At 41.6% G+C, this 68,292-nt stretch overlaps 2 protein-coding genes and 1 long non-coding RNA gene across 8 annotated transcripts; 2 read left to right on the plus strand and 1 right to left on the minus strand.

The window, feature by feature from the left end:
• Positions 1-1,090: 1,090 nt before the first annotated feature.
• ZFAND6 (zinc finger AN1-type containing 6) lies at positions 1,091-37,091 on the minus strand. 6 transcript variants are annotated; one of them, XM_015639017.2, is made up of 7 exons: positions 36,977-37,091; positions 34,159-34,248; positions 11,847-12,016; positions 10,667-10,778; positions 8,483-8,583; positions 2,658-2,771; positions 1,091-2,066 (listed from the first exon to the last, which is right to left on the minus strand). In XM_015639017.2, the coding sequence occupies exons 3-7, from the start codon at positions 11,995-11,997 to the stop codon at positions 1,918-1,920; spliced, it is 627 nt and encodes a 208-aa protein (XP_015494503.1). In that variant the 5' UTR covers positions 11,998-12,016; positions 34,159-34,248; positions 36,977-37,091; the 3' UTR covers positions 1,091-1,917. The 6 variants fall into 6 exon arrangements, with proteins under 6 accessions (XP_015494503.1, XP_015494504.1, XP_033372923.1 ...); XM_015639018.2 differs by lacking the exon at positions 36,977-37,091 and adding an exon at positions 35,716-35,734; XM_033517032.1 differs by lacking the exons at positions 34,159-34,248; positions 36,977-37,091 and adding exons at positions 18,111-18,113; positions 21,180-21,186.
• On the plus strand, positions 30,224-40,872 carry LOC107209378. The gene is made up of 3 exons (XR_004498904.1): positions 30,224-30,683; positions 35,897-36,181; positions 40,372-40,872. It is a non-coding gene; the product is annotated as an uncharacterized LOC107209378 (long non-coding RNA).
• A 22,474-nt stretch (positions 40,873-63,346) lies between these two features.
• Positions 63,347-66,031, plus strand: BCL2A1 (BCL2 related protein A1). Its single transcript, XM_015638487.3, has 2 exons — positions 63,347-63,887; positions 65,139-66,031. The coding sequence occupies exons 1-2, from the start codon at positions 63,468-63,470 to the stop codon at positions 65,241-65,243; spliced, it is 525 nt and encodes a 174-aa protein (XP_015493973.1). The 5' UTR covers positions 63,347-63,467; the 3' UTR covers positions 65,244-66,031.
• The last annotated feature ends 2,261 nt before the right edge of the window (positions 66,032-68,292 follow it).

The raw sequence follows: 68,292 nt of genomic DNA on the forward strand, positions 1-68,292 counted from the left end.
GGGGACACCACTATTCTTCCATGCTCTGTGCTGTGTAAGAGGAAGTTTAGCAAATGCTTTGAGGAAATACAGGATCTCTGACCTGGCATAAGGCAGATCATTACTGAAACTTGCCAGTAAGTTATTTATTCCTTCCTTCCTTTACTATAAACTCCATGTGCTTTGTAGATTTTGGTTAGGCTATTTCTGCAAGCACAAGCTACTTCATTTATAATTTGGTCTTGCAGATTACTTTCTGTAACTATCAGAGAAAGCTCCTTCTGCTGCACAGTTTATATCATAAATGTAGTGCTTTATCTACTAATTGCCAGCCATAGCTTTTAAAGAGCATTCCGAATTTTAAAGGATGGAGCCAACTTTGATTAAAAATGTAATGCTTTAAATAAAGCTGCACAATCACATTTGTTTCACAAATACTCCGAAACAGCAGCAAATCACCCAGTGAGATTTCATCTGCAGATCAGGACCATCTGGAGAGGAGCTGGTGTTATTTTATTAGTGTACTGTGAGGTTTGGTAACAAGCAGCACTGGCTGAAATTTCCATGGCACTACATAAACCACCTTTAAGCTGGAGATGACCCGGGTTGAGGCACAGACTTTGATCTCAGGACAGGCAGCCTTGAAGAAAGAAACTTACTGAGCACCCTCACAAGACAAGAAAAGAACCATTCCTCCAACAGTGCCATCTATCAGACAGTGGATCCCAAACCCCACAGCACCATTTCCTAGAATCACACACAGAACTCCATAGCCTACTCAGATCAGTTTTACCTTTAGGTCTGGCCCAACTGATGTGCATTGTCACAATGTCACAAACGCCCCAAACTCCTGCATGTGACAGATGTGCTGCACAGGAAGCATGGAGAGCTCCCTGGGCAGAATCAACACAAGGTCAGGAAACTGCAGTGTCTCTGGTAGTTACAGGTGAAAAGATAAAAAAAAACCCCATCAGATTTTAGCTGGCATTGGGATACATGTGGTAGCCATGAATAAACACACTCTAAGTAAAAGAACCACCAATAAAAGGTCCCCACTAAAATGAAGCAAGAGAAGTCCATACTTACATATGCCAGGGACAGCCACAGGGGCTCAGATTTTTTTAAATTTTATTTAATCAAAGTTAAGACGTGGATAAACATAAATACAGCACAGGTACTTCAGATCATTCTTCATATTTGTGTACAGACAAACTGATGGATGTAATTCCAATGAAAACTGCAGTCAATGAAGTGCATACAGCCTTCCCCCCACACACACAAAAACAAACCCCAATTAAAAAAAAAAAAACAAACAAAACAAACAACAAAATCCCCACACAATCGCAGCACACACACTCATTACAAATGATTCATACATAAATAGGTAGAGGGTGCAAACAAGCTAATATGCGAACATGTATAACCTCTCGTTAATGGGAAAAAAAACCAGAAGCAGCCATAATGATTAAAATACATTCAGTTACTGATAACTAGTTGTGCCATACAAGGCATTATCAATAAAAAAAAAAAAAAGGAAATTGTGCTGCAGAGAAAAGCTATATACAACAAGAAAATAAACTGCAAAGTTAACACATGCATGTTTTATCCTGGAAAAGCACAGCCCTCCAATATTATCTCCATGTTTGTTATAAAAGCCCTCTGCACTCAACTAAAATTAAAATGATCTTAAAGGATAATACTTGTAAAGTTTACTTAAGTCTTCAGCCACAGAAAACTGCAATGAAAATAATGTTCAGAGTCATTTTCAAAACAAAAAAAAAACAAAAACAAAAAATCTATTCATCTGATGACATGCATGATTAAAAGGTCTAGGCAAGATACACTGCTCTACGTTCCTGATGACTAAGGAAAAAAAGCTCAAGTCAATTTAATCTGCAGATGGTCAGAAGATTTTTATATTCCAGCAGAAGCAGCAGTTCAGATCTTCTGGATCTTTTCCCCAACAACTACAGGATTCTCTTTTCTGATTTTCTCAGCAGCATCAGCTTTGTAATTGTAAGAGCAACTGTGTACATCTGAGTAACGGTGCATTCCACAGTAAACGTTCCCACACCGACATTCAAACCCTGTGGACAGAAACAGCAGCTCAGACATTTCAACATTCTTAATTACACTGGTTTGCTTTAAATCCTGAATGTGTTCACTCACTAGCAATAAATCTCAGTCACCAGTGTCAATCAATCAGCCAAAGAGCCTCTGGTGCAGAAAGCATAAGAATCACAAGTAATACATTTTTAAGTGATTACAGCAAGATGTGACTTGACCATTCCTCCTTTTTGCATGACACTATCACAGAACATTCCTAGACAACTCCTTCTCTTTTGCTATGTTTATGAATCTTCACCCTCCAGAACTCAGGCCCTTTCACTGGACCACTGCAAAGCTGACTAGTGAATGGCAGCAAACTATCATCCAATTCCTTAGCTAAGCAGACTTCCAAAAGGAAGTATTTGGAATTATAAACTTCACTTTACAACAGGAGGCTGGAAAACAAAATGATACATGAATGACTAATCTAGTAAGAGTCAGCTGAAAGCACCTTTGACTGTTATTTCAAATCAGTATCAAATGACTATGCCCCATTTCCCCTTTAAGATAACATTTCAAAGGGCCAAAGCCTAAACAAGCCTAAGGAAACTGAAATCAGTATTTCTTACCAGTCAGTCCAACCTTCTTCCTGCACATGAAACAACGATTCTTTTTCTGTTTTGGTTTGTCAAGCGACTTGTCCTGTTCTTCAGGTGTAGGCTCTGCATTCTCTGACACTGAAGCTGACATTAAAAAAGTTAGTAACAACAGTGGAGAATAAAAGTCTGTCTGTCCCCTTTTAAGTCCTACAATAATCTAAAGCCCATGCTGTACACTGGGCCATTTTGCTGCAGCTTCCATGTCTGAAGTGCATTGGTCTCTCCGCAGCAACTGGAACTCCCACCTTCTAGACCTTTGATATAATTTAAGAAAAGAACTCACCAAATGCTTGAAAATACCACAAAAGCAACCGAAACAATAAGCAGTAGGTTAAACAGCAAGATTCAGCACTGTCAGATCTGGGAAGAAAATCCAACAGCCCAGTGTTTTCCCACAGTATTACTCGCCCAGTTCCCAAAATCTGCTTGCAAGAAGGACTCCATGTAACAGAATCAGATGAGAAAAACACCCTCTTTCAAATCCTGAATCAACATTATTTTTGCTGAAGACTGCAGCATGGAGGCCACACAAAACACAGCGTTTCAGAATAATCTCTGCCACTGTGGTGATGCTGCTGCTCTTGTACACCTGGAAAAAGCCTACACAGTCACTATCTGGGGTGAGAAACACCAGCTCAAGAGGCCCAGGCTTACAGGGTAGAATTACACTGTCCTGGAGCTCAGAAGGAAGCAGGTAAAAACCTAATTTTAAAGACATTTCTCCTAAGGCATCTTTCAACTTACTTTAGTGCTCTCTCACATCTAAAAGAAATAGGTTACAGGTTGTGTGGGAGAGTATGAACAAGCAATAGTAGTATTTGCCTGAGTCAGGTAAAAATAGAAGTTGGCTGGTTTTCCTCAAGTATTTGCACATTCCTTACATTACAAAACAGAAATAGAAACCAAAAAAACCCCAATTTCATTTCAAGAAGGGCTAAGAGCCAGCCTCTGCCTACCAGACATAGCTAGACCACAGCAGGACAAGTCTCCAGTGAGTAAGATACACAGAAGTTGGGAGTATTTGCAGCAAAGAACAAAAGCAAGCTCCAGCTGGGAGGAGTGTGGATGGGAGCAGAGCTAGAACCAGTGCTGTAAGGAAGGGAATACAACAGCAAGCTCAGGCATTTGTCAGGGAAAAAGCTGCAGGCATCTCTGTGCAGCTGGACTTTTGTTTGTCAGAGACTGTCAGATGCAGTTCTGTGCTAGCTCTTCACCAGCTGACAGCTCTTCTGCATGACAAACCCAGTGGGGTTTTTCATGTGCTGCTATTCTGATCTTTTTTTTTTCAAAGGAAAGGGCACTCATCACTTTTGCTATGTATCAAAACATTGTACTAAGCAACATCAATGGACAGCACGATACCTGATCACCAGCAGAGACTTTGCCTGAGGGGACAGTATATTCCACAGGTTAATCTAGCAAAGATACCATTATACATGGTCTATTAAATCCTTCTAAGTCAACCTCTACATTACAAGCAGAGCTTCTCTTAATAAATTCTGAAATTTATAACAATTCCTAGTATGCAAGAAAAAAAAAAGGTTCAATGGCTTTAAATGGCTGCTAAAGGACACATTTCTGAGTGGGCATAATATCAAAAGGATTGCAAGGTAAGAACCAAAATCAGCAAGGACTAAAAGAGGTGAGATAAGAACCAGAAGGCGTAAGACTTACTCAAATGAACTTTTGTAGTTTTACACAAAACAGATATTGCACTGTTCATTAATTCATTAAGACATATTCATGCCATGAGCTAACATTCTCCAGCTTGCATTTCCTGCTGTAGCAAATCCAGTTACCTCAATCTAAGTTTCACTAAGAGCCTCTGTAACTATTAGCTAAATTTAGGAAAAACTGTCACTCTTCCCTGCATGACAAGGCTCTCATACACCCCCTACTTACATTTTCTTTGTGTGTATGGCTCTCACATTAAAAAGGTTTAAAAATATTTAAGAGCTGCTGCTCAGTGTAGAACCAAGTGGGAAGATTCTTCTACTGCACCAGAAGTCACTTTGTATCTACTGTAGTAACCATAAATTTCAGGTCTCGTTTTGCTTTTGAACAGAAGCCAGAGATTTGAACCAGAGTCCTCTATGATAATCACAAATACCCCAAACACTTTAGATGAGCAAGTGCCAGTTTTCAGTCTATAAGATACCTGTGATGACCACAGCAGAACAAAGCCAGGTAAGATGCAATACTGCCCAGCTTGGAGCTTGAAGGAAATATGTTGCAGCCACTCCCAACTGCTGGACTTCATCCCAATTCCAGGATGCTGCTGCCTGCTTTCCTTGAACCAAGTCCTCCCTTCCCCCAGCCCTGCCTGCAGCAGAACAGAAGCCCTGGCAGCACCAGTACAAGCTGCCAACTAATCAAAAAGGAGTAAGGTATGAACAAAGGCATATATATATATAATTTCTGGAGTTGACAAGTTGGGCTGGCCACTATAAATTCCCTGATTTACAGAACATATTCCTAGCTGATCAAAACAAGCAATGCCTGGATTTCCTCCTAAAGGCACAACACAAGCTTTTCCTTTTGCTTTGCTTGTGCCAACCCCTTCCTGAACTTCAGTGTGCTCTGACTGACCACAGGAACAGCATCCACATGACAAAATGCACTTCAGCCTCTGCACCCCTGCAGACACAATGCAGCTCTGTGTGTGCAGCAAGACACCCAATGCCTCACCTGTTCTCTCTGGATGTTTTACATTCATCACCCCTACATCACTAGGCAAAGATTTTAGACTTAAAAGGTTTCTCATTCCTACAGAAGAGCATGAACAGCTACATTTACTTCTTAAGGACATTTCACCAGGCCTAGGAAGAATAACCCCTGCACCTCCAGAGAAGTGAAATGTAAAGTCAGTCCAGAGGAGAATATCACTACTTGTTAACATTTTAAACTGACATAATCAGCCTAAAACACACTGTTTCAATGTTAGGAAGTGGCAAATTAAGTAAGAGCACACTAACCCACAGAATGTAGTTCCAAATCTCTCTGTTGAGTGTTTCCTCTCTCCCTAGAGCATTCACTCACTATATCATGGTATCCTGTATCATTTTATACACTTGTATCATAATCATACTCTACCTCTGAGTCCCTGGTACTATGACAAAAGTGAGAAGCACCCATCAGTTCCTTTCCAGTATTGTCTACGGAGCCAACCCTGGTAAGACCCACTAAAGTTGAAGCCATTAGTTCAACTGCATTCACCTTAGGTCCCAGTTACCTCCACACAAAATTCTGCAGCAACCTAATTATTTTAACACCAGATTTTTTAAACTCCATTTGAACTTAACTGTTTTACCTTACTAAACTCCAGATATGCACAAAATCAGGTGACTTCATTCAGAACAGCCATGTATCTTTTAGACAGTTAATCCAATCTAACTTTGTACTTTGGTTTTCCAAATAACAACCACAGCACATGACATGAGCATGTGTCAGGCATTTTGCAATGCTAATAGTACATGCTCTTCTCCAAATCACAACAAGCTTGAAAATCACAGAGGCTGTTTTCATTCTCAGAAGTTTTCAGCCTCAGAGAGGCTGAGTCCATCCATTACTTGGATTTATACTTTTAGCCCCATGTTCTTCACTTGTAGGAGCTCCATAATGTTTTTGGTGAAGTCCTCCTGCCTTTCATGACGAGCTTTCTATACCTTTAAAATCCTCCCTGAACCAGAAGCATGAATCCTAACCTGGATGGTTTTAACTTGTTTACCCCAGGGAAGTGAAGCACCTCTTTACCTACTTGCAGGCTTGCCTGGAGGCAGCCCTGTTAATCCTCTGGCTGACAAATCAGGAACCCTGACTGGCTAATCCTAACAGGGCCATCATGCTGAGCAAAAGGTACAATAGCCCAGGAGGTAATTAAAATGATTTGGAGAGATGCTTAGAATAGAAGAAAGCTGCTAGAAAAACTGGACTGTACTTAACGAGTTTCATTTTAGGTCATCTTTAATGGTATGCTCATGGTATTTAAGAACATTAAAGTTAAAAAATTCTATTAGTCCCTCTCTTAGCGTACCTGGGCTTTTGCACTCTTCCATAAGCATCATCATACAAACACTAGCTCCAAGTCTACACTTATGAACATACTCTAGAGTCTTCCTCTATTTCTTCTTCAATGCCTAAATCCAACAAAGACAAATCTGAACTGCTCTTTGGGAATTTTATCCCTTTGTAGTTTTACCTTGACTGCAAACAGCAAGGACTGCATTGCACACAGCTCAAGTCTCATTTATCTGTCTGCTTTAGAAAAGTAATAATAGTAATCCAAGCAAGTTTAATTATTCACCCAGTCTTTCATTCAATGTTGTTGTAGCCTGGTAATTTTTGTTAAATGGCAAGTTAAGGAGACCTCAGCTGAACACAATACATTAACTTACACCAACAGCACAGAACAATTCACCCCAGAACAGACATTCCCACAAGGCAAGATTTTATCAAAATAAATACTGACATTATTTCTCCTGTTCCCCTGCATCAACAGAAGTACTATTAGACACACTTCACTCTGGGACCAACCAGCACATTGCTGTGACCTTATCTTTTTCTAAATGTTAGAAACTTAGGCAATGCTAACCCACCTGGATTCACATGTTTGTATACATGCTTTTCAGCAACCTAAAATTCAGCTTCAAGGAAAAAAAAGGAACTTCAGGATGCACAACTGTGACAGCAATTCAATTAAATCCCTCTCAGCATCCATTCCAAGATGCTTTCCTTCCAAACCTACATTTTCAAATCAAAATGCTTTTTAACTGGAAACACTACATTTCCTATGATTTTCAGTTAAGGGACAACACAGAAGGAACTCTTAAGGAAATACAGCTGACCCTGCCAGAGAGTTATAAATAGGGATGGTAATTTAGAACTGTAACTACATGCTGGTGATGTTCTTAGTTTAGAAATGAGGGTACAAAGAAAAGGACAGAGGACACAGCTGAGTAATCTAAACACCTGATATATGTTGATCCTTGAAAAACATACTGAAAAATGCAGAATACTTACTGACTTTCCTTTAAATACCCATAATACTTTCCTTTTTTAATGCCCATAAGATTAGCAGTGTGAGCACATTTTGTATACTCTGACATTTTTGCCTTTCCTAAGAAATACTATTAATTTTTTTTTTTTGTCTTAAGCTCTGAAAGTCTGCACATAGAAAACAAGAAAAAAAGTGAAAAGGAACTTTACCTTGTACTGGCAAGAAGGTTCTTAGGTCAATATAGTTAACCCACTCAGCCATTGTCCTTCAAGCAGACATAGCCTACGGTTTGGTAATTTTATACTTGATAAAGTGAATTTCAGTAGTTCAAAATCTTACACCACTACAGTTCATAGGTGAAAGGCTGTTTTATAGGTGTTACTGGTTTATAGAAGATACTGACCCTGTTCTTGCAATGGCTATGTCAAACTATCACAAATATGCTCATAAACTTCTGATATGTGCTGCAAGTGGTTACTCTGAGAAGTAACACATACTCAAACCTCTACTTAGATGTAATAGCCATGGCAGAGACATAACAGGATGTTGATTTATGATGTGTATTTCCAACACCAATTAACACACTTGTTTATGGTAGACACTGACATCACCAATTAAATGCAGGGTTTCAATTTAACTTGCCGTTTAAGAAAATAAACTTGATCCTTATTTTGCCTTCTGATTTCACAGAATATTAGGGTCTGAGAATCAGCCAAGTCAAGAACAGAAGTATATTAAAAACAGTCAAAATTTAAAAAATATTATTCATAAGTTCTGGCACTGAAAACTAGGCACCAACCTTGCAACCCTTCTGTCTCAGGTACTGTTTTGTCCACAGCCGTACTATCCGGTTGGGATGATGCTACGGATTCTGTTAGAAGTGACTGACTTGACACAGGGCTGAAGGGCAAAAGAAGAAAGTTATGATTTTTACAATGCATTTCCACATTCTTTTCCTGTAAGAGATACATTAGGGCACCTCTTGATGAAAAGGTATCCCAGAACTTTTCACTCTGAAGTTGTTTCTGTAACCACTTAAAACTGTCACAATCTGAACTAACACAAAAGGTAAACAATTTTTTTTTTAATTCATACTGAATGCAACAAAACAGTTCCACTATAAAAAAGGAAAAAATATTTTGGGTGGTTTGGCATAGCATCATTCCACACAGAAGCAATAATGCAACATTCAATATGCAAGGATCTTTATAACTTAAGTCAGCAAGATAATTGTAGAGGAGATAGTTTCAGTGTTCTGGTGATAGGAACAAGAAAATTGCAGCATGTCAATGTTTCCAGTAATAAAGCTGCAGCAGCTGCACAGAGAACCCCTTGCATTTTCACAGAGTAAAGTGGTGCAGGCCAAACTTCCCAACCCTTTAGCCATCCTGCTAAACCACAGCATGGCTGAACACTCACCATTGAACACCCTGAGCAGTTGAGAGAGAGCGATTCAACACTAGCCATCACTCCCAGCCAAGCTGCTCATCCAGCAGCTCTCCTATGGAACAGGACAGAGTTCAAGTCCCAAGCAAGAGGCAGCACTATTTCATTTGCATTTTTTTTCTTCCTTTCCACTGAGGGATTCACTCTGAAGGCAAAAACCAGATTATCCAGCAGCCCATGAACCAGCACTCCATGAAATAACCAGAGCACCGGAGTTGCAATTCTAATTGTCAAGAACTGCATGTAGGTCTTGAACTGCCCGTCTGGCCACCTACAAAAGGGCATTGTCAATTAATTTTCTTTGTCCTCAGAGTGTCATAAATCTGAGGTATTTCCAGAGATTGAAGTTGAAAAAAAAAACAAGCAAGTGACACTGATTTTTCTGAAGCACAAGTCCAAGAGAAACCATCCACTAATTTCTCCTGCAGCCAGTGATCAAGCCAGTGATCAGTGAGGTACTTCTATTCTTTCATGATTGTAGTGAAGTTGTGAGAGAACAAAGGCAAGTCACTGTAATTGGTTCACATCTGTGCACTGACCTGAATGGACTTTTTTTTTTTTATCTACACACACCAGAAGAGCTGTTTCAGGGTAAAAGATACGTATTTTCTACCCCAACTAGAAACCTCAGAAGGGAAAGACTAAATATAGCATCAAGCATGGCACCTAGCTCTCAGTTCATATGCAGGATCCAAGCATGAGATAACACCTCCTATAAAAAGCTAGGGAGCAGAAAACAGTCTGAGCAGAATCAGTCAGCAGTAACTGATGAAATTGCCCTCAGCCTGTGTTCTACTACATTCATTTTTTTAAAGGAAAGTTGAAATGAGTATTACTGCAAGTTTAGCTTCAATAGTATATAACACACTAACACTTTTCACTCAAATTTCAGAAGCACTTAAGTTGCTGTTGGTTTCTAAACTGAAATGATGCCACTAAATATAAACAAATATTTAGCTTTTACAAATGGAGAACACTTAGTAAGTCTGAGTGATTTACAAGAGGACATTATGTATCCTTGAATAATCCAGATGGAAATTACTTGTTTAATAAGAGATCAGTTCAGTAGCACAACTTGTACCAAGACTCGCACCTTTACCCTGTTCTAGTACTCTCCACTCCTTGTAAAGAAACTGGCTTGTTAACACATTATCATACATTTATTTATGAGAGCTCTAGTAAACAGCTCCCTGACGTTTTACAAAATCCTCAAGTTTCTAGGATGAAAAGAGTTCTCTTTTGGTAAATGTACAACTGCAAGTTGTGGAAGCATAAGAGCAGCCAGACAAATTTCTGCAGAACAGAACCTTGTACTTGAGGCTAAATTCTAAAGACAAATTTCCATTTGAATGCCAGATAAAGCACAGAGATCTGCTACCATTCACCCTGAGATCCCATGCTTTAAAGTTAGCACTGAAATCTTACAATCTTTTCCTAATCCTGGTTCCAGCATTTAATTATGCAGGATCAGCACACTTCATTGAATCATTTTGACAGAGATTTTTCTGTAAAGACAGAGCAGACTGAAGCACCTTACCTTGGCTGCATAGATGGAGTCGATGTAGAATCTAAAGTGGACTGAGGTTCCTGGGCACTGCCCTCTGTGCACTGGACCGGTAAGGACTCGGTGATACTACTGACAGAGGCCGCTGCAAAACACACACCCAGGGAAAATGTGTTATGCTACTTCCTGGGATTACAAAAGTTACACAGCACACATTTACTCTTCAACCCCTAAAACACCAGTCAGGAAAGTAATTTAATCTCTGCCTACACCACAATGAAACGTAATTTTACAACGAAGTAATTATGTTTGGTCATATTTTGATGTTCCAGCCCCAGGCCCCCAGAATTTATACTGCAGAAAATTTTGAGGCTGGAGTTTTAAAACAGATACTATTTTTTTACTAAATAAAGCATCTACAAACAGCTTTCTGAGGATAAACTGAGGTACTCAGACATGAGAAACTGGTGTTTTGCTTAAAAAACCAAGATGGGAACACCAGTATAACATCCTAATGCCAACTCCAGATGCATTTTGAAGGGGTAGAACCCAGATCCCCAGATTTCAGTAGAAGCTATTGCTTCAACTTAAAAGGTCAGGCTGAAGGAAAGGCAACAGTTCACAGGGCATTGGGGCAAAAAGAACAGAAAGTATGTGAAGTCAAGAGGAAGCTATTGTTGCCTTTTCCCAATCTGGAAATGAAATTGTTTTAGTAAGGAGGTAATATTAGCAAAGATCTTTATTTGAAGGCCTTCAGGGGCAGTTATGGAAAGATGTCCACAAAAGCCCCTGAAGGCCTTCAAAAGGAAAAGGCATCAATATCAAATGGTTACAGGTTAATCCTTCAGCATGAGGCTGCAGAGATGAAATACCTGTACTTAATGATTTTCATAAACATTTCCCAAGCTCTATCCTGTCTCTGTCAATAATTTCAGCAAATACGTTGGTGTAGTGTTTTTCTGCATTTTTGTAACTTCAAATCAAAATCAATCAAACGAATACAAAAGGTATTAGTGAGAGTCTACATCTGAGCAGATTAGTGGCTACACAATTACATTATGAGCATTCCATCCAAGCTCATTCCATAAGGTGAGATGCTGGAATGAAATGGTTTGCACTAATGCTCCAACAATCAGTATCTGGACATGGCCAGGAAGCTGCTGCCCAGTGTGTCAGGTTGAGCTGTTCACACACACATGCTGGGGTTACTTACCAGGAGGGCTAATTCTACCATTACTGTTCTGCCTTTGAAGGTGCTCTTTGTAGCACACTGAACACATGCCATTTGTGCGAGGATTCCCATAAAATCCGCAGCCAGTGGAACAAAGCATAGGCACTTGGCTACGGTTAGTTTCTTGAGCCATTCTCCCTTCTTCTATAAACCTGAAATTGATACACACAACCCAGTATTTAGAGGCCTGAGAAAATCCTTCTTTTACAGCTGACATTTGAAAATCTGGAATTTCCTATAGCTCAGCAACAAGACCATCCAGAAAAAATGCCTTGTGGGTAACTCGGTGCCCTTTCCCAAGAAGTCTATAAAGTCTGCCCAATAACACAAACACAGTCCTATGTAGGCTTTGCATGACCCACCCTCCCGGCCCCATCCATTTATTTTCAATGTATACCCCACAAAGAAAAGAAACTTTAGCAAATACTGGTGCTTCTGGCAGTCAGGTAAGGGGAGCAGAGGATAGGGACACTTATGCTGAAACCTGAACACCTGACACTGTGGAGGAGAACTGTAAAATCAGAGACAAGCATGGTAACACAGGCTTGCTTGCTGCATAGTAATTATAATTAACAACAGTCACATGAATTCACGTGTCACTATTTAGTCACTGCGTCATTAGTGAAAGATGACAACTGCTTACCACAAACCCCATATTATGATTTTTCACACACTAAGAGAAAATCACCCTTACAGTCAAAAATATTAGACCACATACACATAAATTCTTATTTATAAATTCTGTGTGAAAATATAATAAAAATGAGAATATATATTTCTTAACTCATATGATTTGCTACATTATTTAACATCCTTAAATTTGGTTTTCATAAAAACTGTATCATTTATTTTTCCCCCCCCAGCTTGCATTAACCAAGTTTACAGATATTTGCAAGATATTACAAGAACGTTACAACAAATGACAATTTCCATCAGTGTTCTCAGGCTCCTAGCTATTATCAAGTGGTCTAATTGCAAGTAATTTTTGACATGTCATTTCATGAGATAATTTTCCATTTTTCCCCCCTCCATATATATACAACTGCACTATTTTTTACCAATTTTGAAAGAGAAAAGAGCTTCTCATTAAGAAACTAGCTATATCATAGGTGATTTTAATTCTTGCAAGTTAAGCCGAAGATAAGCAATATTACTGAAAAAATAAAACCAATCTTGCAAGTAACATCAGTATACATTTCAAACAGAAAGAAAAAAAATCCAGAGGGAAAGGGGTTTCAAGATACTTGAATACTTCACCAATTGCCATGTTATAAAACTAGATTAAACCACAGTAAGAAGTACCACAGTAAAAAATATTTTCTTTTACATAAGATGTATTTGAAGCCAAACACAAACAACTTTCCCATTATTTTGTTTCCAGAGAAATCTCCCCATCTCCTCTCACACCCACATCCACTTCATTTTGTTTTTATTTCCCCAAAACATATGAAATTGATACCAAGAGCAAACCTCTGGATTGCAAAGCCAACGGCAACACAGAAACAAGTCAAGTCTTCTGCTCACAGCAATAAGGCACTCCATGGACAAGGAAGGAGTCAAGATATAAGACAAGGAAGATGTACAGGCAGGAAGACAACCAAAATCTGATTGTATCTTTTTCAGCTTCAACCTGCAATTAAGCTTATTTCAGCTGTTGACTACACTCCCCCACCCCAACAGAGAAGCACTTGCTTTCGACATACAAAGCCCCCATTGACCTCACACAACAGCTAAATTTGATTTTTGCTGAAGTACTGTACTTGTAGCTGAAAGAGCACTTTCATTCCTGCTTTTCTCCAGACAGTCTTTCAGAATGAAACTGCAAGTAGTGCATGTGGAATTTAATTCTTCTGCTGGGCCCAACATTTCAGAGAAGCCATTTCAGGGGAGTGCAAATGAATATGGGTTTGCTGTGCTTTGGTAACCAGAACCAATTTAAAGCTGAAACCTTACGCAACTCAATTTTGGCATAGAATGTTTAAGATTGAAAGACTAATTAAAACCACTTTTGACTGAATATTTCAAGAGCTAATAGCGATTCAGTGTCACAATACAAGTATTAATCCTTTTAACTTTAGGCAGTAGCATATTAAAGAACCCTACACTAACTTCATATTGTACCATGATTTTCTTTCTGTTCAATATTAGCTTCAAGCAGCACACAGGAACTCAATAACTACAGCAGTCACTGCTAATATATTCCCCAACACAACACTGTTGAAGGGACCAGGTGCTAACACAGAATAACAATCTCTAACATGGATGGAAAAAAAAAAAAAAAGTTCTGCTCAAATTCAATAAACAAACTGTGAAAGGTGCCCAAAGATGCCCAGAAGAAAAACAAGAAAATCTGGCCTGAGTTCCAGCTAAGCCAGTTTCCAAGTTCATTAACCAGTGGATCCTGTCACCAGTCAAAGCACAAGCCACTGGCATGAGGCTCCAGAACACTTCAGTCTCCAAGGGGAAGTGCCAGGGATTCTTCTGAAGAGTTTTAATAAGGGCCACAGGAAGCAGGAGATCTTTCATTGGTTGCTAATATTTGAAAAACACAAGGAATAAGAGATAGGATCAACCTGATGCAATGTTATGAAGTCAAAGGAGAACTTGCACAAAGACAACAGCTTGTTGGGTAGGAAGGAGAGAATTGGGTACAATCCCCCTCACCCACACAATTACTGCAGTGAGCTACCAAAAAAACCCACCAGGAAAAGAAAGGACCATCACCAACACAAAGTTGTCCGACAGTTCAGTGAGCTCAATCAGTTCAAATGCAAAAACACAATATGTAGGAAGTCCAGCACTGGAGAGCCTCTGGAATTGATGTGAAGGAGGACATGTGACCAGGAGGGACAACACTTGTTTTAGCTCCTTGTAAGCTCCTGGGATGGCTGAACTCACCTATTTGACCCCTTAACCACAGAATGCCAAACCAGTATAATAAGCTCTCCCAGGCTTAGCCCTCCCTTTCAGTGCTCACATTCACCAAAATGAAACAAGGAAATTATCAAACTTTAAAAATTAAACACTCCACCTTCTGCCAATCAGTTTCAACACAGTTTGGTTTCTGAGGTCATTTGTCACGCGAGTGCTGTTCAGGCAGGAGAGAGGGTCTAGCTGCAGACATGTGTGGAATTGCCTGTTCCAGGAGAAAAGCAGGCTTAAAGAATTAAGAGAACCACAAGGCAAAACCGGGCACTGAAAACAGAACAAAAGAGGCCCAAGTAGTGGCAGCTGCTGCCACTGCACTGGAGCCACGTCTCTCCTGTACACGCAGTCCTGCGGGAGGGCAGGGGCCGGGTGACACAGCCCTGCCACAGCGACAGCTCCTCCTCGCCCCGGGCCCCAGCAAACAGCTGCCAGTACAGCAGCCGGACTCTGCCCCATCACAGCAAACACCAGCAGCCGAGATCATGGAACAGATGTTTTTGGGGGAGGGAAGGACCTCCTACCAGCCCAGTTCTTGGCTCAGCTTCAGGTGATTTTTGTTTCAAAAATGTCCAAAAGGCCTCAGGCAGGAAGACCCACAGCATCACTGAGCCCAAACATCCCATAAAGCAGGAGAGGTGGGCAGTCACTGCTGAAACAGCGCTGCCAGAGGGTGAGCCTGCTCCCACAGCTCTGGCCACTGCTTCCCCCTGTCCCTGCCTGCAGCCACATTAGCTCAGTCATCCCACGGAAGCAACACAAATATTTGTTCTGGTGCACTGGAGAGCCTGCTGATCTGATAGAAGATCAACTCCAGAGAAATGACATACACTGCACAGGAAGTGACATGGCTAAAAATAGGACAGCCCTTTTTAGGGGCAGCAAGCCCCTGCTGAGCATCAAGCCTACTCTAAAATAAATCCCGAGTGAATACACTATCCATAATTTCAAAAATGGTCTCCCCTAGCTTGGCTTCTGTATGACACTTGAAGCAGCTTCATAGCTGAAGTGACAACAAGGTCTTGGGATCAATATGACTGACTACATGTATGTCACCCTTGGTTTGAGGTGTCACAAAACAAGTGTGGAGCTTGTCAAGCTCCTGGAAATGCCTCTGGGCTCTGCCTGTTCCCCCAGAGCTGTACCTGCATAGTATTCACAGGATAATGCTATGAATTCTGAAGGTTATTAGGAATGCAGAATTGATTTATCTTAAAGAAAAATAAACCAGAATAACAGAGCTCTTTACAATATTTTAAGTACGTTCCCTACTTTATTTTACAATGTAGTTGTATAACCAGTTGTACAAGCAGTAATGAGAAGGAACAGACTAGAGGGAAGTGCAAGAGCCTTCAACAACTCCTCTCAGTGCAATCCCAGAATATCTACTTCATTGAAGATTATGGAATAAACACCCTCTTTCTGTATTAGCGAAAAATTGCTAAACTTCAGCTGAAATTATCTCTCACTGTTTTCTTAAAGATATTTATTGCCACTAGAAGCATGGCAGCACACAGCTCTGCAGACTAAGTCCTCCTTTTCCTACAAATAAGGTGCTTACAGTCTACCTGTTCCTGTTACTCCTGTAATACACAACTTCATTCATTTAATAATGCCCTCTTATTGCTGCTGCTGCAGGTCCTACCTTTCCTCGCTCACCACAGCACATCCTCAGAGTAAATTCCTCTCCGTACTAAGCAAAAGATATGCAAAGGACACACCTATAAAATGTACAAAGCTGAACCTGTAGAAACACTAAAGCAGAGCAATCTTCTGGACATCAAGTTCTCTAGAGAAAGAGACATTTCCAACACTCTGTAAAGCAAGTAACAAAATACTTGTTGATACCTCTTCCTCACAGAGCAGGCGCTGTGATACTGGTCTTCCTCCCCACCCCCTTTCTTCTTTTCCTTTTAATTAAAATGTTTATATGCCACTAGTTTCAAATAACTGATACCCTAGCTTTATAGGCTTCAAATGTTAATCAGTAAGATCAGAGAGAGCAGCATTTAGCAGGATTAAACACACAAGGTTTAAGAATAATCTCTTTCACCCCCCCACCCCATTCTAGACAAGAAAAAAAAAATCTGGCACAGAAGCCAGCTTTCTCTTCATCTGTCTTCTCCAAAGAAAAAGGTCTCTTGAATGCCAGCTATCCTCATACTTCAATTTCTGGTAAAGAAAACAAGCAGTTCCTCACATCCTGCAGTACAGTCTTGTGTTCTGCAAACACTCCTAAAATCTGTGACTGGTATGGGAAGGATCTCTCCTAAAAGCTAACGCTGAGACCACCCAAACAGCATTGTGCCTCAGCAGCACAGCAGACACAGTTTGAATCATTCTGGTGCCAGCTTCGAAGCTGCTGCTCAAAGAGAAAGAAGAACACTGAGTGTGACCTGCTCCTCACTGTCAAAATCAGCACACTGACAGTTTTACCTAACATTCACTTCCAATGATAAATCCAATTTTAACAAGTGATTAAGATATTCCCTCCTCTGTCATAATCACCTATAAAATGAAGCAATTCAGCGCTGAGTGAAGTAGCACCAATACTAACGGTCATTTTCTCTTTGTGCTAATGAAGCAAGGAAGAAACTGCAGAAGTGGTAATATGTGCTGCTTAAACATACAGAGCTTCATTCCAGGCACAAGTAAAACACAAAGTTGGGCACACAAAAATACACTTCCCTTTGTAGCATGTACTGGCACAGATACCCAATACCACCTGTACCACCATATGAAAAGGCATGCTGGTACAAAATGCAATAAATAGGAAATGCATTTCTCTACAGGCTTATCGAAATGAAGGGCAAATAAAAGCCCAAGAGCAAAGTTCTGTTGAATCTTGCTGCAGAAGCTCCCAAGGCACTGGCTGTGCTGGAGGATACCAGTTGATGTTGGAATTCGCTGCTCAGGTGTCCTGCTGCAAGTAGGACACTACTGAGGGTGTAAAGCACTAGACTCACAGATTCCAAGCAAGCTACAGAACAGTCCTGGGCTTTTTTACTCCATTGCTGTCTCCCAAAAGGATCCAATTTACATTCACTGAGCAGTCATTTGTAGCTGTTTTAAGGCATTATCATGTCCCAGCAACTTGCTATGGAGCCAAGAAGAACTGGCAGATTTGAATAGGGGCCTCAGTCATTACAGCTCAGCCCAGCTTGCTGGTTGCAGTCAGACATGTCATTTCATCTTACAGCTCACCCTTGCTAAAGCACTGCAGCTGGTTCACATTTGCCAGCACAGCTACATGTGTAGTTACACTCTGACCCAGTTTCATCAGAATGCTTTGAGTTAAAAAAAGTGAATATGGTTAAGGACCAGCTATGCAAGCAGATCTGTAAGGGCAGCGACCTCTTTGTTCCTGTAGCAGCAGAACACACAGCTGCTGCATTTTTCAAAACACAGGAGTTCCAACTTCCTTGGCACCAAGAGAATCCATACATTTTAAAACCTTCCACTCATTCTACTGAGCCTCCAGTTTTCTTCCCACTCAAACAAACTAAAGTTTTAAACTGCAATTTGAAGGAGAATTTATATGACTTCATAACAAAAACAAAATACTCACGCTAGTGACCAAAGACTTACATAAGATATTCTTTTAACTGACTTGACAAGTCATTTAATATCTACTATGTTCCTGTTTATTCCTGTTGAACAGCTTTTTATTTTTGTTTCATGCACAGACATAATTTAGGCTAAAATCAAGTACTTATACTACACACTCATAGCAGAAACTTTACAAAAAGATGAAAGAGTTAGAGAAGTCTTTTCTTCACTTACAGTTTTTAGTAGTCAGCAAGTTTAAATCCTTCCATATAAAAACTAAAATATAAATAAAATTTGGACTCAAGAAAGCTGTATCTCAGATTTAAGATGTCAGAGACTGAAAGAATCACACTAGTTGGAAAGAAACACACACAAGAAAAAGTGCAAATTCAGAAGTGGCAGATGGACAGAAAAGAGACAGTTTAGGTTTTAGGAAGGGACAGAACATTACCAACTTTTATAACTAATCTGAGCCAAATATCATAAACCCAGGAACACCTGGTACAGACAAAGCCTCCAGTGTTAAAGTGTGTATGCTGCTAAGTACAGCTGACTGCTCTTGTACTCAAGGTTACACGAGGAACAAGAGAACATTTCACTACAGCCTCTCCACTCTTGCTAAGCAAGAACAAAGATGCACAGATTGTATACTGTTATCAAGGAGATCACTGATAATAAGGACTCAGCTTTCCATGCTTGTCTACATACACTATTAATAGATGTTACTTTGAAACTGTAATTACTACTTGTGACCACGCTTAACCTTTGCAAAGCACGGATTACCAGACCCAAAGATTAACTTCTGTAGAAGTGGTACCTCAGTCTCTCTCATTCACCTCATGCAAAAGCATCTAATTGCTTGCAGTGACCACTGAAAACCTACGAACAAAAACAAGTATGAGCAAAGTTTTCATATTTAATTTCCAAACTTTCTAGTACAGTCAACAAACCAAATAAAGGGCCAATTCCATGACTCTACTGAAGATTAATTCTAAAAAACCCCAATAATTAACAAGCAATACCAGAGGTACATTTTACTACCTAGTAGGAAGAATCATATTTTATTTATTTTGGATTTCAAAGAGGCAGAGTACAGACAAAAGGATTTGTTTGCATTGGAACTGCAGAAAGCTGCCACACAGATCTACTGGTGTGACACTGGGTTTTTTGCAGGAAGGACCACTACTTTATGGAGCATCTGCTAACTAAGACACCTAAAAGTGCAGCCCTCTGTATAAAGCCTTCAACACTCCTATTTGTCATGCATTTCAATTTGAGTCCAAAGCAGAAAAACAGAACACAAGATGCCAAGGATTTGTACACTGTTTGTACATTTAAGCACTGGGACTTCCGAGTTGTTCTAGACTAACACTGTAGCACGACTAGAATTAGACCCTTGCATCCAAACTTCTTGAGATTCAAAGAAACATCATTTTTTCCTCAGACTTGGGAAACTTAAAAGCCTCTTATTCCCCAAAAGCACAATATATTTGTAGTCAAGCCCAGTTCATCCAGCAAACTCCAGTCCAGAGCAACAGAGAAATGCTTTCAGAAAGAGGCACCACCAGCATATTCTAAGTTTCTGTCTCTCCAGTGATGACTATCAGAAAAATCTAAGCTGACAAAGCTGCCTTTTTGGAGAGGTCAACCTGAATGCAAGTGAAAATAACAAAACAAAACACACACACACACAACAAAACTCACTTCTTGGGTTCAAGAGAAAAAACAACAGCTAACCCTTGGAGCTAGACATGCTTGTTTACAGCAAGCCATGACAGGGACCTTCAATAAAGGTAACTAGTTAAACATTAAAAGCACTGAGAGTAACACAGTAACTATAGTTTTTCAGTACATAGCAAAGACAACTTCTAAGTGAGTTACAGACAAAGAAAAGTGCATACAAGAAAAGAGTATGTCATGTGTTTGAGGAAGCTGGTTTTGATCCAGCATCCCTGGGGAAGGCATGGTGAGAGAAGTTCCAGAGGCATATTTGAGGAACACAGAGAGGACACTTTGCAGCCTGTGCTGTCCTACCCAAAGCACTGTATGTCCATACACAACCCAGAGTAGAGTGTCCTCCCCTCCAAAGATGAAGCTGTAGTTACTCAGTTTAGCCTCCCCAGCTCACCCAAGATTTAAGGCAGACAGGCTGAGCAGGCCCATTTTTGGAAGATGGCTGTCTCTGAGACAAGACTGATGCAGAAACCTTACATGAAGTTACATTTGTGACAGAACATGCAGCTACTTTTAAAAGAACACCATTTTAGATGTGCTTGCTCTGGCATCACTGCTCAAGAGAAAAATTCAAATGTTACACCCATTAGAAAAATCAAACCATGTCAGTAATTGCTCATCAGCAGCTGGCTATGTCAGCTTGCAGTTTCCATCATGTGTGGCTGAACTGGTGTCGAGCTGTACAAGTCACAGATACTGCTTGAGGAGCCCTTTTCTTTTGTCTGGAGTTTGTGCCATCTCATATCTGTACTCTGACATTCAGGTGCTGCAGGAATCCTTGAGTTGCCCTTCATATTTCTACACAGCCCCATAAATTTAAGGTTTACTTGAAATCTGTCAGATCACAGAAATGCCTTCTTTTAAAATGTTCTGCAAAAGGTAAGAAAGCTACTCTGAAACAGACCAGGCAGGGTTGCATTCTGCTTTCTTTGGTATCAGATGTTGAAGCTGGCCATTTCAGAAATCAGAGGTTGTATAAAATTAGAATCTCGAAAATTTTCTAGAATTCTCTAAATTCCTTTAGAATACCAGACCAAAAGGGATGTAGAAAAGCAACTCCATAAACTATCTTTGGTGCTGTATTTTAAAACAGGTTTGACTTTACACACTGATGAGAAATAATCTGTAAGAAGGATTCAAACACTTACAAGATTACCCTCATAATTACTGAAAGAATAGATATAGATTCAGTAATCGCTTCTTTTGAGCTTCAGTGAATAAGTAATCTTCACTCAATACAGCATAAGTTTCACTTATTTTAAGCATATCAAACTCAGAAGAGATAAAAGCCGCTTTAACACGAGTTCCCAAAATAGACAGCTTCTTGTTAACAAAGCACCTGTTGCTGAGAACTGACAGTAAGCACAAAAACACATTATAATTTGTTTTCATAAACAGAACTATGTAGAATTTTAATTAGCTTATAATGCCACAGTTCTACGTGGGCCTAATGCTAAGAGAGCTCCTGCTCTAATATTGGGGTTCCTATGTGCTAATAAATAAAACGATCAGCAGTTATAGCTAGGGCATCTTGAATTCAGTTTAACTTCCAAGAACACTGTGATTATCATGCATGATGTGTAGTTCTATTTAGAATTATGCACTATGTCTAATTTAAGTGTGCAAAATTATACAATACCCTTACTGTGGTTTGATGGGGAACTCAACCTAAAGCTAAAGCCTGACCAAAGAAAGAGGGTATGTAAGGACAAGTTTTCGGCACAGGAGGTGTAAGTACAATGTTCCCTGTGGCAAAGCTGCATTCCTCCTCTCTTGCAATACACTTAAATTTAGTCAAGGGACTCAAAGGTATTACTTTGTTTTGACCTCAATGCTATTTGGGGGGGGGGGGGGGGGGGAAGGTGCTGCTTTTTTATCCCTTAATTATTATTTCAATCACTGGGGAAGCCAGCATACATGATCCCAAACAAATTACACATACTATGTAGATTCTAACATAGTAGTTTTAGTACATACTAAAACTTCTCATCCTGAACAAAGCATAGGAAAATACTACACAGGTGATCAGCAGCTGCCATGTTGGACAACTGGTATTTATCCATCTTCCATTTAATACACTGTCAAGTTTCAGTGAAGATATGAATAGACCAACTGGTCACAATCAAGTTTTGCATCTTTCCTTTGTTTCCTCTCAGCTGTCACTTTACACTGCCTGAAACAATGGAACATGTAAACATCCAACTGCAACCTATACACATGCATTCAATAGCAATTCATATGCAACTAATGCAATGGTTTCATCCTACAGGTAATTTGGGGCTTTAAATACCTCTGTCACAGCATTTCTGGGACAGAAACTGATCTACCCTGAAGACTTCATTCTTTAAAAGCTTGGATTGACTCTTGTATTTGGCTTATGGTGCAGCTCTATGCCAGAAGAGTCAAATTTAACTGTGCAGGAGGAAGGTGAACCTACCAAGTCAGTAACAGAACTGAAATTTAAGGCACAGCCTCACTTACAGCTTAAGCCAAGGAAAAAGGCACACATCACCAGGAGGTCAGAGTGTGAATTAGTAAGAGTTGCCCTGGGTCATCTTCAACTATCTAAGTGTCAACAAATATGGGGCTAGGGAATTATCAGAAACTTACAATAAGACAACTCTCATTTCTGAAGGTTTCCAAAAGTACACCACTTGCTCAGATGGAGAGGTCACTGCTCAAGAAAAGCTTAAAAAAAATACTGGAAGCAACTTGATTGAGGACAACTGGCATTTCTTCCCCCACTGCCATCATGGAACAGAAAATATTTTTTACACTTCTTCCCAAAGCCCATACAGAACAGACTGCACATATTTCAGTTTCTCAACTAAGAAGAAACCTAGAGCTGACAGCTCTCGAGTAAGAGTCTGCATTGCAAACACTGTGCTTTAATCACCAGGGCATCCTCTTTACCTACAAATACTCCAGATACAACTCTGAACTGCCCTCCTGATAACCAAGTCTGCTATTCATTCTGTTTCCAGGCAAGATTCCACTATGTGAGCACACATTTCTTCTACAATGTCTCCCCACTCACTGTCCAGAACACTTAAATCAGCAAGTTAAGAACACAATCACCTAAAAATAGCATGGCTGGATTCTACTGTCTCCCCATTTATTACTATGCTACCTTTGTACAGAGTTTTTTCCTACATTTCTACATAGAAAAATAAAGCCATAAATGGTTTTACAAGAGGGACTTGTAACCAAAAAGGCCAAGCTATTAAGTAGTGCCATGGGATTTCCCCTTTTTACTCAAGCCACAAACAGAAATTTACATTTTTAGAAGCATTTTGAACAATAACTCCTTAAGTAGATCTGATTTCTCTTTTTATCCTCTTGCCACAGTGATTGCTTTCTGACAGAAAAATGACTGACACATGACAAAGTAACAGCACTTTCTAGAGAAAGAAAAGTTCATGATATAAAGGAAAAGTAGACAAACAAAAAAATGCAGGCCAGATCACCAACTATTTTGCTTGGCATATCAAAGCCAGTATCACACTTCAGAATGGATAAAAAAAGGAAAAAAAAAAAAAATTCTGTTCACAGGATATTGAGCTCCAACAACATGTCAACAACATGTAGTTTTCTATCATGCTGCTCATTCCCTTCCATTCACAAACTATGGTGAACAGGGCTTCTATCAGGAAAGAATGGAGAAAAGAATGAAGTATTTTCCTTTTTAATGTTGTACCAGGTCAGAAACGGGGGTTGTGAGCAAGATCAAGGCCCTTTAGCTTGGTCTAAGGATGCAGCAGTGTCAACTACACTGATTCCACAAGCTCAGCATCCTGGCTATGGCTTGGAAAAAAGCCCAGTACCCTTACACTGTCTCCCAAAAATCCCTTCTGTCTCACACCTCTTTTGTAAAGGCAGAAAATCCCCATACAACCATTGAAGAATATCTGTATCCCTTAAATTAAACAAGAAATTAATTTTAACCCATAACCCTGGATTTCAAAAACCAACTGTCCCATTGAAAAATCTGATGTTGTTCAAGGAAACTCAGCAACACTTCAATGCACATTTTACATTGCTTTTGTCACCCTGTTTAAGTTCACCAGGCTGAACTTTCAGGCCATCCACAAAAATTTCAATAAATTCTTCATTTCAGGCCTGGACAGTCTGAGAAACTTAGGTGTCAGAGCTGCAGCAGGGACACAGGTATTATTCAGAGAAGACTGATGCTCCGAGCATTCTGATTGTGTAGTGTGGAATCTGAGGTTGAAGACAGAAGGATAAGTAGCTAGCAACTAATCAGGGATTTATTTATATACAGAATGACTAGGTATAAACTTAAGACCATAGGTCACAGTCACATTTTGACTTTGCAGAATAACAAGCTAATTCCTGCAGAAAGAGAGACCAGAGGCAACAGCCAGAAGTTTCAGACACCAAGTAAGAGAAATGCAGGAAGGCAACAGAATCAACCAAGTGACCAGACTGTGAAATTAGATTTTTTTTTTGTTATACTGGAAGAAAAAAATTAAAGCAAATTACTCGACTGCTATGCACAGAAGTTTAAAATCACTTGTAAATGCACTCAAAGCACCAAATTTGACTGGACTTATTAAGAAGGCAATAAAGTCATGCCCAGCTGCCAGACCATTCTACAAATCAAACCCTCCTTTATCTCAGCACTAGTCTTAGCCCCTGCATGGTTTATCACACACAGCTGACAATTTGTTTGTTATGTAACAAACAATAATACACTTACCTTGACCTATTGTTACTAATGCTGCCTTCCTCCTCTCCAAGGATACTTTAAACAAACCCCATGAAAATATGTTGATACTCAAAACAGTTCTACTGAGCCATTCTGAAGTCTTTTTCCCTAAAAAGCATTTCAGCAAAGTCTCTCCATGTTGCCACCATTTTTTCCCTCTTTTTTTGCACATTAATAATCAAATATTTTGTTATTATAAAAGACTAAAATACTTTTCTTGTCACCTTTCACTACAAGAAAAACATTTGTTTGATAACTAATCATAATTAACACCACAAAATAACTTAAGGACTTGGCACCAATATCCAACAGTATGTCATACTAGCATGATATTTGGATAGCATAATCCCAACATGAGAAGTCTGGTGAAATTCACTTAGGAAACTCTCCTGTATCAGCAGCTAAAGCTACCTGATAAGCATCTTACCTGGTTCTGAAGGAGCTGGGCAAGGAGAGCCATCCCCAAACCTTTCAGTTTAACACTCACAACCACTTATTTTGCCCCTATCTTGATAATGATGCAGATCCCAATGCAAGGTCATCCTGTTGCACAGAAAACATTCTGGCACATGACAACGTCACATTGCATTAAGAACTTGATTGCATCTCATTTTAGAAAAACACGTTAAATTCATACAAAATTCATACAGGGGGTAGTAGAGAAACAATTTTATCCTTCTTTGCAGTCTCATACCTCCCCTGCCACCCCATCCTTGAAACCGGCACGATCAACAGCTCATTCAATGTTTTCCTCTGGCAATCTGAATTAGATATGGCCTTCTGTATAAAATGCATTACTATGTCCAATTTAGGTAGAAAATGCTGCACTTTTGCCTAAAGAATCAGTGTTTCTCTTGCCACAAACACATCTTAAACCTTAAGTGGAAAATACCTGCCTTCCTCATGCAATAGTCTGCTTTCATCAGCACAATTATGTTCCAAGGCACACACATGAAAATCATCCAGCCTCCTGCGTTGTTCAAACTAATGGTGAGAACTTCAGGCTTTGCTTAAAAAACCCATGCAATGCAAAATGTTTCAAGGAGCCCAAAGCACCTCACTTTCTTCTCAGAAATACCCCTCTTAAGCTCCCATTCCAATTTGATTATTAAGTTTATATTTGTCTCCCTAATCCTTCACATAGATAAAGATGCATTAGCATCATGAATTACAGCACACACTGGTGCAGTGCTGTCTTAAAGCCTGGGCTAGTTAAACTGTTGGGGTGGTTGCCAGGGCCTGCCAAGCCAGACACACGCTTTATAGTTTAGTTCTCCAGATACAGGATTATTACATTTCAGACTAACAAATACCATATCCTGAAGGTTAGAGTCCTGTGACACAAATACATCCTGGCAGGACAGAACAGCTGAGCAGGAGTGGTCTTCACCACAGAGACAGACTGAGCTCCTGCAAGACTGCTGAGGCATTAAGTAAAAGGAAGAACTGTGGATTTAATAAAACCGCTGCTTAAAAAGGAGCTATTTTTAGGAAATACTCAAACAAGTGTGTTCATTTGTCTAAGTAATACTCAAAAAACTGTCTTAAGTTGATCTAAATGGAGCAGAAGATGGATCAGGTTAGGATTTAACACAGTTTATCTCTTAATGCATAATTTAGTAGCCAAAAAAGTTACTTCTCAAATGAAAAAAACATACCGTTTCTTTCAACAACTGGAGAATGAGCAAAAAACCCCAACATGATTGAGGAGAAACAGTTTTTTCACTGACAAAGCTTTGTTTTAACTCATTTCTGTTTAGCTCAAAAGCCCTATAAACACACTTCGAAGAAGGGATCTGTTAAAAATATATCACCCCACCCCTTCAATTAAGGGCTGAGAAGCTTATGACACATCTGAGAGATCCAACAAGAACAGGGAAGAAAGACTTAATGTTCCTGATACTTCTAAAGGTAAAAAGAAAAAAAAAAAAAAAGAACAAACCAGGTTTAAAAGTCCCAAACATATTTCACGCCTCTGTTAAATGGATTTTAAACCAAGAACAGATACCAACTATTTTTATTCCTTTGTAGGTCATGTGTAATTAACTTATTTTCACAAAACCTTATTACAGTGTAAACATCACTGGGCAGATGATCTGCCCCACCCAGAGCTAGCTTCACACCACAGGAGGACACACACTATCTCCTGAGGAGCCCTTGTATCTGCAGGAGAGGGCTGGTCCTCCGCACCAATCTGCCCTGCAACAGCACCCCTGCACTGATCACGCCTCCTCAGCGCACTCCTTTCCTAGAAACTGCAAGAAAACCAGTTAGAGGTCAAGCCCCACAGCTAAAACCAAGGGCAGGTGTCCCTTTTTGGGTATCACTGACACGCTCTAGAGTGACATGACTCTTGTCCCCCCTCCCTTCCGCCTTGGGCACAGGGCAATTAGCAGAAATGATCCCTAAACCACTTGGGAAACGGGGAGGAAGAGAAGGGGGAAAGAGCCAGTTGGGTTGGCTACAGCCACTAGTTCAGAACAATTTGAGCCAGCCTAGTTGACTCAGCCTGCAGTGCTCACAGAACCTCTGGCAGCAGAGGTGCAGGAGGCCCTGTGTGTGGCAGAGAGCGGGCCCAACAAGTTGGAGGGATCCAAAGCCCACGTACCTGGTTTCAGGTGGACATCAGCCCTCCCTAAGGTTTGGGGGTATTTTACAGGCACACAGCATGAGGCACACAGCCTGCTCCAAGTAGCATTGAAAAACACCAGAGTGCAGAGTCACCATCCCAGCTCATGCTGGGCCGCCCACCTCACACTGGGCAGTGCCACCAGCAGCCAGTGGACTGTAGGGCACACATGTCCTTTGTCTCAAAGAGGGGAGATAAAATTTGGTCCTGCATTTTGTACACAGGGTTACAGTGGATTTTAAGAATCTCTTATTCACATCAGAGATGCATGTTCCATCCTGGCACAAGAAGCAGACACATAAATCCCACAGCATACAACGCATTCACAGTGTTTAAGATCTGCAGATGGAGCATGTGCAGGAGAAGGTTTTATGAACAAGAAATGCTGGAACAACCAATCGTCGTGCAGGGACAACACGGGTCCTGCCAGCAACGGCTCTGAATGCAGGCAAGAAACATTTGCTGTAGCCTGAATACAGAAGTTGTACAGCTGTGCCAGGAAAGTGGTATGTTTATCCTTTAGGGCAGATTTGCTTTCTACAAACAGCCTGCATTAGAACTGTATACATGTGGCGAGAGAGTTGAGCATTTCACTCCTGTGTTGAATAAATCAGCAAAGCTGGTCCCAGATAATACATCTTTGCTAAGTTGGGGGCCAGAGGGGACCCAAAAAACATGGCTGTTCAGTGATCAAGCAACAGGAACCAAGCTGCCTCATGTATTCTGCTTTTATCTATTTATCTTTTGTTCTACGCAAAGCAGCTTTTGGCTAAACGTAATATTTAATAGCACACAAATACTTTTCATTGGCTTCCTTTAGTTTCAGCAATTCTAATACACATACTCATAACTTTAGAGAGATTCCAGCAAACTTCAGTATTCTTCTTGCCCTCACCTCATACACCTGATCTAGCCACTTAGTCTTAGGCCTAGCACCACGTGGAAGTTAAGAAATTAACATCCAGGTATTTAAACACTTTCATATCCTGATCTTAAACCCAGTACAGGAAACCGATCCCAACTCTCAGCTAAAAGACTGTATATAGTCACTGCCTATTCTAAAATAGTATTTTTAGGGTTTAAATTCAATGCAGGACATTTAAAAACGGCATAAACAGGTAAGACAACAAGAGCAAATTAATAATTCAGACCTATAAGCCACTGGCCCATAGCAACACACCAGTGTGTCGAGACACTGATACATACATAAAAGCAATCTATACCCAGCATTTTGGAAGAAAACAGAATGGCTCAATGTAAAACTGAAAGGATGAGGTATGCTTTCAAAAGAACACTTGTTTACATTCAGTAAGGGTCTAAGCAATTGCTTTCCATGCTCATTCGAACGACTGTTGCTCAATTTCTGACAACCATTCCTCTATCACCATGACTAATCACACAAAACCCAAACTTCTTAGACTCAACAAGTATTAGGGACATGCGTATTTCTTTCCAATTCCCAGGAGCAGCTGTGTATCAACCCAAGTGATTTTATAAAAACAGGAAATATTTAGGGAAGTAAGAAAATAGATTTCCCAATCTAAAAGCCTTGTTCTGTATATGGCCTCATCTAATACGGAAAGGGTGACAATTAAAAGAAAGTCTTCATTCTCATTAGGACCCTCCTGTTTCCTGCCTTGACACTTCCTGTTCTTCTCCCTCTCACCCCATGCCACCCATGGAAATTCATACTTTTCCTGTTCCTGAAGCCCTCTCAGATACACAAAGTGTCACAAAAAATACCATATATAACTGGTACAGAAACTGAAAATAATTTTCCCTCAAACAAAACACCTGCTACCATTAGGCAATACAGGTTTCCAAAGAGATTCGGACCAATTCCAAAGGGAAAAAAAAAATCCTCCCCCCTGCTTTTTTCTCCCTTGGCTGGAAGGGTAATAGCTGCAACACAGAGCAGTACCACTTTATTTTTCCTGCCTGTGTTTGTAATCAGAGCTCTTACAGACCCAGACACCCTACAAAACTGATTAAAATTAAGAAAAAAATTGCCATGTTTTACATAGTTTTTACATATCTTTGTTCTAAATGCTAAAGACCTGCGAGACATTCTTCTCATCAAGAACAAACACACAGACAACAGCACAGCAGCCTTCAGTGATACAACAAAGGACAATTTAAGACAAATGACTTGGAGCAAATGCTATCACTGAATAATCCCACAGCAGCTGTCATAATTAGTTACCTCCAATCTCATCAGAATCAGGGAAGTTAGAGTTAAAATCGAGCTCTCTTCCTGTAACATTGTGTAACTCCAAAACGGCAGCATTATCCTCGCTATTTCAGAATTAACATTTCTCCATAAGGTAATGTGGAACCGCTCGATTCTTCCACGCCAGAACACCCGGTGCAAGCCGAGAGATGACAAAAGAAACTCGGTCAAGTTTGAGCCTCTCAGCACCTTATTTCCTGTCTAAAGAGCCCTTTTGTTCTGCTTCCCTGCATAAATGTTAATATCCTGCCATCATTAGAGAGCGAAACGACGAAGGAAAGCCCCACGCACATGAACTCCACTGCCCCGGAGGGCGGAACGACGCCACACGACGCGATTAGAACGGCAAAATTCCTACCAACACGATCTCCACAATTTTCTGTTCGCTTCACCCCAGATTAACTTCACTTGGAGCTGCACTTCGGCGCAACCTACCCTGGGCACGGGGCCCGCCCTCCCGCTCCCATTGGCCGAGGCGGCGGAGGCCCGCCCCGCCGGCCGGGCCGCGCCCGCTGATTGGCGGAGCGGCCTGTCCGTCACGTAAAGAACTTTTCCTCGCTAGCAGGTTAGGCTGGGCGGGCTCGGGCACCCCCGGGCGCGCGCTCTTAAAGGGACCGTGCCCCGCTCTCGCCGGGCCAAACCCGAGCCGCGGGCGGGCGCTCCCCGGGACTGATGCCCGGGACCGACCCCGGTCCCCGTGGGGCGCCCACCCCTCCCGACACCTCGCTCCCGATCGGGGGGTCGGGGTCGGAAGAGAGGATAACACCCGAGCGGGCTGGGAAAGCTTCTCCCGCGGCAATTACACAACTGCCGCTTGCTCCACTTATGGGATAAAATTAGCTGTGGGTTTGGAGCCCATCCGCGCTTTAAGGGTGACTGGAGTTACCCTGGGAGGCCGAGAACACTATATAAATTAGTAACCCCGGCTAAAAATACATCGGTCGCCGGTTCCAAAGACTTCCACCCATTTAAAGCATGAGTCAGCAGGAGCTCCGCAGGAAGTGACTGTCTCCATCCCACAAGGTACCACGGCTTCTGCCAGAAACTTTTTGTGCTTATTCAGGCTTCGCTTGACTGAACAAATTCGCAAGATCCTGGTCGCGTTATGACAACGGCGTTTCTGACGGCACAGCTTCCTCAGCACCACACAAAAACCTGTCTTTTAGATTAAAAGTGGTTCTTTTTCCTTAGCGCAAACCCAGATGTGGTTCCCTACACATCTATCTAGAGAAAAGATGAGTAAAAACAAAATAAGACTTAAATATTTCACAAGTGCAGATACGACACCTAGTTCAAGACGAACCTTGCCCCATTCCTAGCAAGCAACACAGGGAAGAGCCAGAAGCCAGCCAGTGTTCCCTCCTGCACCCACAAGTATCGTCATAGTTACACAAGACTTATCTGGGTAGCAAGGTTTCCTTACATATAATATTTTCACGTATTTAGTGTAAAATAACTAAAAATATTAAGCTAGAGGAAGACGAAAGAACTTGTGAGCACAAGCGCATTTGGGTTGTTTTTGTTCTGTGCAGAGAAGAAAAACTTGTTTCTGGCTCTTGTCACCTTTCCTCTCCCAGGGCTGGAGTTGCCTCCCTTCCCTTACTTCACCCACTACCAATACCACAAAACAGGGAAGTTTTAACTTCCCTAATACAGATTAATAAAGTCCAAGGCTGTTCAGCACACTGCTTTACTGAAAATACTGTGCAACATCAGGAAAATATTTACAGCTAAGTGCTCCCCTGAGCTGTGATACACCAAAAAGAGCATAAAAAACTCCTTCAGGAAGGACATTTACTTGTGCTAAAACGATAAAATAGCACATTTTGTGTTACCTATTTTAAAGCAACCTATTGTGCTACAAATCCAAGTAGGACTGAAAAGCAGGAATTGGTTGTAAGTTGATATGTATGAAACACTACAAGAACAGAATTAACAATATTCACATAACTTCCCCCACAATACCTGAAATATAGACTAGAAAGAACTAGACCTTACTCCTGGCTTAGACACCTGAATTCAGTGCCCAGAGAGAGCCAGCACTGCCACAGGCTGATCTGGGGTCCCCTGAGGATAACTCATGACACTTTTTTTGACCAACCCTTATCTAAGCAATCAAAACCAAGAACACAGTTCACACAAACAAAACAGACCAGTAAAGTGTCCCTCAAGTATCTCAGTAACCAATCTTGGAAAGCTTCAATTTAGAGCACATTAACTTTAGGCCCATAAAAACAACAGCACAAGTCAGAAATCACATCAACCAAACTGCCAAGTGCTAGAAGACACAACAAATAGTCAGCGTTGTTGGGGTACTTTCAAAAGAAGAGGGGGGGGGGGAAAAATCCCAAACCAAATATACTACTCCAAAAATCTCCAGCTCTATTTGCTACCATAGCAGTTTCACCATCTTGTAATGGCAATGAAAAATAATTTTTATCATCAAACATCCCACACTTCAGCTCATGGCTTCTGTCACACAGCAACTAGCAGCTCTTATCACTACAGGGGAGATGTTCCATCCCTTTTCCTCCCCACCTCTTCCCCCCACAAGGCCTGCAGTCTGGCCAACTCCTGAAACCAGCTCTGGTGCTAATCAGCCCCTTCCACCTGCCTTAAGTCTCTGAGCTGGCACAAGTTTGGCCAGCCTCTGATGAGCAGGACCATGGCTTAGCCAGAGCAGAACGGGGAAGGCAAAACTAACTCTCCTCTGCGCAGCCCTGGCCTCCCAGATTTGCTTACCCCATCTCATTTAAAACCAAAACACACACACACCCCCTAAGTATCTTAATAACAAAGCCCCAAGTGTAATTTGCTATCCTCATAAAAGAGAAGATCCCCACATCGTCTGTGAAGTGGGGTATCCAAACTGATTCATAGTTGGCCCTAGGTCACTGGACTAGAAATCACAGAAAACACACCTAGACTAGAAAACTAGAAAACACACCTGCATCTAAATGTTGGGAACATGCATTAAAAAAATGCTATTCAGATTCCTACATCCCATGCTGAAGGAAATGTAGTGAAACTGGATTAAAAAGCCTAATTTTCAGCCTCAGTTTCTGCAAAAAGCCATCTATTTTCCCTCTAAACACACATATATGCTGGAAAAGTGGCACAGGCACATTTTAAGGTAGAGGCTCAAGATAAGATTTTGCTACTCTTACAGTATCTGTAGCAATGCAGAAAAAAAGAAAATAGCAAATTGCAGCTGTAAGAACAATAAGCAGAGACACTTTCACATCAGTGTTAAAAATAAAAATCAGCTTGCTGCCACCCCACTTTGCACTTGGACAGTAAGAGAGCACCTGACTCTCATTTGACTATGGTAATCATGGAACAGCTAAAAGGCCATTTGTTCTATAACCTTACACATGCAGAATACAGCAAGTTTGGGAGACTTGACAGCTCAAGAGATCAGGAACAGAACCTTCCATCTGTAAGTCACCAGTTCAGAGACAAGAATAGTAGTGATCAAAAGCTACATGTGATGGCTGTTCAGGGATTAGATGAAGAGATGCTTACTCAATGTCCAGGTCCCAGCAGATCAGTGTGAACCACAAGAGCTTTCTTCACTATTTTGCACCTGGTTTTCAGTCCTGAATCCATTACACCTCCTGGATTCTGTACATGTTAATAAGTAGCAAAGAAACTGATCCACTGCATATACACACTGAACTGGCACTGGAGAAATGGACTTTACCCTCTGGTTGTCAATGATGTCTGCATTTCAGCATGTGCTGAATGTTTTATTATTATTATAGTTCAGACTTTTAGCTTTTCTTACTATTAGAGACAGCTTTCAAAGTAATATTTAGCTTCCCATGCCTTTCACACCCTCAGATGCTGTAACCCTGTTTATAAACAATAGTTCTCAAAACTTGCTGTGCATTTCTAAAAATATATCAATTTTGTGATCCTACTTTAGCATAGGCATTTCAGAACTTTGGCATTATTTCTCAGAGAAATTACTCTGAAACAATATTATTAAATTTTTTATCAAACCTGAAAAACCCATTGCTTCATGAGGGCCATGTCTACATAAAGGCAGTGGGAAAAAAATCCCTATCTGAAGAAATAAACATTTCTTTTAATATTATGCATTCTTCAATACATCGGTGTGCAGCACATCACTCTGCAAAGTCTGCTAGCAGTAGCTCCTTTTCAGCCTGACTTCAGTTTTGAAAGTCTGCAGAACTACCTGGAATTTCCAGGCTGGATAAGCAAGATGAAAACAAGTTCAGAGTGTATGTTGACTGAAGGTCCCCAGAGCTTGGGTTCATTGTCCTACCACTACCAAAAACAATCTTCTGCAGAAGCTCAACAATACACAGTTCGTAGTTCTTAGTAGCACATTACTTCCCGAGAATGAAATTGCTGATGAAAAGCCAAGATCCTAGAAACCTAGCAGGAAACTTATCCTTAGCTGTAACTAAGGAGGCTCTCACATACAAAGAATTCAACTTGCTATTCCAGGAGTTTGAAGAGAACAACATACCAGACTGATGAGATTTCAGTACCCTTGAACTTCTGAGATTCCTCTTGCTGCTTTCAATCCCAGATGCACTATGCACTGCAATAATCAGATCTGGAAACAACAAAGAGGTGCACGTGGTAAATACAGAGAGGTCTGCTGAGCTGTCTGGACAGCAGTGGAGTCACACCAGACACACACATCCCCCTGGATGTTTTAGCAGCTATCTTAAACCACCCAAAACTAGCTGACCTATTATTAAAGTACCAGTATGTTAAATGCCAACTCTTCCTATATAGGGAATAAACCCTTAACAGAATCACTTGTCCCTACCCTGTGGCCCCCAGCCTATACAGCTAGACATTCCTAACAGGTCTCAATCTCTCAGCAGCTGCCATACTGGTTTGCTTTGGAGTGGTTGTTGGGGGTTTTTTTGTGGGTGTGTGATTTGGTTGGGTGTTTTTTCCTTTTCTTTTTTTTTTTTTTTTTTTTTTTTAAATCAGAACATGGAATTGTATCTTGTACAGCTGCACAATTAAAGTCTCTGGGGACAGAGGGCTACATCACTTCCCACAGCCAAAGTCCTTGAAAAAGGATCTAGGCATTTTAAAAGACACTTCCTTGATATCAAGTATCTCTTGGGTGGAGCAAAAATACGTATTTTACAGTTTCAATTGAGTTCAGTATAGTCCAAGTGCATTTATATCTAATTTATAATAATCTTTGTAGGTCAAATGATGTATCTGGAATGCAAATCACAGCCCATTCAGTATTAAAAAAAAAAAAAGCTGCATAGCAATTAACTGCCAAGAAAATGGAGCCAAAAGTTTGTATACTTCCAATTTTCTCAGAAATCAGACTGATTAATATAGCTGTTACAAAATGACACACTTTCACAGAAACAGGGATTACCTTTATCTGTAACCATAGCAACTTTTCAGCAGTTTGTGTTAATGCTACTCTCTCTCTGATAACTTGCCACTATCTCTTTCAAACTATTTGTGTGAAGTTTTGAATGTGGCATCTGAGACCATTAAGTAACAAGAAGTTGAAATATAAACTTACATTCTTCAATGACACTCCCCTAAGTATACTATGTCATATACAATGTTGTTATTTTTTTACCATAAATTCATGATTAGTCAAGAACTTAAATAGTAACAGATTAAAATAAATTTAACATGATTCACAGGTTTTAAGACAAACATTTTAAGAAGTACTCTATCAAATATATACAGGAGACATTAATGAAGAGTATCATCTTCTCTATCTGCAAAGTAATAAACCCAAGGAATTATGCCACTGACATGTCAGAGACTCTGTCATTCAGGAACAAAATATAAGGAACAAAACATCCTCCCATTATATATTTATTTTGGCCTGAACAAACACAGGATATATAGGAAAAGAGCCAGTCCCCTTGTTCTAAGTTAGGTGATAGTAAAGAACAGGTGTAAGTACCTTAGCAATACAAAAACAAATCAGATAAAATAAAAGAGTAAAGCTGTAAAAGTTAGAGGACAGGCAAGAAAGAGACAAAGGAAGGAACTGACATATTAACTTCCTCAATTGTTGACTTACCATCATCCACATTTCAGAAGAGGATTAGCACTCTGTGCAAAAACTTATTTAAGATGACACAAGACAAACAAAAACATTTACTTGTAAGTAGGAGGAAGAAAAGAATAATTTCTTCCTTTTTTTTTTTATTCCCACTGAAGTTCACAGGGCAGTTTACCAAGCTGTGCCCTTCTCTTTTCAGGGTAGAGTTTGGCACAGTTAAGATGTGAGCACAGAACCTTAGAAGAGTGAAAGAAACTCGGCACGCTCTTTGCTCCCTGTAACTCTTACGCAATGACACCTATTATAGGACAAGCCTGGACAAACACTCGGGAATGGACTTCAGAACACAACGGTGCACTTGAAGTCAATCCATGCAGGGGGTGAAGTAACTACCATGGTTCTGCTGAATGCCTCCACATTACACCAGCACGTATGGTGGAAGTTTCTGTATTTCGTTGTTGTTGCTGTTGTTATTAGCAGTAAGGTAACTGCCCTTTTTATTTTCTAAGGTTACCCAATCCTAACATCCTGTGGAAACACGAGTGGATGTTCACACACCCCTTATCTATCACTCCAGGCTTTTGGCAAAGCCTAGGAGGCAAGTCGGGTTAAATCTCACAGGGCTCCTGGGCAAACACCAAAACAACAACAATAACTTTTCATAAAGCAAAACGCCAAAGTACGACAGACTTGGCAAGCATTAACCCTTGCTTTAACTAGCAGAGTGGTACAACACAAAGCGCATGTTGATTCCCGAGCACCCCTGTGCCCACACCAGCCAAACCCGCTGCACTGGGCTCACCCGAGGGGCAGCGAGGCCCGGCCCGGGGTGGGGGAGCCCTCGGGCCCACAGGGCTCCGCCGCCGGGTCCGGCCGGAACCCCGCGGTCCGTGCGGAGGGCGCGGGGCCGGGCCCGGCCGGCGCAGCGCTGGCGGCGGGCCGGCTCTGCCTCTCCCTTCCACCCAAGGACACGAGTACAAACACCTCTGCCCCGGGATGGCTCCTGCGCACGCAGCCGCCCGCCGGGGGTGGGGAGAGGAAGACGGAACCACCAAAAAAGGCAGCGAAAGAGCCGCGGGCCCCGCGCCCGCCGTCGCCCCGCAGCCCCTCACCCGCTGCGCGCGGGGATCGGGGGCAAGAAGGGGGGACCCTCCCCACGGCCCCTCCGCCGTTCCCCGGGGCCGGTGGGCGGGCGGCCGCCATCCCCCCGCCCCATCGCGGTGCGGGGCCGCGGCCACAGCCCCGGCCCGGCCGCCCTGGCCCCGCCGCGCTCCCTCACCTGCGCCGGGCCCGCCGCGCCCGCCGGCCCCGCTCGCTCCTCAGCAAACTTTTTTTTTTCCCCTTTCTCCGTGTTTCGTTGCCCTCGGAGTGACGCGGGCGGGCGCTGATTGGCGGAGCCCAGGAAGGGAGGCCGCGGGGAGCGGGAGGCGGCGCTTCGGCCCGCGAGTAATTATTACACGGCGACGGCGGCGACGTGAACCACCGAATGCTATTTAAAGGGACAGCGGCCCGCCCGCAGGGGTGACCTGAGGCGAACGCGGCGGCGGGAGGGCGAGTGGGCAGCGCCTGCTGGGGCGGCGGCGTCCGCCCTCCTGGCCCACAAATAAATTCATTTTGCTGTAAAATACCCGCGGATGCACCTGCTGTCGCCCCCGCTGCCCTTCAGAGAAGGGGAAGGTCTCTCCTAGCGGGGTTTCCTGCGGGGCTTAGGGCGCTGTGTGGGCTCAGTCCCTCACAGCTCCCCCTCCTTCTGCGCCCTGTGGGAAGGCAGCGGTGGGCTTGGAGTATCTGCTCATGTGTAATGTCACCTGCTTGTGTTTCCTTCTCTCTCTGTGGGGCTCTGAGACAATCCACTACAGCTTCTTTACATGCACACCATTTTCACCTCACACCTGATACATATTGATTTTTAGGTTTATTTTATTATTTTATTTTTTTTTTTTAATACACTGTCCTCACTTATCACAGCCGGCTGTAGCCCAAACCACGCAAGGAGGTTTTAAAGGCAAGATGGAAGGATGATGAGTGACTTGATGGCTTCAAGCAGATAGGGAGCACAGGATTCCAGGGACGTGAAACAAGCCAAATAAAAGGAGAATTTTATCTGTGGTAGGGGAGAGGAGCGGGCCAAGGCTAGAGCAGCTGCCAGGAGGTGAGCGAAGGAGGAGGGAAGGAGAAGTGTGCAGTTGTGCAGCCAGAGAAGCTGAGGCTGGCTAAAACATGTTCCCATTTTATACAATCACAGAATATACTGAGATGAAATGGACCCATCAGGATCATTGATTTCCTAGGGGTACTGTGAAGATGTTCAGAATTTTGGGTCTTTTTTGAGCAGAGGAAAGCACTGTAAAGGGACCCATAAAGATTTCAGCAAAGATTAAATCCAAGCAGAGACTTCTCATTGCTAGGAGCTTGCTGACACCCACATTGAGAGCTGAGTAGGTAGATCCATAAACCTGGAAAAAGCACGAAAAGGGAAGAAAACACCTTGTTTGTTTTGAATATCTAAGCTTGGATTAACACTAGAAAATGCTGGTGCAACCAGCATGGAAGTGCTAGCATAGCTTTACAGCTATTTTGGTAGAGATTATTCAGTCTTGGCTGTCTTTGCTGATGCAATAAGTTTTCCAAATGCCAGGCTGCATGAGCAGAAGATGACCTGCATTGCATGTGGGTATCACAGCATTCACCACAACATTATTTGGAGCGCTTTCATGGTCTTGGCAGTAATCATAAGGAGCTGTGGGGAGTGATGATCACATTCCTCCCAGCCTCTCCATGATCATCTCTTTCTAATATGATTTTTTAAAACCTTGAATTCCCTCTGGTTGTTCTCGGACTGCTTTCTTTGTGTCAAGTTTTATGAAATCATTGGAAATATAAATGCAGAATAGTAGGGCACAACATCCTTTGCTTAGGAAAAGGCCAACTGATTGTTCTGCAGTTGTGAGTGACCAGCAGAACAGCTGGCAGAACAGCAGCGTAAATACAAGGGAAATGCAAACAGTGAACAAGACGGACACCTCCTGCCAGGAGTTACTGACCAGCAACACATGGTGCAACAAATGTTAAGTTGTGGCATCAGGTGTCAAGGGGGAGCAGCAGAATGTTCAAATGTGCTCTTACTCAAGTTGCGGATGACGCTCATCAGTTCTGTGCCAAAATGAGAAAACTCAGTTACAATAATGCTGGAGTAGGTGGGTTACTTGGAGCATTTAGAATCACTATGTTTGGTACAGTCGAAAGCTGCAACAGCTCAGAAGAGTGAAACAACCTCTAGCAAAATAGGGAACACAAAGTTTTATTCCATTTGCATTTTAAAAAGCCAGTAATCAAATTGTCTCTGAGGAAGAAAATCCCCAAATAAGATGGCCACGTTTATTCTTGGGGTAGAAAAAAGGATGCATTTAAAAATTAAATGTACATTTTGTTCCACTCTGAATGAAAAGCATAATACTGAAGAAATAGTGTTCAGTTTTCTGATTTGAGAAACTCAGGACTAATAGGCTAAAAAACCTTGCTGAAGTCAAGTAGGATAAGGATTAAAAGGGAAGCGTATAATCAGAGAAATGGCTAAGGTGTTAACCACTCAGAGAAGGGCACCCTTGGCTTTGAAATCAGCTGAAGAAGTCAAACGTGATTCTGAGCCAGCAGCTGAAAACAGAAGCCTGTTTTCTGTGGACTGCTGCAGAGAAGGAGTTGGAGGCTATTGGTCCACCTTAAGCTGATCAGAATAATTTTTAAGAGTGCACAAAATGTTCAGTAGGGCACAGGACTGCCTGAAGCATGGAGAGCCTGATATTCAGTGGGATGTTCTTCATGGAACAACTTCATTCTACCAGGCATGATTTTGCTTTGACAGGGAAATCCAAAAGGAACTCCAGTTAGGCAGGAGATCCCAGTCCAAGCTGAAACACCCAGGAGAGAGGTGAAAGGTTTCCCAGGAGAGAGGTGAAAGGTGCCAGTGATTTGATGATGTACGGCAAAATGGTGAGCGATAATCAGTGAACATTATTTCCTCTTCTATAATGTCACAGCTGGAATGGTGTTTATTCTCCTTGACCTTCATTACTCAGATCTGCTTTCATATATAAATGCTCCCATCACCTTCATTCCCCAGCACAACTTATTTTTATGGTTTTAAGGACTATCTATTCATATACCTCTTTAGAAAATATGGGCACAATTTTTCTGAAAGAGGTTTCTTCTGATTTTTACTCCCTACTCCCAAATCCATTTAATCTATCTGCTAACACAGAGGACCTTTTCCTTTGGCTTCTTTTATGTTTGCTTCTGCTATAGTGGCTTGTTATTTCTTTTGCTAAAGCTTTAGAAATCACTAGAGGAATCTTAGTAATGTATTCATTTTGAGGTAAATTTATCTTCAGAGCTGGTAAATGGGAAGTCTCTTCTTCACCTCAGTGGGGTTTGGATCTGGTGTTAAGTGCTAACATCATTTCAGTTCTAATCTTGTTGTTTGGGGCCCAGTGTGCAGCTCCAGACTCTGCTGAGATTTTCACCATAGGTTTATTGAGAGCAGAATCAGCCCCTGCTTCCTGAGAGACAGCCTATAAAAACACAAAAGAAATAAGCAGAAGGTTCTTTTGAACAAGTGAATCTTAAATTTTATTTTATTTGATTCTGAGTCTCACTAGATTTCTTTTTTATCCACAGGTACTTTGACCCTGTTCTAAGCCTTATCCTAACAGGATGAACTGGAGTTTCAACTACCCAGGCCTACTGGAAATTGGGCCCAGCAGTTATTTGGCAGTGGTCTTCATGAGCAGCAATGCCAGCTTTCCATTGCAATGCCCACATTCAGAGATTTGCAGAATTAGAGTCCAAATTCTGCTTGTATGTGCGAGTCCAGAATGCCACTGACTTCAAGGGGGTTGTAAGATTTTAGCCAAGAGCAAAAATTGGCCCAGGATTTTTTCAGACTCCCTCATGCTTCTGTTTATATGATATTACCATCAAGCTCTATTAGCATGCTCCATGATGCATTTTACTTTTAAATTACATAAAGGATATTTACTGTGCTGATGCTACATAGTTTGCAAGAAAGATGCACATATGGAAATGAAAAAACATCAATTACCATCAGGATTTCTAGCTTTCAGCATTCATTTTCCAAAACAACCCAGAGACTATTTCTCATTTAAAAAAAAAAAAAAATAAAATAAAAAAAGCAGAAATGAAAATCCAATTTCTTGGCATTTATGTATGGCATTCTGGACCCTTGCTCATCAAGTCTGTTGTGAAAATGGTTGGAATAAAAAAAGCCTTGTAATGTTCAAAACTTTAATACTCTGCTTTTGTTTTCTGTATACTGGTTTCCCAATCAGAGACATGAGTCCATCCTTAAAAATAACAAAATGTTTTTCTGCCTCTCAGAGGATGGGAATGAAAAATCATCTGGTGAAAACAGAATGATCACCAAGGATAGCAGGTAAAAACACAGGTAGAAATAGAGAATTAATGGATGAAAGGTGTGAAAACAGGCAAGTGAGATGCCAGGCATCAGACAATGCCCACCACTGCCTGAAAGCCAGCTCATTGCTCCAGGGCCAGCAGCTCATGGGTGCCCGTGGAGCTGCACAGGCTGGCAGCGAGCCGGCTGCCCGGGGACCTTTCCTGGGCAGGGAGGAGGATTCCCCAGGCTGCGCTGCTCTGCTTCGAGTGCGAGCCACCGAGCAACTCAGCATCTTTCAAAATGAGGCAGATCGTGTTGCCACGTGGTTACAAATCTGGGAGCTTCCTTCTAGATAGGCTTGTTTAGAAATCTGGGCTGGGGCCTTTTAAAGCCCTAACGACTCCCTACTTAAGCTTTTAATATCCATGTTAAGTAGTTCATTGAGCGTTCAGGAGAACAGTGTGCCATTGTGGGCTGATGAGTAACTTTAGGCAAAGAAGTTATTTTGTACCTCTGTGCTTTTTCTTCTCCGGCATCTGCTTTGTCTGTGTAGATAGTAAAGTCTTTCAGGGCAGGAGTGGCTCATGCTGTGCGTGTCTAGTCATCAACATAGCAACTCCAGTGTCACTGGGAGCCTCACTGTGCTCCCCAGTCCTACCCATAGCACAACCTTCTGAACACGTCTGTCTATGCTTTGTAGATGCTATAGGGTTTGAGTATTAATTACTATTTAAAATCTGGACTCCTAAGTTCTGTAGCATTACAGTAGTCATATACCATATGCATAAAGCCTTCCACAAATGGGTCACTGCACAGAAAGCCCAGAGGCTATCAACTGCTCTGGCGACCAGCTGCTAAATTGTGAGGACACAGGGACCAGAGATGCTCTAGCAGCATGGCTTCGGCCACTGAAAAGTCTCTGTGTACTCAGGAAAGTTGGCCCTACCTGTTTCCACACTAGTCCCTGAAATTTAAGGGGAGCAAAGATCCCATTGTCAGGGCTGCACTGCTTGGTGATCCTTTAATAGCAGCATTCTTTCAGAGACCTTTAAATCCCGTAAAATTTAATGCATCCCTGAAGGTACTCTGAGCCAATTTCTGCTTTTGCAACTTTTTATTGTCTCCACTGCACGAAGGAGAGCTCTTAGTTCATACTGTGTCACTGGATTCTTGGATTTAGAGGGTTGTTCTGTGTGAATAAACTCAGTGCCTGGACACATCCTGGTGTCTAGAGAGCAAACAATATGCCTGAAGCACCTGTCAAGGATCTAGATACAAATATCCCAAATGACAAAAATGTCTGTTCAGACGTCTTCCCACCTGCTTAGGAATGCCAGGAGCACCAGACTACTACGGCTTTGGCACTCTTGTTTGTTCTGTTCCTGTCCATCTGACCTTGCTAGCTCAGATGGGCTATTTGTCAATGCCAGAGAAATCTGCTGCAACAACAAAGGGAGTATCTGGTGTCAGTATTCTCCAGCTCCTTGAGGGAACTACCTCATTAGGGAAGCTTTGACTGCTTAGAAGCAAACCATTTGTTTTGCAAAACTCTCCAAGCAGTTACTCACTTCTTGTAAAATTATAATGCCTGAAGTCTTTTTCTAAAGCAGTCTTGGATACTTGAATAGCTGGATATTTGCAGGTGATCAAATGTTTTACAGCAAAGCAGATCTGATCAGTGTTTCCTTAAATTAGACAATTATTCTTCTCTGTCAAAATAACATTAGATTTTGATATATTTAAAAAATTAAAACGTTCTACTGGAAAAAGTTATAAAACAGGACATTTCTATAGCTTCACAGATCCTCAAAATGCATTTGAGATTTGTATGCTTTCTTTAGGAAATTTGAAGCTGAGGCTTTTAATACACCTATAGCACATATTTTTGTCTCACAATATCCAAGTATTGTGTCATAATCAGCTTTGATCTCTCTCATTAACTTTGGCAGAGGACATCAAGCTGAGATGGGGTGACTGCTGTCCTGGTATTCTCCCTCAGAAGAATATCTTTTGGAAGATTGATAGCAGGGGCTGCCTTTGGGTAGTACCTTTCATTCAAGGATTCTAAAGCAATCACAGAAATTCCCAAGTATTCCCAGTGAGAAACTGGGCACAGCCTTGCTGCCTTTCTACAGTGTACTTTGCTCATTGTATCACATCAGGAGGGACAGAGTCTATCCATCTCTCTCCTCTGCACTGCCAGTTTCCCAGGGAATTGCTAGTGAACACAGATTACAGACCATGCTCCTTGCACTCTATGTAGGTACAAGGAAGGTGCAGAGAGGGAGAGGTATCGTGTTCCTGTTCTCCTGTAACAGATGGAAATCCCTTGGGCAGTATCACATTTGAGCAGCTCCTGCACAGCTGTAGCCTATGTGAGAACCACAGTGACAGAGCAGAGGTCTGTCCATCCTCATTCCCACCCTATTCCTCATATATTTCATAAAAGCAGATCTGGTCCAGCTGATATACTGTTTAATTTAATTTAAGATGAAGAAACTCTGATGCCTGATTCCCTATACCGTCTTTTCATGTCCTGTGCACTGCCCAGGAGATAGTAAAAACCATACTAGCAACTTACCTGAGCTACACACAGGAAATGCCCAGTGGACTTTCTGAGAAAAGTACACACAGAACAAGATTAAGGATTTGGATCATTGACAGGTCTACAGTTGAAGAGCAATAAATCACACCTCTCTCCCAGCTTGCTTCTCTCTGCTTCCTCCTTACTTTTCTACTCCTCTTCTAAATGGAAGAGGACATCTTTCAGGCTTGCAAAATCTCCCCTCCTGTGGGAAATTGCTAATTATCAGAGTTTCTGCAGTAAAGAACAAGTTGTGCAGAGAGAGAGCAGCATACCACAATAGAGCACTGCAGCTTTTTAGCTTTTTCCTTTTTACTTCAAAAACTCTGGTATTCCTGAAAGTCACACCTCCTAGAGTATTGTATCCTGCATGTGAAGATTTAGTGGGTTTCTATACAGTTCAGCCATGAAAATATTGGGGTGTGTACGTAATGTAAGGTCTTCATCAACACTGCCTTGTAAAATCTGCTTTATACTCTGCTTTGTTCTTTTATCTAGCATTCTCTAGGATGTGCTTGCAAATATTTATTTTCCCTAATTTCTTTTCCTTAACTGAGGCAAAATATTTACACACCCCACACCAAGCTCAAAAAGAATGGTGCTTAGTATACTACTGCTGCTCATTTGCTGGCACACCTAATTATACTGTTGAAAATGTCAACATTAAGTTATGTCTGCATGGCTGTTGTGTAACACAGGTGTGCTCAGCCCACCTTCAGCTGAAGCTCAGGCTCTGCTAGCAGAGCCATCACTGAACCATGTGGGCTGCCAAACCAATCAGAATAATATTCATTGACTCACTCGACCATGCCAAACTCTGGCTTTAACAACTTCAATATTACTGGTAGTCAAGCCAGCTTGTGAAGACCTTGTCCAGCATGTACCCACACAGCAGTGATCACAGCCCTGGGTCACAGCTCTCCAGATGAGCACTGGTGGGGATGGCCACAGAAGGATATGGTTCATCAACACCCTGTGTCTGCATCTTTCCTCTCTGTGAGATGCTTCCACCTCTCTGGTAGGGATTGGAGAAAAGGATGGACACCTAGTTTATAATTCAGCTGGCCCAGCTCACAGCTGAAGGCTGTGGTGGAGGTGCATTGGTGCTAAAATGCTGGATTATGAATTGTGGTACAGACACACAACCTTTTGTGCTATTTTATGCTACAATAGTGTCTGCAGAAAATACCATGAGAAGCACTGACCATATACAAAACTAGTGATAACTGTGCTGGAGCTGGGCTGCCAGAGCCCATACTGCCAGAAGAGAGGATTTGGAAGAAACACAAACCATAAACCAGAAGACTTTCTACTAACCCAACATCCCAATGTAGTTCAAAATTAATATTAAGTCTTGAGTAAATCAGAGAAAGCAGAGCAATAAGTAAAACAGGGGAAATAATACCTAACGAAAAGTTACTTCTCTGGGATGTTTTTCTGAATGCTACAACAGATCTTCTGTATGATCTCAGGCAAAATGCACAATTTCTCTCTGCCATGATGTTAGATAATACTTCCCTACCTTATAATCCCTCATGTTGTGAGCTGCTGAGTGTCAAAGAGTGCTTATTATGTAGGATTATATCAAGTCCTGACGAAGGGAGAGGACCTGCAGAAGGCAGATAAAAATGGGATGAGTTTCGTTGTCCTTGAAGTCATCAGGAGCTGAGGGCATGGGAGATGCTCAGGTGGCCTCAGGCCCAGCCTCTTGCTAAGAAAGCATTTCTCTAACCATCATCCAGGGAGCAGATCTAGCATTAGGGCAAGTATTTACACTCACAGTACTCGGGGGATAACTTAATTAATTGCCAAAACACGTGGTTTGATTTCTCATTGACACCAGTTTAGAAAATATTTCAGTGGAGTCAGGGCTGATTCCTCCCCTGAAGAATGAGCTCCTAGTAAGGTCTTGAGAAATGTCTGAGTAAATGTATGGAGGAAGACAAGAGTGGGTGTTAGCAGGTGACTGGTCATGTTACCCCTTACAGTGTTACATATATTAAATGGAGTAAGACACAATAGGAAACACTGTTGAGTGCCAGCATTTGGGAAGACATCAGTACCTGGAATTCATCTGATGGATAAATCAAGTGATAATTTTTATGACTGGGTTTTATATCCTTCAAAATGATTTCCACCTGTTAGCAGTGTTATAACTATGGGCAGATGAGAACAAACCTCATTGACCATCTCTGTGCACAGATCAGAATCTTCTACCTGCAGCTTGGTTCCCTTCCCTGTTACCTTTATTGACTTATGTATAGCAGAGAATTAACATTTCAGCTTTGCAGCATTCTTTGTCATGCCCAGGTAATTAAAAGAATGCCACTGCACCTGGTAGAACTGTAAAAATGTTCTTCTAAAAATCTCTGCAGCATTTAATATTTTATTCATTGTTGTGTTTTTGTGTTTTGCCTGCAGTAAAGCAACCTCATGGAAGTGAGACACTACTGCTGAAGCCTAACAAACACTTTCCCTTCAACTTCTTATGTTAGCACCGTGCCTTCTTTGTCCTTACTTCTGAATCCTTGCTTTTAGGAATCTTCTGTTTTCAAGCAAGGAAAAAAACCAAACCAACATATCTATTGCTGCAACCAGGGAACCAGAACAGGCAGTGTTGAAGCTTTCATTCCTTTTCCATATGTGGAAAAAACTGTCTGAAAACTTTATTTCCCAGGGAAATACAGTCCACATTTTCATCCTAGAATGCCTGAGTAATTGCCCTGCATATAACACTATCTCCTGTTACTGACTGAGGAACTAGAAGAAAAAATAAAACAAAGTTTAACATACACAGAATAAATTGATACCTTTATTAGACAAGGTGTAGGAAGCCAAACCACACAAGCACAGACACAGCTATTAAAGGAAAATTAGAAAGTTGTCAACACAAGCTGTTCAGAAATAATTTCAGGTCCCCCAAAGCCATGTGATTGGCTTGCAGACTTTCAGTCTTCAAAATAAAGGTTCAGTTTGTTCTTATTTGTCTTCACTTTTTGATATGCTGGGGAATCACACGGAACAAGCTTTATTTTACAAATGTGGAGGCTGAAAACTTTTTGCTTAATAGAGATTTTTGAGTGCTACCACGACTCCAGAATCCAGAGATTTCAGAAAATCATCACCAAGACCACATGGCCAGCAGTAACGTGCAACATTTGTCTATTTTTCTAGTAAAAAACCTCATGTTCCACACATGCAGCTCCCTGTGGACATGCTGTGTTTTTCCATTCAGCAAACTCATCTCAGAGAAAAAGTGCTCTGTCTAGGATTTACAGACATCTCATTGCACAAAAGGAAGCAAAAGCAAGTTGGGACATCATGAAATTCCCATTATGTTCTGTGTGTGCTCAGATTGCCCATAAGTGCATATGCAGTATGTGTGACTCATCCCCAGATCCTGGCTGTGAGTATAGGAGCCCCAGGTGGAGAGTGTGCCAACAGTGCAGTAAGCAACATGACTAACATCTATCATATGTATTTTGTTTTCTCACCCTTTTTTTCAAGGGAAGGCCCACATGTCTTGGCAGGTACTAAGTGCTCTCTTTGCATGCAAGAACACAAGCTCTAGGAATTGCATCTCACACAGGAAGCAGAAGGTGGTGATGTTTGCGATGGTCATGAGCCTCTGAGGGAGCTCATTATTTATTTGGGATGTGGTCTGTCCCCTGCCCAGACAAGCTGCATTGTCATTTTGCAGAACCCTGTTCACCTGAGGGACGTGGCTGCCAGTGAGGTGTTTAGTCTGAAGGTCTGGAGGATGGGATGTGCCAAGTCCAGCCATTTGACCATCTTGCTATGATGTCCAAAATTTACAATGAGAAAAAGAAAACTAGTCTTCTCTCCTTTTTTTTTTTTTTTTTTTTACTTACTTTTCTCATAAATTCAGAATGGTATTCAGTCCAAGTGTATGGAGCTGTGTGAAGAGGTGAAACAAATATGCCAAACCCAAAACAAATCAGTGGCACAGTCAACCATAGGCTGAAAGTGCAGAATTGACAGTCCACCACACTGTGACTGTCATCCAACACCAACCCATTGATACAATTTTTAAAAAGCCTCAGTAAAAGCAATCTACACTTCTTAAGTAGTTTGACATATCCAAACACTGAGACATTTGTGCTGAAGTGAAAAGCAAAACCCTCATTCTAGATGGAAAGGAAAAAAATTATGCATTTAGTTTCAGTAAGTACATTTAGTGTCAGCACCAGTGCTGCCAATTCTGGCCACTAGGTCTTATAATATTTCCTGTTTTTCTGAAAACAAGGATTATGTGTAGCTATGACAAATGAATACCCTGAATTTCTAGCCTTAATTGTTGCAAATCAGGGCTTGAAGACCTGAAATGGGTGTGCCTCACAACCTTAGAAAACCCAAAGGCAAATTGAAAATATGCATTTTATTGTTTTTGATCAACCTTGTGATTTTAAGTCATGCATGGCTTTTCTTAGAGGCCTGACTCACAGCTTTTAAATGTTCATGTGGGGCTGCAGTGCCCCACAAAGAATGAAATGCAGCTACAAGAGCTATACCCAGGTGACAGGTATGGGGCAACCAAGCAAATATGTAACATTTGTATTTCTTTGCAATTTTTGTTTCATGTTGGCAAATATGAGGAGCCTGACAGTCTGGTGCTTTATGGGAAGAGAGAAAGCTGAGGAAGAGCAAGGCAAGGAGAAGAAGGATTCCTGCCTAACTCAGAAAATAGGGGAAAGTTGATCTTGAGAAAAAAAAAATAACTAAATCTAACTGCTACCGCTGTTTTAATGAAGGGTTGGGAAGGCAGAGAGGGAAGGCACGTGTTTATATCACAGAGCTGGTAATAAGGGATTCTTCTTCTCATCCTGGTTCTGCCACTGACTCATCCAGCAGGGTTAGGCCTATGCCAGTTCTCACTTCAGAGCAGATTAGACTTAACCATAGACCCAGCTGCTGTCCCATTTACGTGTGTTGAGTAACACTTTCTTCCCTGGTGACAACAGTTGTGATGGGAGAAACTCCACAGTTCACAGGAGGTGAATGGCAGAGCCCCATTGTAGTTACAGAGAAGAGTCTGCAGCACAGAGGGCTCTATTAGCTTGATTAGCCTCTCTAAGGCTTGATTAGCTCTATGCCTAAAGTATCTCTCAATTAGTTGAGCCATATGTAGATGTCAGGTTTTGCTTCTCTCCAGGCTTTTCTTTAGGAACAAACAATCAGGAGCTAAGGAAGATCTTCAAGCTGAGGTTTGCTCTGTTGGCAAGCCCACCCACTCAGCTGAGTAGCTGGCAAGGTGATGAAGAATCACTTTGCCCCTCTTCCATACTCAACTGAGTCAGCAGCAAAAAGGCTGAAGATCACAATATATTTGTGGAGATGCTTCTAAAAATCATGGTACTTAAGCCTGAGATGCTCTGCTCCAGGACTGAGCTGAGTTTGGAGCTCAGTACAAGTCTCTGTAGAATTTCTGCCAGCCTGGAATGCACACAGTATACCAACACCCAAACTTGTTACCAATCACTGACAGCACAAGAGCACAACTCAGGAAATCCTTCCAGGGAAGCTTTCTTCATGTCAAACAAATGCTTGGTTGAAAAATAAAGTTTTAACAAAAAGCCAGTTGCATGGATCCCCAGGCATCATTTCTTCAGGAATTATTTGGTTAATAATGATGAGTATTATCAACATTTATATATACATACATAATTCAGAGGTGCCAATGAATATGATATATCTGCTTTTGTCAATGCTGGCACCCTGCTATGCCTCATTCCCCCTTCATAGAGTGGCTGCAGATTTGTTAATAAGCACTAGATTAGAAACTAAATCTCATACAAACTACATTGGTTGTAATTGTATTATTATCACTATCTTGCTTAAATATCAAAGTGAAGTTTTCTCTGGATTGCTCCTCAGATTTCAAATAAACCATGTGTGTAGTGAATTTAGGCCAACGCCTCATTTGTGCGTTTATGGAGGCCTGTACATTTTTACTTTTGATTTGAAGTGTTTCACATCTCCCTTTGCTCTTTTCTCAAAGAAAACATTGCCTTTCCACAGTTTCCAACTCTTACCTTATCTGCTTCACCTTTATTGTTATTAGTCAGGTACAAAAAAATCAGACTGAACAGCTAAAAGTTTCACAGTATTAAATGCACACTTCAGAACTTACAGCTGCTGTAAACCCCTCACCTTTTCACTTACTGGCTCAAGAACTTCATGTTCCCCTTTTATTACACACCCATAACTTACAGCAATATAAAAGCACATCATTGTTTTTCCTGATACTTTTGCCACCCTGCTATTTCATGAGCCAGTCGGTTGGTCTGCAAGTACATGCAGCAGGTACTGTATCTTGATGAAGGAATTGGATTATTGCCAAATAAAACAGTCAGACTATTATTATGGCTAATACGCTAGAAGTGTTTGCAATGGGTTTTTAAATAATCCTCTGCATTTATATTGCACTATTCATCCTGAAGAGATCCAAGGTGCTGTGGAAGGCTGATAATGGGTCTTTTTGCTCATTGCTGGAACGTGACTGCTGCTAAGCTGGAGAAATGGTGACCATCCTGCACAAACAGCATTAGTGAGCGCAGCAGGTAATGAAGCAAACAATAATATTGCCATTTGGAATTGCAAGGTAATTGCTTGATTTGGAATTTGATGAGGACATAAGAGCTGATATGCTTCTGCTTGTAAAAATATGCTCCAAAGTATTTTGTGGTCGTTTCATCACTTGTGACTGATGATGGCACTTCCACAATTAGGTTCCCTGTGACCATGATCAGCACAGCATTTCCAGCTGAGCCCAGGGACCAGGCTGTGACTTGGAGGGTTCATTTCTAGCAGAGCACGAGTTTCTCTAGGATATTTCCTAAGCAGTCCAGTGACTTTTGAAGCCCAGCTCTCTGTGGCTTAGGACCTGAGCACACACAGCTCTACTCCCTACAGCCCAAACATGTGATATGTGTGGGAAGGTGGATGACAGGCAGCCTTCAGCCAGGGATGTGTAGGTGCTTTGCTGATGTCTGACTTGTAACATAGATAATGCCACTTTATTTAACAGACAGCAAATCTTTCCTAAGTGCAGTAGGAGGATATGTAGCATTCTACTGGACTTTGAGAGATGAGGCATCCTTAGTGTGTTCCCACAGTCTGCTCTAATTTCTGCTTTGGGGCTGGCTCTGCCACGTATACTTGAGGGATAAAATCAGAGCTGAATATAGGGAAGGTGAGAAATTCTATTATGTCACTTTTAAAAATTCACTGTGTTGCTATATGTAGTTATGAGAAGACTTAGTTATTGCCTGAAATAGCAGATTGCTCCTGAAAGACTGTCCATATCATGCTGCCTGTATAACCTATCATTATATGAATGGAACTGTACCACAAGAGAGAACAACTGATGAGATCTTCCCTTGAAAAATTATTGACAAAGACAGATGGGAAATAGCAAACCAGCATATACCAATGCTGAAATCTCACATACAGGGAAGATATAGAAAAATTTACTGTAAAAGTAGTGGTTTATGTCCAAATTAGATACAATGCCAAATCTGCAAATTAAAGGTTTCCTGGAGCTTACAGTTAAATGCCATATTTGAAGCCAGGAGCTTAAATCAGACAAGTGTTGCCCAACTGGACTCTTGAGGCTGAGGGTAAGAAAGGTCCATCCCTCACAGCAGGATAAAAGCTGGATCTGAAGCCTATGCCATGAATCCATTACAGTGTGTGCCGACATCCCAGAGTACATTTATCCTAAATCCCATCTTCACCCCTCACTCCCAGTGCTGGGGACTGAGATACTCACACTGCAATGCTGTTTTCTCTCTGGCTCCCATGCATCAAGCACTCTCAGTTTCAGATGGTGCTTGTTTTTTGTGCTTAACTGAAATCATGAGGTAAATTATGGACCAGGGTGCACAGGGATTTAGCAGCAGGATTTCCATTAATATGGTCAGACATACATGGTTAAATTCTTGGCACTAAAATTTCCCTGCACAGTATTGCCTTAATAATCTTTTTAACTTCAACAGATTGTTCTGTCTATGCAGAGATGCTACAGACAAACTGAAAGCAAATTTTCCCAGATTTTAATCACTCAAATGTCAACATTCTCTATCTTCAGGCTTCTCAAGCAAGAAGAAACCCTGTGATGACAAAAGGACAATATGCCAAATTAAAAGCACTGTAATTATTGAAACCAACTGCTATCATTTAGTTCTCTGGAGGCCGATAGCTCAACTGCTCTCTAGAAATAAATTTCTACAAATTCCTTAGGAGTCAAAACTGATGCAATCACTTACTCATAGTAAAAAGGCTGTGCTGACTCAGCATCCTTCTTCATCCAGTTATGTCAGAAGATCTCAAAATACCAAACTTTAATAAAGGGGGAGGGGGAGACTAGAGACATCACCATTAGTTCATGTAGTGTTAATGATGAATGGCTTTGTTACCATACCCTAACTCAAATAAGTACAGGACATATAGAAACACAGTCATAAAGTCATAAAGACACCTGAAGAGAAGGTATTTAGCTTTTATGGTGAAAATCTTATCATTTTTGTTGTTTAACCATTGAACCCCCTGTAAAACTTACCAGTGGTACAGAACAAACTTTGGGTGAATATCAAGCAGGTGCCTCAGGATAGAAAGAAGATTTACAACATTACAGCACCAACACTCAGGTAGCTCCAGAGCCAGTGCAAGAGCCAAGGGGAATGCCCTGGGAGAAGAACCACAGCAGTTATCGTGAAGCATGCATGAATCAGAGCATTCTGGAGTGCTACATTTCTGCAAAACCATTAAAAGGAATAAAATTATAAAACTGTGAGGGTTCATCTAGCTAGCAGAGCCTGTCTTAGCTCATTTATGAGCTACACACAGATAGTAGTAACTGAAATTCTCTGTTTTGTGTTATCAAAGAGGCAGACTGGCTGCTCCAATTCCAGCAGGTGTACATTTATCAGAAGGAAGGAACCTATTCTGGCCTTTTTCACATCCACTTGCAACCTCCCTTTTGCAAATACAGAGCAGAGGCAAAGAATCATGACTACAACACCTATCTGGGGAAACACCTATGTGGGCTGTGGGGCAACCAACCTAGAGCATAGGCCCTTTATATAGACATATAAAGCTAAGAAATAAATATTGTGCTTTTGCTTGTAAACTGCTTACTTAAACTTCAGTCTGGATTCAGTGAGAACAGTTTCCTGCAGCCAGGAAGTAACATTTTTACTGAGTCACTTTTCACATCAGAACAGAATTTTCAGTGTGTTATTTGGGTTGTAAATGTTTTTCTCAGAATTCTTGTCTTGCTAATATCACCAGGAATTAGCCAGTATGTTTGCTAAAACTGATCCCTATTCAGGAGTGTGAGCTCCTAGGCCAGACTTTGTTGTCCAGCCCTGCTTCCTGAGAAGTGTTCAGGAAGCCTTTAGAATTGAGATAGAAGCTGCTCAGGTTGGATCCTGCAGCTGCATTCTGCCTCCCTCCATGCAGGAGGATGCCCCATCAGCAAACCTTACACACGTGCATGTGAGGCTGCAGGACAGGGCTGCACGTCCACAGAAAGGGAGAAAGGGGGAGGATGGCATGGATGTTTTAGGGTGAAAACCATGCCTCAAAGAGAAACAATGGCTAGATGTCCCCGATGCACCTAAAATGCCTCCTGATTTCACACGAGGCCGTGGCTAATGGAGACAGCATTGTTTGGCAAGGGATTGCTGCAATAAACCCCCAGACATTTTCTTTGTTGGGTATCCAGCTGGACACCATGAACAGAAAACCTAACTACATCATGCAAGTGTGTTGTGTTTCTACCTTCCAGGGGAGATTAGTTTCCATTAGATTGCAAGTTAATTAACAATAAATGTAGTTTATCATTATTGCAGTTGTTTCCAATTTGCCAAACATTACATACTAGCAAAACAATTTCTTTATTTTAAAATGAGATTTTTACTCTTTTATGAAATCTATTATTCCAAACTATTTTGGAGAGCTACACAACAAATTAATTTAATACACTAAACACCAAAGAATCTGACCATGACTGAATAGAAATCCACTCACAAAATGACTATCCAGAAAAAGTGATTAGCAAATAACAAAGGACAGAATACAAAAGAAATGCTGTTCTACACCAATTTCCAATTTCTACAAAATTAATTCCTATCTAAGTGGTTACAAAGGAAGAATGTTTTCAGGAGCAAGTACCCTGGATCAAAGATCAATGCACAAGAAAACAAATTGCCTCAGAGTGTGGTAACATAGTTTAATGGAATAATTTTACAGCTAGCAAGCCATATTGTGAAAGAAAAGTGATTTGAAAAGATGAACTTGATAAAAATGCCTTTCAGGTTGCCTCACTAGCACTCAATCTTAGGTGACTGAACCAAAACACATGTCCAAAGAATTATGAGCTCAACATCTTTGGCATCTCTAAGGCAGACCTAACTGCTATCTACAACGTCATGTGGGAGAAAAATGGCATTCAAGACATATTTGCACATCCATAGAAAAGGCAAAGCCAGCCCCTCACTCATAACATGCTACATTAGGCTGTGTACTAAACCAGCACCTAGGCCTGGCCGAGATTAAGGCCCCAGTGTGTCAACTGCTGCATAAATAAACACTCCACTGACTTCCAACAAAGGATGGAAAACAAATACTAGGGCTCTGACTCACACACAGATGGCAAATGACTGGAGTGATGCATCTTTGAGTCAGCTCTTACCTGCCTCAGCTCCACTGAGCTTGTGGCTGCAGAATTATCATCATCAATAGCCTGAGCATGGTCCAGCCCAGCGGAGGCACCACACAGAGAACCCCCTTTCCCCAGCACACCTCCTTGGGAAGGCTGCCAAATACAGGCAACAGGCACAGACCTGAATGCAAGTCTCAAATTTCCTCTGCTTTAGAAGTGGGGAACTGGGTCACAGAAACACCAGTGGTTTTCTTGAGGGCATGTAGACATAACTAGAAAGTTAAGTCGTATTGCAAGAGTCAGCAAATCTTTTGGAGAAGCCCATCCAATAGATGGGGAAACCAAATTTGGCAGGTTGAAGGAGTCTGCCACGCCACAGGAACACCAAGTTTTACATTGGATATAATGAGTCCAGATTTTGTGGTTTGCCGCCTTTTGTAGCAAATACAGGCCCCTGCTGATACATCCAGCAAAGGACTGAGTTGTGCTCAAGTGAGACAACAACTCTCAATCCCCTTTAGGCAGCCAGAAAAATTAACTCCCTCTGGAACTGCAGTGGCCATTTATTAGCTCAGGAATATAAAGGAGAGACAAGTAAAGTAAACTAATTATGTTTCATGGGGGCTTTTTGGATCTGGGTTCTGAGTTACGAAATAGATTGGGAATGGCTGTTTATTGTCAAGCCTCCAAAAGGAGATTGAGGGCAAAGGAGAAACAAGGATGTTGCTATTATTTATGTTGCTTGAGCACTGGCCATTGGAAATGCGTTTCTCATTGAGTGATTAACAGTTATCCAGCACAAAGAGCAAATAAAAACCTTGTCTAATTCAGTCAGTCCCATTCTCTCTGCTCTTACTGCATTAAATCACATGCAACTGGCTGAGTTATTTACTGTCGCTTCTTAATATCATTATTCTGCTGTGATGCCATGTTTCAAAACCAGGAATAATTAAGAAAACATAAGAGATTTTTAACTAAAGTTCTTTGCTCTTGAAAATCGATAACTTTAGGCTTCATTTAACTCCCTGTGGATAGATTCACATCCCTGCACAGATGAAGTTACCAAAATCAATACAGCTTTGCAGAGGCACAGGGGGTCAGTCTGTGCAGAGCTCCTCTGACTTCATGAGCAAAACACTCGCTGCTGGGTCCAAGCTTCCATCTGCATTTGGGTTTAAAAAGGTTTCTCGGCTCCAGAATACACTGTGAAAGCCCTTGATTAAGTCATTATGATGCATAATTCCCTGGCATGCCAAGAATCTAGTCCCAAACTGATACAAAAGGCAAGTCTGCTGAGGATGAGTGGGTATTCTGGGGTTTTATTGTGAAAACTCAGAATGACGTGCACTGAACTGCTGGTATGGAGTTTGCTTGCTCTTGCTACTGATAGCCATTAAAATGCCTCACAGATTAAACGAAATCACCCTCACCCCTGCCTAATGAAAGGCTGTCACTGTCCCCCTCCTGTAGTTATGTGAGGCCAGTGGGGTTTGTGTTGGCTCAGTGCTTCTCCCCATGCTCAGTGAGCTGGAGCAGAACACTCCTCCAGGCTTGGATGGGTGAATTCCCACCAGACAACAACTCCCACTCCCAGCTGGGGCATTTTGGTGTTGCTTTATTGCCCATAACAACTGGCTAAAAAGCTAAAAGTTGAGATTATTTGGAAGGGTCTAAAATAATTCAGCTTTCTTAAGGACAGAGCATTTTAGGGCCTGAGCAGGCCCTGGGATCAGTATCACTGCTAAGATGCTTACAGGTTTAATTCCCTCGATGACCCCAGGCTCTGTACACAGCCATGGCAATGAAGATGGACAAATTCAAAGCACAGAGCACTGTAAAGATCCATCATTAAAAAATGAGCTCAAAAGCAAATCTCCTTTTACACTGCTTTGGTTAAAGAATGGCAGCAGGTTTGGATAACTAGTCATGGTAGCATCAGCTTCCTTCACACTTACTTAACAGGACATCATTTCACTTAAAAAGATCGAGGGGACAGTGTTCCATGCTCAGACAGCACAGTGATGAATGTGGTATAAATACCTGGAGAGACAGATTAGTTTTCTATTTCTGCTCACAGCCTCCTCCTAGGAGCACAGAAATGCCATCTCAGCATGCTTTTTGGGGGATTAGAAAATCATAATAAACACAAGGATAAAAATATGCCATGGGAGTTACAGCTAATTTCTTGCTATAATTTGCAGCAATTTACACATAATCATTTGAAAATACTGCAGAGTGCCAACAGCTGAGTGTCTGCTGCAATGGTGCAAATCAGGAAAATGAGAAATGCAGCTAGGGCTGAAGAATCCTCCAGAAGGGTCATTTGGGATATTAAGTTCACAAGCTCTTCCTTGCAGTTGAGTAATGAAGAAGATTTTACTCTACCACATGGAGCCCAGTTTCTTAGGCTGTAGGTGGATGGAATGACCTTCATAACAACTGACCTTAGACTTCAGAAAAATCCTTCCAAACAGCAAAGTAGTCTGTGTCTTTTTCTTCTACATGAAGGGTTTTTTAAAATTTTTATTAAAAAAGGAGGCTGCGAGCAATAAGCACCAGCACCACGACATTTTCATGCAAATACACTTTTGAAAAGGTAATAAAACTGTAGTTAAATTACTGAATTAGGGTTCAGAAATGTGTTTTAATATCAATATTTATTTTGAAGGTATGAAAATTACTAAAATCCCATTACACATTCATTTCCTCATCATAATTTCCACCCAAAGATCTGGATATATTATAAAAGATGAAAATATCTATACACTGTACTTTTGTATTTTTGTTTCTTTTATAACTTTAAATATTTCAAAACAATTTGAAAGGGGAGTAAAAACAAATTTGCCCCAGACCAGAACCCTGCATGTAAAACAAACTAAAGATGAGTTATGAACCTCCATGAAGAGGAATTTATAGTGGAAATAGCAGTGTTGCTGCAACCCTCTTTTCCAGGGTCATCAGCAGAGGGGATATGGAAAAAGGGGGGTGAAACGATTTATTAAGAGAATACATTCTCTTCTAAAGGAAAGATATTTAATCCGTGGATCACAAACACTTGACCCAGGGCAAAGGTTACCAGTAGTACCAGAAGCAGATGCAGCCTTGATTTAAATAATGGAGAAGTACAGGAGCAGATGCAGGGCTGATTTAAAAGATGGAGAAGCTCAGAAGCAAGCACGCTGCTGGGAAGGCTGATGTACAGGACTGCAAAGCTCCAAGGCACCCAGGTAACTAGGAATTGCTAAACTGAGCTTGAATTTTAAAGAGATTTATTTTAAAACCATGAGATACATAAGCTTCTCTTGGAAAATCAAACAGCAAAGAATTTAAAAGCATGCTTGACTTTAAACTATCAATTGCTTTAATGAATAGCTGCTTTTATTTTTTTCCAAAGACACCTGAAGGAACTGGGCACTTATATCTTCTCCATGCTCAGTGGAAGCTCTTTACCTAAATCTTGTTCATATTTGGATTTATGATTCAGTGGGACTCTCTGTATGCTAAGCAAGGCTCAGATATGTCACTGAAATGCTGTCTCACCACATTTTGAGTACCACCAGTGTCTAAAACAGGTTTAGGTGTTGAATGCCTGTCTCTCCTGGCAGTATTATGTTGCTGAAAGACAGAGATCTGAACTAAAGCTGCTAATCAATCACAAATGACTGTGTCCATGTTCATCTGCCCCAGGAGAATGAACCAACACTCAAGACCACCCTTGACTTGTGACACCCTTAACTCATGGGTACCAGGACATGCAAAGTTTTGGTTATTGTTTTGAGTTATGAGCTCTTGACCTCTTACTTCATGAATACTCAAAAGCAGATTTTCACTTTTTCCCCTTCTAGGAGCAAGTATTTTCAGCCATGAAGCTGACTCCAGTGTTTCTGCTGCCATCTGCAAGAACGTGCTAAGCTTCTACCAAGACCTTTCCATGCTCCAATGTCTGGGAAGCTCAGGGATCTTTACACTTCTGTGGCTCACTGCTGACAACAATGACTATGTGTACAAATTCTCCTAATCCAAGATAAACATTTGGAAAGGCTTATAAGAATGTAGAGCATGTGTCTGCACACATGCACGTGATGACACCTGACACATGAACAGTGGAGAAGGATGTTTGGCTGCTCCTTGACTCATAGTGATGACAGAACCAGGGATTCAGAGGAAAACAGGCTCTGACTTGAGATGAGTTACCACGGAAGTGATGAGGCAGCAGCTGAATCCTGAGTTAACACAACCAAAGCTGGCCATTCCTACAGTTCCCATGGGTCTCTGGAGTGCTACAGAGGAGCCATGAGGGGAGCTGAATGACCACCTTCTTCTGTTTGAGCAATGGAGAACCATGAAGTGCATCTCTGATCCATCCTCTCAGCCTTTCCTGTGTGGTATTTTGGGAGCAGGAGAGAGCTTATGCCATATTGCTCAGCCCTCAGTCATTCTAGATGGCACCACAGCTCAACAGTAAGTTGGAGTAGTTACTTGCTTTAGTTTATGCTGGGAACCACTTTGGGTTTCCAATTAGCCCAGAATGCATCAGCTGGCCCAGAGGATGCAAAACCAGCTGCATCCTCCCATCCTGTCTGGAGCTTGCCTTCAGTGCATGTCTGACACACAGAATGCAAGCTGGGTCCAAGTCTCTCTTTCAATTGCCACAGAATTTGAGATCCAGGATCCTGATATTTTACCTCCATCCTACAACCATTAGGAGATTGTCTTTAATGTTTTAAAGTTAACTGCTCCCAAAATTTATGGAGATGACCTTTCCATGCTTTGGACAGCAGGCTTTGGTGCTTCCTGGCTGGCACAATTCATAGAATTAGAGAATCTGAATGGTCTGGGCTAGAAAGGACCTTAAAGATCACCTAATCCCAACCCCTCTGATATTGGCAAGGGCACCTTCTACTAGACCAGGCTTATCACAGACCCATCCAACCTGGCCTTGCACACTTCCAGGGATGGAGCAGCCACAACTTCTCTGGACAACTTGTTGCAATGCCTCCCCACCTCACAGAAATGATTTTTTTCCTACTACCTTATCTACACCTACCCTCTTTTAGTTTGAAGCCATCCCCCCTTGTCCTGTCATCCATGCCCCTGTAAACAGTGTCGCTCCATCTCTCCTGCAGGCATCCCTCAGGCTCTGCAAGGCTGGAATTAGGTCAACCCAAAGCCTTCTCTTTTCCAGGCTGAACAATCCCAATTCTCCCAGCCTTCTCCCATAGGAAAGATGATCCCTCCATTTAATCAGCTTAGTGGCCTCCTCTGGACCTGATCCAACAGGTCCGGGGACCCCAGGGACGGCCCCAGCGCTGCGGTGGGGTCCCGGAGCCGAGAATCCCTCCCCGCTCTGCTGCTCGCGGTGCTGCGGCTGCAGCCCAGGGCTTCGGGAAACACGGCACCACTTATTAACCCAGCTCACTAGCGGGGCCGTGTCCCGATCCCACGGGACGCTGCTTTTGGCTGCACAGAGCCCGCAGTGTGGGATGCGCGGCGCCGCTCCCCCGGCGCTAGATGTCAGCACTCCACTGCGCTACCGCTCCGCCCCAGCGCAGCGCACCGAAAAGCCGGCAAACCTCCCCAGGGCTCCCACCAGGGCAGCCGCTAAGCTACAAGTGAACCGAGATGTTCCTTCGCAATAAAATACACCAAAAAAAAACCCCCAAAAAACAAAAAAACCCAAAACAAAACAAAACAAAAACAACAACAAAAAAGTCACGCTGGTGCACACCTCAAAAAAGGGAAGATAAAAACAAATCTTCCATCGTTTTCTTGGACTGTTCTTCCAGACCAAAACAAAAAAAAATCACAGTTCTCACAATCACTTGGAACTGGAACCACTCTGGCAAGGCAGATACAGCACGGATAGCTCAGCAAAGCTTTTGTTATTTGGCTTGGTTTTGTCTCGAACGCGATGAGATAACATCGTCTCTCACAAGTCAATTTTATGAGGATCTGTCAACTCAGTCCCCATCTGTTCTGGAAAAATGAGCCTTTTCAGGTTAGAGTAGGATGTGGATTCAAATCCACAGGGCACAGATTTAAATCAAAATATCTGAAGCCCATTCCAATTGCCAAGTAGTGAGGGGAGGGTTCACATTTGAGCTTCTCTGTCAAGCTGGTTTCTGTTTCAAGCCTTTTACTAACAATTAACACTGAAAGTATATCCAGCAAAGAGGAAAACAAGGAAGAAGCAGTGCAGTGTATGAGAATGCAGCTTATGCAGCAGTGAGGAGACAGAGCAGGTAGGAAAAAAAGTTTCATTAATTCAGAGGTATTCACTTAAAGTGAGAATAAAGTCTGCTAGAAGCAAGCAAGACACTGTCTAACGTAGAAAATGAGAATCCAAGCATTAGAGTGGCATGATGCAAGAGATCCCAAAGCTGATTTCTTAGAGTATTCAGAGTGGAGCATTATCACTTGTGTGTATAAATACATAAACTGTCACTGCTACTGAACATCCAGCACTTGGAACGCTATCCTGCCCTGCACACTATTGGAAACACTGAAGGAAAGAGACCTGGAGCATTTTCAATAGCTCCATCCTGAGCTCTGGTCTCCAGAGTCACGGCTGGCTGCTGGAGATCTCTGCTCAGAGCTACCACCCCACTGGGGAGCTGGGCCCTCAGCTTCACCTCACAGCCCTTTAAGAAATCAAGAGACTACAAGTAGCAGCATTTGCACTGAAATTGCAAAGGTATTAACACTTTTTCTTTCAATAATGGTGACATATTCATATTATTTCATCATTCTCCTCAGAATCCTAAATGTTCCACTAATGAAGAAATAGCTGTATCTGCCTGTGCTCTGCTACTGTCAATGATGAAGAAACCAAAACTGGTCTCCTTAGGTACTGTTCACTGTTCTCATATTCAACTATTATATTTTCAGAGAATACAAAAAGCTTTTCATTAATCAATTACTAAGAAATTCAGGAGTTTCACAGACTGTGCTATATGGGAAGAAGATTCTTGTGATGTCTGTCCTAGTACCTCTCTCAGCCCTGTTTACAGCAAGCATCTGAGAGGAGGGGAGCTGTCTGGGTGAGAAATTACTTCCCTCTGCACCAGAAATTCCTGTCCAGTTGGAAAGAGGGACTGTTACATCCTTTTTTCTTTTTTTTTTTGCCATTTGCATTCCTCATAAAATGATGGCATTTTGCTGAAATCACTGAACATAACAAAGGAAAAGTCAGCCTGACAGCTCTGCCAAAGCGACAGCTGCAGGTACTGGATAGGAAACACCTCTGAACTTTCAAAATGAGCTTTGGTTAGAACATGAGTGTATGAAAGAGGGGAGATCCACACCAAGCTTCCCACACCCAGCCCATTCCCAGTCCTGGGATCACATCCTTCCCTGGGGGTAACATCTAACACTAGATGTTAGCTGGAGTTTTCCAGCTTGCATTGCCCTCTGAAACACATTCTCTCCCAATGGTGAACACAACACCAAGCCCCCTCCCTTTTTGCTTCCAAGAGAAAGTGAGGGAAATAATCCTGAAGGGCTGGATGCTGTGCTGAGCTGGTTCCAGCTCGAGGTTTCAAGCCCTGCGACGATGGAAGATTACTGAGTCACTTTTGGCCAGACTGACCACATACAGAAAACCCCTGAGCAGGAAATGGAAACTACCCTGGCCTACTCAATTGGTTTCTGCAAAAACTGTGATGTCAGAGCAGCAGCACACACATTTTGTGGGGCTGGCTAGGGTTAGCAGTGTGCTGACACCAGAGCTGTTTCACAGTCCAGACAAGCTTTCCCCAGTGTAATTAGGTACCAGTCTTCTGACATCTGAGACTTCTCCTCTTTCATAGGACTGAGCATCAGGGAGTGCCCAGGACTGGAAACAGGCTCACAGCCACTCCTGGGACAAAGAAAAGCTGTTGTTGCAGGATGCTGGGAGTGCCTTTTGCTTTCAAAGGAAGAGCAGTGAAAAGAGAGGTGGGTAAGAAGCAGAGGGATAAAGAAAGATGGAGAAAGAGAGACATCAAACTGCTTGCTGCTCTTTGAAGCCTTTGCAATGGGGTGAAGTTCTCTACAGACACATCCTGGCCCTTTACCAAGACTGGATTGCATCAGGAGAAGATGTTTGTAAGGAAAAAGCTGGCTAGATACCCCTACCTCTTCTCCCAAAAATAACAGCTTGACAGAAAATTTGAATCTAAGAGCAGTTGTAGATATCATGATACTTCTTTGTTACTGGTCCTAAAAGATTCAGGTGGTATCACACAACACTGGCCCCGTATTTTCCATCTCATGTTCTGACATGCTGCCTGCATTAGCATTGTCTTTTATACTTCTAATGTCTTTTACAGCAGAACTCCCCATGGGAGAAAGAAATCTTTGAAGCTTTCCATTCAAATCTTCAAAGAAGGACCTTGAAGAGTGTGTGGGAAAGTCTGGAACAGGGATAACGCTGTAAAGCTGACTTTCCCCTTTGTCCATTCATAATTGTACCACTGTTGTGCTCCCACTTTTTGCACTTCTGTAAAACTCCCTGAGTGTTGAAGAAAGTTTATCCATTCTTCCATCCTGTTGGGAATGTCTACCAGTTTCTTCACAAAGTTGTGACCAGAAATAACCCATAAACCTGCAATACAGGTTACAGCCTTAACCCTGGCAGCGAGGAGATTGGACTGGGGGTGCTGGGGGGCTGCATCTCCAGCAGTGTGCACTTCTTGGGCATGTTTTTTTCAAGCCAAATGCCTAACCTTTGCCAGCACACACCATTCTTGGAATTTTGCAAGCCAAATGCCAAACCTTTGCTAGTGGTATGTAGCAAAAGTCCCTAGAAAATGCCAATTTAGGCTGCTAAAGAATGTGGTAAAATCTGGTCGATTTTAGTTGCGGAACCACACTATTTGGAGAAATAAATCACTCAAGACATAAAAGGAGATACTTTTTCTTTCATTTCCTCTGTGACATATTCCCCAACGCACACCACTAAGTCACTACCTTTTACAGGAAATTCTGTGGTAAAAACAGAAAGATTCCATCAAAACCAGACGAAACAAAACCGTGTGCATGTCCTGTGGCTGCTCACTGCCAACCCTGACTAGGAGCAGTGAACTGCTCTCTGCATTTTGTATTGAATGGAAACTGCTGAGTTCTATTACGTTTATTACTTAGCTCAGGATTATTTGCAGTATGTGCTCCAGGAATCACAGCTCGGTCCAGCCCAGACCAGGGTTGCTCATGTCTTGCGAACCATTGCATCTTCCCTGCAAGACCAAACCGAGGAGGCTCTCAGGCCACTCCTGGACAGGATTGACATCACCTCTGTAGCTGTTGCCAAGAGAATTTTCAATGGAGTCATGGATGAAAAGTTTGCTGATGGAAATACTAACTGGGGACGAATTATGACCATATTTACATTTGGAGGTCTTCTCACCAAGAAGCTTCAAGAGCATGGAGTTCAGCTGACTGCAGAGGAGAAGGAGGAGATCTCTTATTTCATCACAGAGTACATCATAAACAACAAAGCTGAATGGATTGATGCAAATGGTGGCTGGGTGAGTTTCTCATTTTCCAACAAAGTCTAGATTAGGAGATTTCATTAATTATTACTATAGACACTGTCAAAGCCATTTTATTCAGGGTTTTATTTGGTGGTTTAATATTTGTTGCCTTAAAATTTCCATTATTAAATCTAAAATTAAGTGGCATCCTAAGGTCAGTGCAGCAGTTTTGCCTTCATAGAGGAGTTGGTCCAAAAATACTTAATTTCAAGGTAAGGAAAGAATAGACAGGTGTGATCCTCACAATGAAGTCAGCTGTGGATTTCAAAAAAGCCATTATTTAATCCCCCAAATCAGTTTTACTTACAACAAATGTACAAATAAATACAAGTGGCATTAAATCTTTTCTGTTTGGACTGAGATAATCCTAGAACTTCCATCTGTGAATGGTCAACGCTGAGAAAAATACTCATTACTAAATGAACTGTTTTGCCAAGCTGCTAAAATTCCCATTCTGCCAGTGAAGGGAAATTTCCTTTTGCTCTGCAAAGTTTGCAAAGTTTTATCACACCAATACTTCTTTTTTTTTTGCAGTTAGGGGAATCTGAGAATCAATGACACAAGTTATTTCCTTGGTACTTTTTTCCTTTACTTATATGTAAATGTCACTTTCTCTTTCCACCCCCTCTCATCCCACTTCTCTCATATTTCCTGCTAGTTTTTTCCCTCGATTTATTTTCTAGTGTCTTGCTTTTCTTTTTTTTTTTAATTTCTGCTTGCTTTAATCCTTCTCTGTAGCAGAAAAAAAAAAAAAGGTGATAGTGACTCATAACCCCTTGATGCATCAGATTTATTATAAAGGCTTCTCTTTCCAACTCTTTCAAATAGAGTCAATTTTATTTCAGAGAAGTATCAACTCCTGGCAACATTCTGTCATAATAGGTGGCTCATCATAGTAGAATAAGGAAGCTTAAAGGGAGATATTTCTGAGTGTATTACTACATCAGAAACATAGCACTTGTACCTTCCTGGAAGATGGGGGCTCAGATGATGGAGTTCACATTTGTTTTCTATTTACACAGGGAGGGCATAGTCTTGACTTGGAGATAAAACAAACATTCAGCAAGGTGCAGCTATTTTCAGCTACTATTTTTAAAGCCCTATTCATCTTTTGGAGGCAGAGCTCTGAAGAGCTGTCCCTCACTGCACAGTGCTGCAGCACTGTTAATCTGACACAGAGAGCCGTGTGGTTTCCCTACATGTTGTTTTTAAACTGTCCCTAACTGTGCGTGTTCTTTTCCACAGGAAAATGGCTTCCTAACAAAGTTTGAAAGAAGATCACTACTGTCTTTCTCCAAAATTACAGCCCTGCTCATAGCTGTTGTTTCCTTGTTCAGAGAGTACTACTGAAGTAAAAGGATCTGCCATTCATGTGTAATCTAGGTATTGCCACAAGCTTCACTTCTCAGCCTTCCTCCAAGCAATATCAACAAGAGAATAATTTCCTTTTATAATTTGTTTTTAATTTATTTGTATTTATTTTGACTAAATACAATGTTTAACATGCCAACCTAATTACCAAATCTGAAGATGAGATCCTTCCAAAGGGGAATCTGCACAACATCATTCAGCAATTCAAGTCCACCCTTCCAGGCAGGATTGCTCTGAGATCATTTTCCACATCCAGACAGTTCTTGGAATTTCTCTTGCATCTCCATGAAAGGACATTGTCTTAGTGAAATACAATCCAATGGGTTAAGAAACAAGTTTTTATTTCATTTGTTTTGTAAATGAAATACTACTGTAATGCATTTTATTGCAACCTCTGTATAAGAAAAAGGTGGGGGGGATTTTTGTGAAGAATAAAGAAACAGGAACTCCAGTATAGAAGTGGGTAGAAGTTACTGACACAGACAATTTCTATTGGAAGAACTGTTTGTGGAAAATAGCAACTTAAAAATGTGCACTCACTGTTATAGCAATGGTATGTGTTTCTGTGCTGTATTTTTTTAATCTCTCACATCTACAACGAATGTTCTTTCATATTTGTGTGATGTAGTCATTTGGCTGAATGTTTTTTAAACTAGATGTTTAAAAATAGGCAAGTAGAAAATATTTTTTATATGAGAAATTTGTGTAAATACACTAATATTTTAAGAAAATACATTAAAATATGTAATTTAAAGTCTTAAGATTGGTCTCATTTTTTTTCAGAAAAACTGGAGCATGGGAGAAGATCTGCCTTAATACAATAATCTTAGAAAGGTTATCACAATCTATTGGAAAATCCAAGTAGTTTAAGGGTTTGGTCTGATGCCCATGGATGTCAATACATTAATTTTCTGTAGTACTTTTTAGTTACTATTTGGAAGCTTGTATAAGAAACAGATATCTTGTGGCAAAATAAATGAACTGGATCAGCTCTGATGACAGTAATCAGTGTTTTAGGATACATCATAAAGTTAAGCAAACTCAGAGAGTGATGTGAGAGACTTCCAGACTTTTATAGTCCGGGACAATTCATGTTTTTACTCAAATTCATTTCATTTGCTTTCAAAGGCTAAACAGTAGTTCTTCAAGAATTCATTCTAGAAGGGTTTTCTTCAGCTGTAGTGGCTTTCCATTAGGGAACTAAGGCTGGGTCCAAACACCCTTCTTCTTTTTTTAGATGTGCTGGGAGGTGAACCAAACTGAGCCAGCAGTTCACTGTTGTCTGAGACAGACCCTCTAGAAAATCCAGCTTTGTGACACTGAGAGATTGAATTAGCTTCTTCTGGTATGGGCTCTCCATCTTTCATCTCAACATAAGACTCTTTTTTTGCAGTAAGAACAATTGTTTACTGGAACAACCTGCCCAGGGATGTGGTAGAGTCCTCCTCCCTGGCAGTTTTCAGGGTACAACTGAACAGGGCACTGGGCAGTTTCATCGAGGCTCCCTAATCCAGGAAAGGCTGGACCACATGAGCTTTCAATGTCTCCTTCTGTGATTCCATGGTCTAACTTGGTGTATTTAACCATAAAACACAAACAGATGTTAATGTTTGTTAGAGCATGTATTTATCCCTCTTCCTCCCCGGTGAAAAGAAGAAATATTTAACATGCAGGTGGGATTTGTGAGGTAAACTTTGTTGCTGTTGAAGAAAAGATGGCAGCGTTCAGAGGGCAAGGGGCAGCTAAAGGAAAACGCCCAGCTCCACAACACCTATGGTAGCACCCATCAGAAATGACATTTCAAAACATGATATAGCATATACATGTTTATTAGCAGTCTGTCTTCATGGTAAGAACAGCAATTCTTACTCAGCTCCTTTTTGAGCACTGCTGCGAGCATGTATTATAGTGGCTAACACCAATCTATTAATACCACATCCACTTCCTTTTACACTGATCTAGTAACCTATTTCATACTCAGAAGTACAATTTTTTAGTTAAATATAAAAAGGGCGACTGAGTCTTTTCAAAATGTAGGTGATACAATAAATTTAGAACTTGCTTTCGTGGTAAGGGCAGGGTTTAAACAAAAGAAACCTGGATCATTAATGGTCCAGTGGGGTACAGGTTAACTTCACCAGGACTAAACCCCATTTTTTCAGTGCAGAGTAAGAAAAGCAGTGATGAGATGTACCACCACAATTCTAAGCAGTGTAAAACACCTGAAAACAGCAGGGCTACTAGCTAAATTTTATAAAATAGTGTAGCTGTAACTGGCATGAAGTTATCCACAGATGACACTGAGTAGTGCCCAGGTCCTGAGGCACTCCTGTTTAAGGGATCCTTGGATCTGCCAGGGGAGAAACAAGAACTGCTTCTAGAGCAAAAGGTGAGGTCAAAGAGCGGCCCAGTGGGACAGCTGATGACTTCATCAGTGCACACAGTAGCTAAATTGAGATGTCATCAAAAGCCACGCGGAAGAGATTCATGAAAACTGTTCTCCTATAGAAATGTCTCTTTCTGCACTTAAAATCACAGAATCAGAAAAAACTTCTGAGGTCATTGAGTCCAACCTTTGACTGGTCAGCACCTTGTCAACTGGAGCATGGCACTAAGTGCCACATCCAGTCATGACTTAAACGCTTCCAGGAAACGCCACCACCAGGGATGGAAACTCCACCACCAGGGATGGAAACGCCACCACCAGGCATGGTAACTCCCCCACCAGGGATGATAACTCCACCACCAGGGATGGAAACTCCCCCACCAGGGATGATAACTCCACCACCAGGGATGGAAACTCCACCACCTCCCTGGGCAGCGTTTTGGACCCAAAGGCCTCCCTCGGGCCGTGGCCGGCACATCTTCCCTGTGGGCACAGCTCCTGGGCTGGGCACCGATGGCCACCTGAGCCCCAGGCACCGCCACGGGGATATGAAACTGCTCGGCAGACGCTGCTAAAACGTCTCGCCGAAATGTACTTTCCCTTCCTACAGCAAAATTAGAGAAGGGGAAATTCTTTGCGATC

This window comes from Parus major, chromosome 10 (genome assembly GCF_001522545.3).
Source record: "Parus major isolate Abel chromosome 10, Parus_major1.1, whole genome shotgun sequence".
Lineage (NCBI taxonomy): Eukaryota > Metazoa > Chordata > Aves > Passeriformes > Paridae > Parus > Parus major.

What these genes read in the sequence shown, in the direction of transcription:
- ZFAND6 (XM_015639015.3), bottom strand. An exon ending in TGGTAGAATTAGCCCTCCTG is followed by an intron (nt 10,779 to 11,846) that starts GTAAGTAACCCC and finishes TGTGTTTTGCAG; the next exon opens with CGGCCTCTGTCAGTAGTATC. An exon ending in ACTCCATCTATGCAGCCAAG is followed by an intron (nt 8,584 to 10,666) that starts GTAAGGTGCTTC and finishes TTTGCCCTTCAG; the next exon opens with CCCTGTGTCAAGTCAGTCAC.
- BCL2A1 (XM_015638487.3), top strand. Translation starts at nt 63,468, where the DNA reads ATGGAAACTGCTGAGTTCTATTACGTTTATTACTTAGCTCAGGATTAT. An exon ending in TTGATGCAAATGGTGGCTGG is followed by an intron (nt 63,888 to 65,138) that starts GTGAGTTTCTCA and finishes TCTTTTCCACAG; the next exon opens with GAAAATGGCTTCCTAACAAA.